Source organism: Syzygium oleosum, unplaced genomic scaffold (assembly GCF_021117445.2).
Source record: "Syzygium oleosum isolate NSW1041296 unplaced genomic scaffold, Sole_v2.1 Sole_v2.04, whole genome shotgun sequence".
Classification (NCBI taxonomy): domain Eukaryota; kingdom Viridiplantae; phylum Streptophyta; class Magnoliopsida; order Myrtales; family Myrtaceae; genus Syzygium; species Syzygium oleosum.
This window is the reverse complement of record NW_026607488.1, coordinates 13699556-13770814: the sequence shown is the minus strand read 5'-3', so window position 1 is coordinate 13770814 and position 71259 is coordinate 13699556. Positions and strand designations below refer to the sequence as shown.

Here is a 71259-nt window from a genome sequence, read left to right as displayed (position 1 = left end):
CATGCAAGTACTAGTTTTACTCCAAGACTTGAACAATTTGAAGAGATAGGAGTAACAGGTTTTGATGAGAATGTGTGTAATGAAACGTTTCCATCTAATCAGTTCTGGGAAGTGTTGAAAGCAGCAGATGAACCTTTATGGGCAGGTTGTGACAATCACACTTCGTTATCAGTGACAGCAAGATTGTTAAATATCAAGGCAGAGCATAATGTGTCTGAGAATTGCTTTAACTCTTTTATTGAAGTAATGCGAGAAGCAATGCCTCGTGATAACATAATGCCAAGTGATTTTTACGATATGAAGAAGTTAGTGGATAACTTAGGTCTTCCAGTTGAAAGGATTGATGTATGTAGTAGGGGTTGTATGTTATATTGGAGAGATGATGAAAATGCAGAATCTTGCAAATTCTGTAGCCAACCTAGGTACAAGATTAACAGGAACAGGAGGCAAGGTCGTAATCAGAAGCGTAGACCATGCAAGCAAATGTTTTATCTGCCCTTAATCCCCAGATTACAAAGACTTTATGCGTCTCAAGCCACTGCTGAATACATGACTTGGCATGCAAATCATGAAACAGAAGAGGGTCTAATGTGTCATCCTTAAGATGCAGAGGCATGGAAACATTTTGATAGAACATACCCTGAATTTGCGATAGAGCCTCGAAATATTAGGTTAGGTCTCTGTGCTGATGGATTTGCCCCATTTGGAAAATCAGGGAAAAGTTATTCATGTTGGCCAGTTATCTTAACTCCGTACAATCTTCCACCCGGTATGTGCATGAAGACACCTTATATGTTTTTGACATTGATCGTGACCGAGCCGCAAAATCCGAAAAAGTTGATAGATGTTTATATGCAACCATTGATTGAAGAGTTACAACGGCTATGGAATGAAGGTGTCATTACGTATGATGTTTCTACTAATCAAACATTTGTAATGAAGGCTGCTCTTCTTTGGACGATAAATGACTTTCCAGCTTATGGAATGTTATCTGGATGGAGTACAGCTGGGATCTTAGGATGTCCGATATGTTTGGAGATATCGAAGTCATTCAGATTAAGACATGGTAAGAAGCCTTGCTATTTTGACTGTCACAGACAATTTTTGCCGATGAATCATACATTCAGAAGGAATAAAAAAGAGTTCATCAAGAATAGGATTGAAAGAACTCCTCCACCATTGAGGTTGACTGGTGATGAAATATGGGAGCGAGTGCAGGACTTTCCAACTATCGTTGAAAACCCTCATGGCACAACTATTGCGTACGGAAGTGCACATAAGTGGACTAAACGCAGTATATTTTGGGATCTACCATATTGGAAATCTCATCTTATTCATCATAATCTTGACGTTATGCACATTGAAAAGAATGTTTTCGACAATGTCATAAATACTGTGATGGATGTCACGGGAAAAACAAAAGACAACTTGAATGCAAGAAAAGATATGAGAGATATTTGTGATCGGCCAACATTAGATGTGGATGCAAGCGAGCGGGGACCAAAACCAAAAGCGGTTTATACATTGGATAAGGAGCGAGACGAGTCGTTTGTCAATGGTTGAAATCATGCGGTTTTCGATGGATATGCTTCGAACATCGGGAGATGTGTTGATTTGAACGAATGCAAGTTGACAGGATTAAAGAGTCATGATTGTCACATATTTATGGAAAGACTAATTCCAATAGCTTTGAAGGAACTTCTACCAAACTTTGTATGGGGCGCCATTACAGAGTTAAGTAATTTCCTCCATGATATTTGCTCAACAGTGTTAAAAGCATCACACATGGAGAAACTGGAGAGAGATATTCCAATTATTCTTTGCAATTTAGAAAGGATATTTCCTCCATCGTTTTTTGATTCAATGGAGCATCTCCTAGTTCACTTGCCTTATGAGGCTAAAGTTGCAGGTCCCGTCCAATTTCGATAGATGTATCCATTTGAGAGGTAAAATTTTTTTCAAAATAAAATTCAAAATACTTTATTATATATTATGTTCTGATAAACTTCTTTCTATTGCAACAAGATTCTTATATCATTTGAAGAAAAAAGTGAAGAATAAGGCATGTGTTGAAGCTTCAATTTGTAATGCATATATTGTGGAAGAAGTGACAACATTTGCATCATACTATTTTGAGCCGCACGTGCAGTGTAAAAGGCGGAGAGCAGGAAGAAATGATGAGGGTCCCATCGATCCCAATTGCAAATCATTCTCTATTTTCAATTATCTCGGTCGACCAAGCGGTGCATGTCAGTTTCGTTGCTTAACAAGCGAAGAACGGCAGGCAGCCCATACCTATATTTTACTGAACTGTCCAGAAGTGGAGCCATACTTCCAGTAAGTGTATATTTTTGCAAATATATGTATTGCGTGTCAAATATTTACTAATATTTAAATGTAAATTGTTAATAGGATTTTTCAAAATTCAATGTATGGGCTACCACCAAATGAGTTCGACCGTTTGTGCAATGAACAATTTGTAGCATGGTTCAAAACATATGTAAGTTGCCTATAGACCAAAATCAAGTTATTAATATTTTATACATCATTTAAATATATATTATTGACTTTGCGTGTGTAATCTTAGGTTCACAGTAATCATGATCAAGTTGAAGAGCAAGGATTACTATATTATCTGTCATGGGGTCCACAGTCAAGCATACGAAGTTGGCCAGCATATTTCATAAACGGGTACAATTTTCACACTCGAGAATATGGAATGGAAAAAGCCACAATGAATAGTGGTGTGTGTGTTCGGTCATCCAATTGTGGTAGTTCAAAAGATGATTTTTATGGCTTGTTGGATGAAATCATCGATATAGAGTACCCCGGACCATTAATGCGGGTTGTGTTATTTAAGTGCATGTGGTTCGACCCCGTCAAAGGAACGGAGGTACATACGAAGTTTAATTTGGTTGAAATAAATCACAAGAAAAGGTATAAGAAATATGAACCATTTGTGTTGGCACAACAAGCAATTCAAGTATATTATGCATCATATCCTAGTTTGAAATGTGACAAAACTGATTGGTGGGCTATATGTAAAACCAAAGCACGAAGAAAAATCGAGGAACACTGGAAGGATACAGCATATCAACAAGAGGAAGTTTATAATGCGGTTCAAACTGAGGAATATAACATTCCTACTCTACGAGATCCATGTGGAGCAATGATAGATGTAGATCTAACTGAAATTCGCGAATCAAATTTAGAAGGTGTTGCAGAATCTGATTTTCAAACAGAGGATGATGATGATGATGATGATGATGACGATGACGATGACGATGACGATGACGATGATGACGACGATGATGACGATGATGCTGAACAAGAAGATTAAGATCAAGATGAAGACGAAGGTGAAGACGAAGATTTAGATTTTTGAAACTTTTTACTAATTATGTCGTAATTATTATTATTATTATTATTATGACAAAGTTTATTGTTGTTGTCATATTTATTATTGTTGACACCTATTTTTAATATCCCCAAAAATTAATTACACAAAATTTAGGAATTAATTTTCTTTAATTCCTAAAATAAAAATATTTCAATTTAAATGCATTGCATATAGAAATTAGGCACATTTTGCATTAATAGAGTCTATTATAGAGTTTAAATAAAAAAAAAAAAAAAAATTTCGAGTCCGGCCGGGTCGGAGCTGGGCCGACCCAGCCCATTCTTTTTTTCTTTTTTTCTTTTTCTTTTTCTTTCGCGCGGGCCCGGCCCGCCTTCTTCTCTTTTTCTCCTTCTCCCCCCGCGGTTGGGCCCAGCCCGGCCCAGCTTCCTTTCCTTCTCTTCCCCCTGCGCCGGTCGCTCTCTTCGCCCCTGTTCTCCCCTGCTCGCGACGGAAGAGTGACGCACGGCGGCGCCGCTTCTCGCCGTCGTTGTCTGGCCAGAGGAGGGCCGGATGAGCACGCCGACGGGACTGGCATTAATGGCCAGTCCCGTCCTCCCCATTTCCCCTCTCCCTTATCCTCTCCTCCCTCTCGGTTCTCTGCACCTTCTCTGCACCGACCCCTCCTCTGCTCTGCACCGGCCTGCAATGGCCACGAAAGTCGTGGAGTGGCGTAGGCCGGTGCAGGCCGTCGTCACGCCGACGCAGAGAGGCAGAGAGACGCGTCGTCGCCGTCTATAAATAGCCAGAGAGAGAGAGAGAGCCCCGGTCAGCCATTTTTGAGAAAAATACAGAGGGAGCGTGAGAGCGTGAGCCGGGAGAGACAGGAAGCCTCCAGCAGCCACCGCGCCTCAGCCATCCATCCCCGTCGCCAAGCCGACGGCGGCGACAGAGAGAGAGAGAGAGTGGGTCGGCGATTTTCAGAGAAAAACAGAGTGAGAGAGAGAAACTGAGAGAGACCGAGAGAGATTAGAGAGTGAAACAGAGAAGAGAGAAGGAGCCGAGAGTCCGCCGGAGCTAAAGAAGAACCAGCAGCGGTCGTCGACGCCGCCATACCTGCCGGAAGCCGCCCAGACGCGCCGTCGACCGGTGAGCCCCCCTCGGCCGCGAAGCTCCCCTGTTTTCCCCTGATTTTTGGCTCGGTTTGGCCGGGACTCGCGCCGGCCGTTTCGCGCGAATCCCGGCCCATACCGTCGTCGGTCCCGACTCCTAGTCGCCGTCGGAGGTGAACCCAAGCCGCTGGAGTCGATCGGATCGCCGGAGGAGGTCGGAATCCCCCGTTTTTCCACGCGCCCGCCAGGCGTTCGACGAAATGTCTCAACCACGCCGGTTTTTGTTTCATCGCCGGCCGGCGAACGGTGGTCCGACGGCGGCTCGGGTGAGTGGCACGGCCACAGGGCGGTCCTAGTCGGGCGACTTAGGGCGGCGCGCTGGAGTCGGCCGGCGGACGGCCAATTTTGCCTCGCCGGCGCCCCTCCCCGCGGGTCTGTTTGTTCGGGTCGGATTCGACCCGAATCAACAGATCCAACCCGGGTCAACGCCCGGGTTGGATCCGTTGACTCGGGTCGGTTCCGACCACCCGGGTTCACAAGCCCGACCCGGGTCAACGCCCGGTCGGATCCGTTGACCTGGTCGGGTTCCCGACCGACCCGGATTGACAGCTTCCGACCGGTCAACGCCCGGGTCGGATCCGTTGACCAGGTCGGTTCCGACCGACCCGGGACTGGATTGACCGATCCGACCCGGTCAACGCCCGGGTCTGATCCGTTGACCGGGTCGGATCCGACCCGACCCGACCCGGTTAATATTATAATATTATTTTATTTTATTTAAAAAATTAAAAATTAAAAATTTTAAAAAAATTAAAATTATAATATTATAATATTATTTTAATATTATAATATTATTTTATTTTATTTAAAAAATTAAAAATTATTATTATTTTTTTTCCTTCTTTTGTATTATTATTATTATTATTTTTTCTTTTTCTTCCGAAAAAAAAAAAATTATTTAATTTTTTTTTTATATATGTTATATCTAAGTGTTTTAATTTATTGTATTATTATGCATGTTTTTTGTCTTGTTTGAATTAGACAAGCCTGAGGTTGCGCGGTAGTATTTTGCATGTTAGTTTTTATTATCGCTGTATTATTATGCATGTTTTTTAATACAATTGCATGAGCTGTTGTGTTTTGAATGTCATCTGACTTAGTTAAGGTTAGAACCTTAGGCTGCATGCATTGTTGTGTTCTTGACTGCTGATCGTTTCTGATTATGCACTCGCTTGATCACCTCACATGTTAGGAGAAAGGTCCTAAAATTAATCCAAATTGCCTGACAAATGTTTTCAGAAATGAACAGGGTAAAAAGGTACCGAAAGGGCATTAGTTATCCAACTAGTGTAACCAAGTCCCCGAACTCATTTAATCTCTAGTTCGTAGGAATAGGGTGATTCTCCCATCACCCTATTTGGGTTTCTAATCGACCCACCCCAAATCGATTAGTGGCGACTCCTTGATATAAACCACTTGCATGTTAAGAAACTTAAACCCTAAGTCGCGATATGGTATGGGCTTGGGAGAGCCCGAGTTAAGTCCCGAACCTAGACTTAGCACGTACCAGGCGAGCCCCCCTTTTTTGCATGTTCGATAAAAAAGAGGGCCCGGGAGTTCGGTCGCGACAGACTGGCGACTCCACTGGGGATCTGCATTTTTTAAAGTGGACTTAGGCCAAAATTTTTTATCTTGTTCAAAATAATTTTTGTTTGGCAGCAAGGACTCCAGGTATGATCCTGACATTACGATGTTATTTGTCTTGCAGGCTCGAATTGATTATTTATAATTTGTTGTGCATGCTTTAATGATTTAGCACTACACCGTTGCACACACAACCACGCTGCCGGACCTGGGCCGCGATAGGGCATGTTAGGATGGTGTTAAGAAAGATACGACCTCGAACGCGAGCCCGCGATGTAGAGGTTGCCTTTCTTTTTCCCGAAATTTATTTCTAAAAATCGTAAAGAAGTATCTTTAGCCGCTATTCGCGTGACTATAAGATATTCCTTTCGATTTGGCCGAGGTTAAAAGGACTTGACACCAACGCGAGACTACGACGGTCAGGCACCCTTTTAATTTCATTTTGCTGAACCAGTCTAAATAGAAATCGAACCTCACTCCTCATGCGTATGTCTCTGTGATTGCCATGGTTCCTGGTAAAGTAAGTTTTCTATTCATGCACTTTGCAATTTATTTATTTTTATATATCCCGGTCGGTCCATGATTAGTCTAGGTTAGTTGTGAATTTAATACCGTAATCGTTTTGGAAGAAATAGTTACTAAAACTTTTTTAGAATACTTACTTCCAATTCGTACCTTTATTTTTATAAACACATTACAAATCATTGTTTTCCCATACGATTTATTGTCGTTTTCAAAAAAAGGAAAAATTTGTGTATAAATAAAAAAAAAGGCACCCCAGTAACACTACCAGCGCTTCGGCCTGGTGGTACCCGGGAGTGAAGGTGGTCCGAGGCGACCGGGGTTCGAACCCCGGGGACGCCGTTTGTAAGGAATATATAAATAAAAACTTTTTTTTGCTTCTGATATTTTTTACAAATAAAAAAATGCGTGATAGACAGATGCAATACTAGGCTAAGTCATGGACTGATCATTTATGAGATTTTATACTCATTCGTTGCCATTTTTTTTCACAGGTAATTACGAATTATACCAACCCGCCAAGTAAAAATGGCTGAAAAAGATATGACAACTCGTGTGGCGGACATGGAGACCGAAATGAAGCAAGTCTTCGCCTTTCTTCAACAACTCTCAAAACAAGTGGAACATCTGTCAGTCCGCTTAGACCAACTCACCATGACTCCATTTCGCCATCCAAGACCAGGGGTGATGATTCAAATGGAGCCCTCCGGTCTCAACCAAAAGGGTAAAGATGTCATGGCTGACAATGTCCACGAGTCCCCTGATCCTAAGGAATTGAGCACCCTATGCCCAAAGTTCATGCAACATGAACAATACAAACCCAATATCCCTCCATCACAAAAGCGAAACAACCGGAGACAGTTCACTCCTCTCCCAGGACCTCCGTCTCAGATGCTGGCAATACTCCGGAAGAAAGGGCTGCTCTCCACTGAACCAAAGCGACCTAATCCTGAGAGCTTTTCAAACTACAATCCGTCTAAAAAATGTGATTATCACATGGGCGAGGTGGGACATTCAACTGATGGGTGCTATACTCTTAAGCGCCGAATTCAAAACCTGCTGGATACCAAGACTTTCTCATTCGAGACCAGTGAAGGGAATGGGTGCAAGCCCGCTTGAGTAGAACTCCTCTCATCCTTTTGCATGAATTCCTGGAAAAGGGGCTATCCTTGCATTTTGTTTTTTGTAGTCATTTCTGCTTCTGCTGGAAGAAATGTCTTTTTGAATTCACCCTCTTTTGAGGTTGTAAATCCGTGTATTGTAAATAAATAATGTTTTGAGGGCCTGAGGAAGTATCCCAAACCGGCCCGTTGATGATATCCAGCCATGTAAAGGAAAGTGTTCTGAGGCCCGGGCTTCCTCATGCTTCCTCGTTTCTAAGCTTTTGAAAATAAAACAAACGTTTTATCATTTTTCAAAAGGGCCAAAAAAGAACGATGGTGGAAAAGCGTGCATGCTCTTAGCCCTGTTTGTTTTTCTAACTCGCTCACTTCGTGTGTCAGAGCATACTCCTTTTTGATTTGTTATTACGAAGGGACATTTGAAAATGACACAAGCTGAAGAGCACATCAGCCCCTGGTAATGATCACGGACCAACTCATCTGATAGGAGCAGTCCAAGCGAAGATCATCCAACCTTCAAATGAAACATGGGGCAAATCTCATTACTACCAGTGGGTGATATTAGCCCCAGAAAGTCAAAGAGAATGCTAAGCATTCCTTGACTCCATGATGAGCGGAACATCATTTTGTACAAAAGTCGGGGGCAGATCAAGAAAAGATTACCCTTTTTGAAAGAAAAGGTATGTCTTATTCCTTAACAAATTTTGGAAATGACATTCCATCCCTTTTCTTTTGCAGATAATGAACTGGGGAACATGCTAGACTCTGACGTGCTAGCGAATCGGATAGAGCACCAATGTTGGGACCTCTCGAATGAAACATGACGAAGAAGTGCTTAATTGGAAGAGTAGACTAGGGGACATGCGATCTCCCAGTCCATCAAAAAGGGTGTATTTCGTTCCTAAAGTTCATCCACTTTAGCATAGAAATGACATATCTTTTCCTTTTACATAGGACAAAATTGAGTAAAGAACACTCATGGTACAAGCAGCTGGAAAGGACTTTGCATATGACAAAATGGCGTCAAGGCAGATCCTGACAACCACAGAAGTCTCGATGGTAGTCATGCCCATGTTCGTCAAAGACCTTTAAAGCAGAGATTAGCTTTGCTGCGAAGTTCCCCATGCAAGCAATTGCACATGCCTTGTGCAGTCAGGAATCGGAGCATTAACGAGAAACTCTTCAGCATGCTAGAATCGCATTGACACAGTATGCTCTGACAATAGAACCCCTAACTATAGAGGATTTCATTCGAGCTTCGAGACCAAGAGTATGGAGAAGCAGACTGAGACAAAGAAGGCTGAACAAAGTAAAGAGGAGAAAAGACTCTGCTAGCTTTGAAGGCAAAACGGAAGAAGGAAGGGAATTATCAACATCTGAGAAAACTCAAGGAGTTGTCAGTTTGATCTCAAATGAAGGGAATCACGAAGGGTAATGTTGTATCGTTCCCAATTCCTGTTCCCCAAAGAGCCATTCATTAACATGGTCTTTTTTATTATCTTACAGGTTTACCTCGTTGCTGCTGCAGCACAGGTAAGTATTTCTTTCCCTTAAAACTTTAAGAGTCGAAAGAATCAAAAGAAAGAGGAAATATGTTAAAGCAAATAAATGCTTAACCTTCCCCCAAGTGCATTGCATATCTTTTGGAAAGAATTTCGCATGGTAATTTTACCTGTTTAATTCACCAATTCCCTATGAAAATTTTGACAATTCGACGAATGGTGTCGAACTGCTCCGATGTATTGAACGAGGTATGTCAGGATGATGAGAGGCAATCCTTAGCCTATACACATTCTCAAGTACCAAATCCATGTAAGATGAGCGAAAAGGTTCCACTTCTACAAGGTAAAGGGGTTTCTCGCATAAGGTACGGTAGCCAAAATGACGAGAGGCAGTTCATTTCTCTGCCCCATACACTACCATTAATCCTTTGCTTGACCATTTGAGCCCATACACTTGGAGGTTCCTTTTAAATCACCCCTATCAAGAACCACCCCACATTGGGGCAGCTTGAGATAAATCAGCATCACAGGGAGAATTCAAATTCAGAGGGAGCAAGAAGAGCGTCCCTCCCTTTCGATCACCGCCCCTGTGACTTCGGCCTCGTCGTTTTCACGGATCCGGTGGTCCTCGACAGGGTCCTCCAAGACAAGCACACCATCGACGGCTGAACAGTCGAGGCTAAGAGGGCTTTGTCAAGAGAGAAGCAGCAAACTAAAACCTGTCCAAAATGCCAATATCTTATTGATAACAGTGATGTTGTCATTGAGCAAGACAAGAAGGATGAGGAGTTTGTAATATCTAAAATTTTCTATGATCATCAGCTGCAACAGCTCGCACAAGGTGAAAAGATGAATAGAAATTTTCTTGCTCTCATTTGCATTAATCTTTGAGTGTTATTATTGCAGGTGAACTCTCACGATAATTTGAGTGCCCTAGGATGACGAAGAGCAGTTCTTCTTCTATCCCATACACTTATATCCCTTGCTAGCCCAATTGAGCCGGCGATTTCATTTCGTACCAACCCAGTTGGTGATCATCCCCTACACCGGGGCAAGGCAAAAGTCACCACAGCTTGAGTATCAGGGTCCAAAGTACCGAATCAAGATGAAGACTCCAAGAGCCTAATAACATTGTCTGCTCAAACTTGTTTAGGCTAGTCCTGACAACACCAAAAGAGCAGCAATAAAATGCTGAAAACTAGGGGCATGAAAAAGCAGTGTGCCTGGTAAAAGCAAGGCCAATGCCCATGAATAAAAAACAAAGAAAAAGAAAAAGGAGAAGAAGAAAAACGATGAAAAGACGACCCCAAAGGGTTAAACTTGAGTTCTTCTTCGATACAAATTCCTACTTTAGGAACTCTGTCTTGACAAAGATCTGTCACATGACAGATGAAGACAAGCCTATTCTTGAGAAAGCAATTGGAACAGGGATAGAATGGTATCCAGGAAAATGCTTGACGCAGATGCTAAAACACAGGATTACCCAGGGAGTTGTCCAAGAGAATCCTGATGATGAAGAAAAAGACAGGTGACAATGCCAAGATGATCACCAACTCTCACCCTTACACACATTTTTGAGCCTAATGATCTTTTCGTTTCTCAACCTGTGAACTCAGCCCACGTTACATCCCTCATGAAGTCTCTTCTGATCAGGGCACTTGATTTAACGTGAAATTTCAAATGTTTATAAACAACGCTCGAGGAAGTGCGAGCAAGATTATTTCTATCTCGTTTTGTAGGGTTCTTGACTTGTAAACCCGGAGATGATTGCAGAATATTTTCTTTCATGGCCTTGACTTGGACAGTCACCTTTGTTAAGCCATTGACCAAATCTGCATTACGACCCTGAAGAAGACCTCTCAGATTGGCAGCGTCGTACCGCTTGCGAGAAAACTCAGACCCTTGTTGATGTGATGACGGTCAGATTGAGTGTTTTTGATGTTCCCGCATTAATGGACGGGACAAATAGCCCTTTTCAATGAGAGCGAGTGAAAAGTCCTTTCTGACTGAGGATCCCTCGTTCAGCATCTCGAGAAGTCCACCTTGCGAGCGAATATTGTCTTGATTGATAATTACCCTCGGTGGATGTTTGGTGATGCAAACATGGTAAAATCATCACGCATGAATTTTCAAATATACATTTTGGGATAACCTAGCTTGTCTATCCTCGATGAATGCATGCATGTTTGCGCTAACCCTCTTTGACAGGTAAAATATCCTCAAAGACTCAAAGAACATATGACTTTTGGAACATCTCCAAAGATGTCACAGAAAATTTCTTCCGCTCCCCAAGTGGAATGGACACAGCATGCTTTTGCTGCTCAGAGTTCTAATCCCCAGTGATAGAACACGAAAATTCGGGCGCTGGAGAAGCCCTCATTATCATCACAAAAGAGATGCCCTGAAAAAGGTCGGGTATTCAGCAGATGATACATCAAACCTCCGGGTAAGAAATCCCAGGTATTTCATCAGATTTCTTTTCAAATTACCCAGAAGGTAAACGGGGTGTTTCTTTGAAAAAGAAAAGCATCTTGACTAGCTGGTCAAGATATTTCATACGATATTCAAGAATAGCCTCAGTTGTCTATCTCTCCAATGAATGCGTATGTGTTTGCACAAAAAAAACTTGTCTGACAGGAGACACGCCCTTAAGAGGCAGGAACGTGCCCAGGTATGTACATTTTACCCATGCCCGATTCCAAAAATCCGTGTACCTACTATTGTTATGGTACCCTTTGAACATCGGAGTGACCCCGTTGTTCACCAATTGAACATCGGAGTAACCCCGTTGTTTACCCTTTGAACATCAGAGTGACCCCATTGTTCACCAATTGAACATCGGAGTAACCCCGTTGTTCACCCTCTGAACATCGGAGTGACCCCGTTGTTCACCAATTGAACATCGGATTGACCCCGTTGTTCACCCTCTGAACATCGGATTGACCCCGTTGTTCACCCTCCTGAGCATGGGACTGACCCCCATGTTCACATCAAATCCTCGGGCGAGGACCCCTAGGTGCTCATCGTTTGAGCCTTTTCAAGCCCTGCTGGCGAGGACCCACCAGGCAAACCAACAAATCCTCGGGCGAGGACCCCCAGGTGCTCATCGTTTGAGCTTTTTCAAGACCTGCTGGCGAGGACCCACCAGGCAAACAATCAAATCCTCGGGCGAGGACCCCCAGGTGCTCATCGTTTGAGCCTTTTCAAGACCTGCTGGCGAGGACCCACCAGGCAAACCGTCAAACCCTCGGGCGACGACCCCCAGGTACTTTGACAAACAAAATCCAGTCAGTTAGGGCGACCGAAGAAAGGTTCGGGTCCTAGACAGACCAAACAAAATCCAGTCAGTCAAGGCGACCGAAGAAAGATTCGGGTCCTAGACAGACGATTTCCCCAGTCAAGGCGACCGAAGAAAGGTTCGGGTCCTAGACAAAAACAATCCCCGTCAAGGCGACCGAAGAAAGGTTCGGGTCCTAGACAAACCATTTTTCGTCAAGGCGACCGAAGACAGGTTCGGGTCCTCGACACACAATATCAACCATCTGGAATTACTCTACCCTTCGGCAAGGTAAGTAGCCCCAGGTATGTTTTTATTTGCTTTAGCATGCATCATCTTATATCGCATCATAAAAATGGGACTCCGGTCTCGCCAAAAATAACATTCATTGAGCATGCATGGGCCAAATTTAGGTGTCATTTTATCTTTGAACGTAACCTCTGCGAGCTCAATCTCTGCGAGCTCACCTTCAAAGAGGGGCAGCTGTTGACACCTATTTTTAATATCCCCAAAAATTAATTACACAAAATTTAGGAATTAATTTTCTTTAATTCCTAAAATAAAAATATTTCAATTTAAATGCATTGCATATAGAAATTAGGCACATTTTGCATTAATAGAGTCTATTATAGAGTTTAAATAAAAAAAAAAAAATTCGAGTCGGGCCGGGTCGGAGCTGGGCCGACCCAGCCCATTCGTTTTTTCTTTTTTTCTTTTTCTTTTTCTTTCGCGCGGGCCCGGCCCGCCTTCTTCTCTTTTTCTCCTTCTCCCCCCGCGGTTGGGCCCAGCCTGGCCCAGCTTCCTTTCCTTCTCTTCCCCCTGCGCCAGTCGCTCTCCTCGCCCCTATTCTCCCCTGCTCGCGACGGAAGCGTGACGCACGGCGACGCCGCTTCTCGCCGTCGTTGTCTGGCCAGAGGAGGGCCGGATGAGCACGCCGACGGGACTGGCATTAATGGCCAGTCCCGTCCTCCCCATTTCCCCTCTCCCTTATCCTCTCCTCCCTCTCGGTTCTCTGCACCCTCTCTGCACCGACCCCCCCTCTGCTCTGCACCGGCCTGCAATGGCCACGAAAGTCGTGGCGTGGCGTAGGCCGGTGCAGGCCGTCGTCACGCCGACGCAGAGAGGCAGAGAGACGCGTCGTCGCCGTCTATAAATAGCCAGAGAGAGAGAGAGAGCCCCGGTCGGCCATTTTTGAGAAAAATACAGAGGGAGCGTGAGAGCGTGAGCCGGGAGAGACAGGAAGCCTCCGGCAGCCACCGCGCCTCAGCCATCCATCCCCGTCGCCGAGCCGACGGCGGCGACAGAGAGAGAGAGAGAGTGGGTCGGCGATTTTCAGAGAAAAACAGAGTGAGAGAGAGAAACCGAGAGATACCGAGAGAGATTAGAGAGTGAAACAGAGAAGAGAGAGGGAGCCGAGAGTCCGCCGGAGCTAAAGAAGAACCAAGCAGCGGTCGTCGACGCCGCCAGACCTGCGCGGAAGCCGCCCAGACGCGCCGTCGACCGGTGAGCCCCCCTCGGCCGCGAAGCTCCCCTCTTTTCCCCTGATTTTTGGCTCGGTTTGGCCGGGACTCGCGCCGGCCGTTTCGCGCGAATCCCGGCCCATACCGTCGTCGGTCCCGACTCCTAGTCACCGTCGGAGGTGAACCCAAGCCGCTGGAGTCGACCGGATCGCCGGAGGAGGTCGGAATCCCCCGTTTTTCCACGCGCCCGCCAGGCGTTCGACGAAATGTCTCAACCACGCCGGTTTTGTTTCATCGCCGGCCGGCGAACGGTGGTCCGACGCGGCTCGTGGTGAGTGCACATGCCACGAGGCGGTCCTAGTCGGGCGACTTGGGGCGGCGCGGCTGGGTCGGCCGGCGGACGGCCAATTTTGGCCTCGCCGCGCCCCTCCCAGCGGGTTGTTTGTTCGGGTCGGATTCGACCGAATCAACAGATCCGACCCGGTCAACGCCCGGGTCGGATCCGTTGACTCGGGTCGGTTCCGACCGACCCGGATTAACAGTTCCGACCCGGGTCAACGCTCGGGTCGGATCCGTTGACCCGGGTCGGTTCCGACCGACCCGGATCAGCAGATCCGACCCGGGTCAACGCCCGGGTCGGATCCGTTGACCCGGGTCAACGCCCGGGTCGGATCCGTTGACCCGGGTCGGTTCCGACCGACCCGGATTGACCGATCCGACCCGGGTCAACGCCCGGGTCGGATCCGTTGACCCGGGTCGGATCCGACCCGACCCGACCCGGTTAATATTATAATATTATTTTATTTAAAAAATTAAAAATTAAAAATTTTAAAAAAAATTTTAAAAAAAATTTAAGAAAAAAAATTATTATTATTATTTTTTCCTTCTTTTGTATTATTATTATTTTTTTTTTCTTTTTCTTCCGAAAAAAAAAAAAAATTATTTAATTTTTTTTTTATATATGTTATATCTAAGTGTTTTAATTTATTGTATTATTATGCATGTTTTTTGTCTTGTTTGAATTAGACAAGCCTGAGGTTGCGCGGTAGTATTTTGCATGTTAGTTTTTATTATCGCTGTATTATTATGCATGTTTTTTAATACAATTGCATGAGTCATTGTGTTTTGAATGTCATCTCGACTTAGTTAAGGTTAGAACCTTAGGCTGCATGCATTGTTGTGTTCTTGACTGCTGATCGTTTCTGATTATGCACTCGCTTGATCACCTCACATGTTAGGAGAAAGGTCCTAAAATTAATCCAAATTGCCTGACAAATGTTTTCAGAAATGAACAGGGTAAAAAGGTACCGAAAGGGCATTAGTTATCCAACTAGTGTAACCAAGTCCCCGAACTCATTTAATCTCTGGTTCGTAGGAATAGGGTGATTCTCCCATCACCCTATTTGGGTTTCTAATCGACCCACCCCAAATCGATTAGTGGCGACTCCTTGATATAAACCACTTGCATGTTAAGAAACTTAAACCCTAAGTCGCGATATGGTATGGGCTTGGGAGAGCCCGAGTTAAGTCCCGAACCTAGACTTAGCACGTACCAGGCGAGCCCACCTTTTTTGCATGTTCGATAAAAAAGAGGGCCCAGGAGTTCGGTCGCGACAATTATTGTTGTTGTTGCCGTAATTATTAGTATTATTGTTGTTGTTGTGGTAGTTATTATTATTATTATTATTGTAATTGTTGTTGAATATTATTATTGCTATTATTGATAATGAAACGTTATTGTCCGGACAAAAAAATGAATTACGCGAGTGTGGGATAGTAGAAATGAAATTCGTGGCTAAAATCTGTGGAAATTTTGCCACAAAATTTATCCACGAATTTCATGAAAAAATCCCACTCACAAGCCTAAGTAATTTTTCATGAAAAGCCAAAAATTAATTTTACGAAATTCGTGGCAATTTACTACGGATTTCGTAAACAAAGGCCGTACGCATGATCGTGGATTTTTATGAAATCCGTGGCTAAAATCCATGGCAAATTTGCCACGGATTTTAGCCACGGATTTTTTTTAAAAGAAAAATCTTCTGTAGGGTTTTTTAGGAAACTCGTGGCAAAAATCCGTGGCAAATTTGCCACGGATTTTTTTATTTAAAAAAAAATTCTATTGTATCTTTCTTAGAAAATCCGTGGCTAAAATCCGTGGCAAATTTGCCACGGATTTTAGCCACGGATTTTTTTTAAAAACAAAAATCGTGTGTAGGGTTTTTTAGGAAATCCGTGGCAAAAATCCGTGGCAAATTTGCGACGGATTTTAGCCACGGATTTTGTTTAAAAAAAATTCTATTGTATTCTTTTTTAGGAAATCCGTGGCAAAAATCCGTGGCAAATTTGCCACGGATTTTAGCCACGGATTGTTTTTTAAAACAAAAATCGTGTGTAGGGTTTTTTAGGAAATTCATGGCTAAAATCCGTCGCAAATTTGCCACGGATTGTTTTTAAAAAAAAAATTCTATTGTATTCTTTTTTAGGAAATCCGTGGCAAAAATCCGTGGCAAATTTGCCACGGATTTTAGCCACGGATTTTTTTTAAAACAAAAATCGTGTGTAGGGTTTTTTAGGAAATCCGTGGCTAAAATCCGTCGCAAATTTGCCACAGATTTTAGCCACGGATTGTTTTTAAAAAAAAATTCTATTGTATTCTTTTTCAGGAAATTCGTGGCAAAAATCCGTGGCAAATTTGCCACGGATTGTTTTATTAAACAAAAAATCTATTGTATTCTTTTTTTAGGAAATCCATGGCAAATTTGCCACGGATTTTTTTTTTAAAAACAAAAATCGTGTGTAGGGTTTTTTAGGAAATTCGTCGCAAAAATGGGTGGCAAATTTGCGACGGATTTTAGCCACGGATTGTTTTTAAAAAAAAATTCTATTGAATTTTTTTTTAGGAAATTCGTGGCAAAAATCCGTGGCAAATTTGCGACGGATTTTAGCCACGGATTGTTTTTTAAAAATTTTTTTTATTGTATTCTTTTTTAGGAAATTCATGGCAAAAATCCGTGGCAAATTTGCGACGGATTTTAGCAACGGATTTTTTTTAAAAAAATTCTATTGTATCTTTCTTAGAAAATCCGTGGCTAAAATCCATGGCAAATTTGCCACGGATTTTAGCCACGGATTTTTTTTAAAACAAAAATCATGTGTAGGGCTTTTTAGGAAATTCGTGGCAAAAATCTGTGGCAAATTTGCGACGGATTTTGGCCACGGATTGTTTTCAAAAAAAAATTCTATTGTATTCTTTTTTACGAAATTCGTGGCAAATTTGCCACGGATTTTAGCCACAGATTTTTTTATTAAACAAAAAATCTATTGTATTCTTTGTTTAGGAAATTCGTGGCAAAAATCCGTGGCAAATTTGCCACGGATTTTAGCCACGGATATTTTTATTAAAAAAAATTCTATTGTATCTTTCTTAGAAAATCCGTGGCTAAAATCCGTGGCAAATTTGCCACGGATTTTAGCCACGGATTGTTTTATTAAACAAAAAATCTATTGTATTCTTTTTTTAGGAAATCCGTGGCAAATTTGCCACGTATTTTAGCCACGGATTGTTTTATTAAACAAAAAATCTATTGTATTCTTTTTTTAGGAAATCCGTGGCTAAAATCCGTGGCAAATTTGCCACAGATTTTTGCCACGGATTTTTTTTTAAAACAAAAATCGTGTGTAGGGTTTTTTAGGAAATTCGTGGCAAAAATCTGTGGCAAATTTGCCACGGATTTTTGCCACGGATTTTTTTTTAAAACAAAAATCGTGTGTAGGGTTTTTTAGGAAATTCGTGGCAAAAATCCGTGGCAAATTTGCCACGGATTTTAGTCACGGATTTTTTTTTAAAAAAATTCTATTGTATTCTTTTTAAAAAAATCCGTGGCAAATTTGCCATGGATTTTAGCCACGGATTGTTTTATTAAACAAAAAATCTATTGTATTCTTTTTTTAGGAAATCCGTGGCTAAAATCCGTGGCAAATTTGCCACAGATTTTTGCCACGGATTTTTTTTAAAAACAAAAATCATGTGTAGGGTTTTTTAGGAAATTCGTGGCAAAAATCTGTGGCAAATTTGCCACGGATTTTTGCCACGGATTTTTTTTTAAAACAAAAATCGTGTGTAGGGTTTTTTAGGAAATTCGTGGCAAAAATCCGTGGCAAATTTGCCACGGATTTTAGTCACGGATTTTTTTTAAAAAAAATTCTATTGTATTCTTTTTAAAAAAATCCGTGGCAAATTTGCCATGGATTTTAGCCACGGATTGTTTTATTAAACAAAAAATCTATTGTATTCTTTTTTTAGGAAATCCGTGGCTAAAATCCATGGCAAATTTGCCACGGAATTTTGCCACGGATTTTTTTTTAAAACAAAAATCGTGTGTAGGGTTTCTTAGGAAATTCGTGGCAAATTTGCCACGGATTTTTTTAGTAAACAAAAAATCTATTGTATTCTTTTTTTAGGAAATTCGTGGCTAAAATACGTGGCAAATTTGCCACGGATTTTTTTATTAAACAAAAAATCTATTGTATTCTTTTTTACGAAATTCGTGGCTAAAATCCGTGGCAAATTTGCCACGTATTTTAGCCACGAATTTCCTAAAAAACCCTACACACGATTTTTGTTTTTAAAAAAAATCCGTGGCAAAAATCCATGGCAAATTTGCCCCGGATTTTAGCCACGAATTTGAAAAAGACCACAAAATTACCGCGACAATTTTATATTTCGATTCGAATTTGCCGCGAGAAAATAATAATTCGTGGCTAAAATCGTGGCAAATTAGCCACGAATTGGAAATCGTGGCTAAATCCGTGGCAAATTAGCCACGAAATAAGATTCGTGGCTAATTTGCCACGATTTTTGCCATGAATCCTAGAACCGTGGCAAATTTGCCACGATTTTAGCCACGATTTTAAATCCGTGGTTAATTTCAGCGAAAATTCAACAAACGGCGTCGTCTTCATGAGCGGGTACAAATTAGGGTTCTTCTTTTCTGTTCTCACGATCGAACCAATCTTCTCACCTTACCTCTGTCTCTTGTCTGTCTCTGTCTTCTACCTCTTTCTCTGTCTCTGTTGCAGTTCTTCGGCGTTCTTCGGCATTCTTCGGCGCGATTCTTGGCGTTCTTCGGTGGCGGACGCTGGGAAGCGAGGACACCCAGCGCGCGGTCTGCTTCTGTTGGGTTCTTCGGCGGCGTCCGAGAGTGTTCGGTATGCTTCTGTTGGGTCTGCTTTTCGCCGTTTTTTCTAGGCGTTTGCCTCTGCTTATGCTTCTGTTCAATGTATGTGTTGGGTCTACGTTTGGGTCCGCTCGCTTTGTGCTTCGCTTCTATGCTTCGCGCTTCGTGCTTCGCTTCGTGCTTCGCTTCGCGCTTCGCTCGCGCTTTGCTTCGCTAAGCTTCGTGCTTCGCTTCGCTAAGCTTCGTGCTTCGCGCTTCGCTAAACTTCGTGCTTCGCTTCGTGTCGGCCGGGCTTCGTGCTGGGTCCGCGTCCGCCCGTGTTGGCCGGCTTCGTGTTGGGTCCGCGTCCGCTTCTCGCTTCGCGCTTCGCTTCGCTTCGTGTTGGGTCCGCTCTGCTCGCTCGTGGACGAAAGACAGGTCTGCTTTCGCCCACGAATTTGGTTCTATTCGTGTGCGAAACAAACCAGTTTCGTGGGCGCTTCTGTGCTTCGGCTTCTGCTTCTATGTTGGCTTCTGTGTTGGCTTTCGTGGGCGCTTCTGTGTTGGGTGTTGGCTTCTGTGCGAAACAGATTGGGTCTGTTTCGCCCACGAACAGAATCAAATTCGTGGGCGAAACAGAAACAGAACCATTCTATTTCGCCCACGAATTTGATTCTGTTCGTGGGCGAAACAGAAACAGAACCATTCTGTTTCGCCCACAAATTTGATTCTGTTCGTGGGCGAAACAGAATGGTTCGTGTCTGCTTTCGCCCACGAATTTGATTACTGTCGTGGCGAAACAGACTAATGTTCGTTCGCCCACGAAACAGTAACGAAACATAATCAATTTCTCATATTTAGGTTGAAATTTGGTCGGATTTAGGTTGAAATTGAGTTGAAATTCGTTTGAAATTTGGTCGAAATAAGGTGAAATGTGGTCGGAATGAGTTGAAATTTGGTCGGTCAAGTGGAAACGGCCCGCTGATCGAAATACACGGCCTATGGCCGTGACGCAAGCCATTTTTTGGCTTTTGGAGTCGTTTAGATGGGTTTTTTGGCAAAAAAATGATTCTGGTGAATAGTGTTTTCCGTGACATTTCCGCTTTTTTTTTTTCGTTTCGGAGTCATTTTATCATTATCTAGGTTTGAAAACTATTTCCAAACCTTTTTTGGCCTAGGTTGAAGCTTTGGCCATCGGGGTAAAACTATTTCCGTGACATTTGGGTTTTCTGGAGTGGCTCCCTTCGAGGTAAAAACTTATTGATTTTCTTGTTGAAGTTGATATATTCATTTTGAACAGAACTTAGTGATTTGCTTGCATCATAAAATTTGTTGTGAAAGTGTAACTTATTAAGTTCTAAGGCTTTCAAAACATGCAATTAAATTTTAAAACAAGTCGAATTACAGAAATTAACTGAAAATTTGATGACTCTGACCAGCTAGATGAGTTCTTCCTTTTTTACCGTTGTAGGACCAGAAATTTAGCTCGTACACATTTCCGGACAGCTTCCTTTTTTTCCGGGGCCATCTCTCTTGCTCTCAATAACAAAATGGTAAGCTTCACGACGTACGTCATTATGTGTCCTTAATATATGTTCATAATTTTCTTTATTTTTGTCTAACCTTGCACCTTTTAGTGTAAACGTGGAGGTCACATGCGTCGTGATGATGCTTCACAAAGAAGACCAGGCCTTTCCTCTTCCTCGTCCTCATCCCCATCCCTTTCCGCTTCCCCTGCCCCTGCCCTTTTATCTAACCCTCAACTAGTACATGGATACATTGGCCCTTCCTCCGACTCTCAAATGCGAACTGAATTTACTTCAATTCCATCGCCTTCGGTTCCACCTTCTTCTTCAACGCAACACTCGAATTATGAAGAAGATACCCGATTCATGATAGCCCCATTTGGAGATTCGTAAGTATTTCATTTTTTTAAATATATGTGAATTATTATGGATGTCAACTGAATTGTCTGTATGCTTTACGGATGCTACGTATGTTGAAATAAGTTATAACCCGTTTGCAGATTCACGGATTCTACGCATGTTGTGAGGAGATTTAATAAAATAATCGATAACTATTGGATGGGGCAGTTTAGTAGTTGGACCACTGCTCCAAAAGAAGTAAAGGAATTGTGGTGGAATGAGTTCAAGGTAAGTTTTGTCATTTTATTTCCTCACAAACTAAGTTCGATTTAGCATACTGAGCGTACAATTATTTTTCTATTGATTGCTTGCAGCGGAAGTTCAGGTGGGATGAAGCGGAAGAGAAAGAAGTTAAAAGAATTTTTAAGAAGTAAGCCGGTGATCACATGCGAAATGTGATGAATAGAGCAAAGAGAAGACAAGAAAAGCCGGATTTTATTACAGCCGACAATTGGGCGGAAATCAAAAGAACTTGGGACACCGAAAAGCATAAGCAAATAAGTGAAATTAATAAGAAGAATCGAGCTTCTAGTTCTAGTGAAGGGTCTGCCACATATGCTGGGGGTTCTATTAATATCGGGGAGCATAGAAAAAGAATGGTAAGTCTTTTAAACATGTTGTAAAGTTAAATCAATAATTACTCATTTCATTTATGTTTATATTTTGTAGGCCGATGAATTGGGGACGGAACCAACATTTATGGCTACATTTGAACGCACCTTTCAGAAAAAAAGATAAGACATGGATCGGCAATCGAGCAAAAGTTATTAAGGTATGTAAGGTTATATTTTGTATTTATATATATGAATTTTTTTGTTATTAATATTGTTAATGTAGGACAAATATGATGAACTTGTAATGAGCACGGCTGCTGCTAGTGGTGATGGTGATGGTGATAGTGATAGTGATGGTGATGGTGCTGCTGCTCCGAGCCATCGGTTGACAGTATGGCATTATGGATGGAGGCATCGGGTGGAATGAGAAGAGGTCAAATATTTGGGATGGGATCCTTGTCAAGGATGTACAGAACGCCGGCTGCTGCAACTTCATCCTCCAGTGCGGCTTTTTTAAGGGCACAACACGAGGAGCGAACGGACCAAGAATTGAACCGCTTGAAACAATTACTGGTACAGAAGGATGAAGAAATGAAACAGTTACTTGTACAGAAAGACGAAGAAATGAAACAATTACTTGTACAGTAGGACGAAGAAATGAAAGGAGTGAACCAACGTTTGCAATTGATCATGCAACACCTCAACCTCGAAGCTGATGACGGTCCTCCTGTACCTCCTACTAATCCAGTAGGTGATGGCCACAATGATGATGATAATGAGATTCCTGATGATGATGATGATGATGATGATGATGATGATGCTGATGCTGATGCTGCTGATGATGATGATGATCCTTGCTAGTTTAAATTTCCAAGAGGTACTTATATCTTTGTGCTTCTGCTGTTGAATAGATGTGAAAAAATTAACAGGGGTTAGGAGTTTGATATTGTGATGTTTGCGCTGCAGATGGATAGGACTTCGATTCTTGGAAATCAATAGTTTGCCGCAACAGTTTGCCACAACGTGAAAGAACTTCTTGGCAAGATCAATAGTTTGCCACAACAGTTTGCGAACTTGCTAATTTAGAACATTGTTTCATTTCTTTCTTTTTGGGGTTTGTTCTTGTCTTGACTGTGATTTTCTATCAATGTTAATTAGATTTCAAATCGAAATCGTTCCTAAACAACATTCGTCGCTAAAGTATTCATTAAAATTCGTCGCCAAATTTGTTTTCGAATAATGTCGGCCGCAATAGTCAAAATTTTTCGTGGCAAAATACTGATAAAAAAAAAAATTCGGGCAAATTAGCCACGAATTTTGCCACGAATAATTCCAGTGGCAAATTAGCCACGAATTTTGCCACGAATAAACTCGTCACAAAAAAAAAAAAAATTTTGGCAAATTAGCCACGTGATAATTAGCAACGACTTTTTGCCATGAAAATATTTCGTCGCAATTTCGCGACCAAAAAATAAATCAAAATAATAGCGACGACTTTTGCCACGAATAGATCTCGTGACAAATTACCGACGGATTCTTGTCACGAATAATATTCGTGGCAAATTAGCCACGGATATTTGCCACGAAAAATATTCGTGGCAAATTACCGACGGATTCTTGTCACGAATAATATTCGTGGCAAATTAGCCACGGATATTTGCCACGAACAATATTCGTGGCAAATTACCGACGGATTCTTGTCACGAATAATATTCGTGGCAAATTAGCCACGGCTATTTGCCACGAAAAATATTCGTGGCAAATTAGCGACGGATAGGCCACGAATAATATTCGTGACAAATTAGCGACGGATATTTGCCACGAATACTATTCGTGGCAAATTAGCCACGAATTTTGCCACGAATAATTAGCGACGAATTTTGCGACGAATTATTTTTCGTTGCAAAATTAGCCACGAATAATTAGCGACGAAAAAAATTCGTCGGAAATTAGCCACGAAAATTGGAATTTTCCGTGGCAAAATTTTGCGACGGCCTATTAGCGACGATTTTTTTTCCGTTGCTAATTTCGTCGCAAATTCATTTTGCCACGAATTTTGTCGAAATTTTTCGTGGCAAAATTCGTGGCAAAACCCGGCTTTTTTTGTAGTGTGTATTTGGTGCTTAGTCTGAATGGTATTTTTTAACTGATGAAGGAAAGCCCCGGGTAACTTCCAAACAAGTGGAACATGATAACAAAATAATGGTAATTGGAGAATATATTAAGTTGTATAATACGCCCAACATCCAACTAACATGCAATAATATAATATATTTTCGAGACGACCTCCTCCTCTTCTCTTCTTTTTTCCTTTTTCCCTCTCCTAGCCATCGCCAGGTCTCGTTGATGGCCAACGGATTAAATGCTCATAAACAAAGTCGATCTATGACTTTCTTTTCATTAGGATGCAGAGAAGTGGCAGCTTGGGACAAGAACAGTCTCTTATTACCTACAATCCACGAACCATGCACGGGAAAACAGAAAAAAAAAAAAAAAAAAAGGTGCCAATGACATTAAATGGTCAAACCGCGGTAATGAGCTTATCGTTTGTGCAAGAATGCTTATTTTATCCATTTTGGTGCAACAAAAGAGTGCAATGCAACCAAGTAAATGTTAAGAACTTTGGTATTGGGTAACAAAGATGGGGGACATCGATGGCAAAAGTATTTTCGGGATAAAGATGGATATGGATATTGTTTTGCTTTTGCAATCTAGATAACCAATTCGTTCTTTTCGAGATATCTCATTGTCGCAGAACAAATGGTCTTTACTTGATCAGGCTGTATTGATTATGCTAGAGAGTTTACCATTTTTCACAAGAAAAGTGAAGAAAAAACGGCACAAGGATGTAAAAGTTATCGAAGACCACTTCCGTATCAGACGACGTGCCTTCTTCAAGCTGGAGGGAGAGGAAATCAAACGAATCACCAAGTCGTCGCAGTTGTTGTCGAACGGTTCATCCATGGACTTGAGAAGCGGGAAATAGATTCTACTTTGAAGACTTGGTAATATGCAGGGTAGCTTCCCCAATAAACTATATCTACATATAATCGCACCTTGAATCATTAAGTAAGTCATGTCTTATAAAGAAAGTGGAGCTAAAACCTTCTTTTCATTCGGCAGCTGACAAGTGGCAGTTTGGGAGAAGAACAGGATTTTATTAATTTCCTACCACCCACGAACCTAGCTCGGGAAAAAGAAAATCTACCAAAAGTATTTTATGAAAAGTAAGAAAAATTGTATTAAATGATCAAATCATCATCGATGAGCTTATCATATCTGAAATACGAAGCTCATCAACTTTTGTGCGACAAGAGAGCGCATTTCTAGATATTTTCGGTCTTCTTTGAGTGGTAAAAGAGTTGTAAAAGAAACAAAGAAGAAACGGTACGAGGATTCAAAAATTCATCAAAGACCATTTCAAAATCAGGTGATAATTTACCTTACCAAAAAAAAAATCAGGTGATAAGAAACAAATGGCCAAGTCGTCGTAGTTGTTATAGGGTGAGAAGGGGAAAATAGATAAAACCTCTGAAGATTTGGTAGGAATCTGCATGAAAACCTTCTGATGAACCAAATACTGGGTCAAACATTTTCATCTATAAAGAGAGAGCATGTTGCCATGCAAGTCCTCACTCCTCCCTCAAGCAATACTAGTCTGTGCAAGGATTAGAACTCGCGATCAAGGCCCCAACTCCTGTTCACAACCACAATGAAGTTTCTTCCCATTAGCTTTCTCATCTTGGCTTTAGCAACTGTCGCTGCTTTAGCTTACGACCCGAGTCCTCTTCAGGACATATGCGTGGGAACCAATGATATGGAATCTGGAGGTTGGTTCCTCAATTCTTGCATTAGTCATGTATTTCATTTCTGGCTTATGATGTCGAAACTGAAACACCAATTTTTTTTCTTATGCAGTATTTGTGAATGGAAAGTTCTGCAAGGACCCAAAAGAAACCACGGCTGATGATTTCCTCTTTATGGGGTTCAGAACGCCTGGAAACACATCGAATCCGCTCGGATCAAAAGTCACACAGGCTTTTGTCGACCAATTTCCAGGACTCAACACTCTTGGAATATCCATGGCTCGCATTGACTTCGCTCCTGGCGGCCTAAATCCTCCCCACATTCACCCTCGTGGCACCGAGGTTCTGGTCGTAGTGGAGGGTACGCTACTTGTTGGCTTTGTCACGTCCAACCAATTAAACAACAAACTCTTCACCAAAGTACTGTACAAGGGGGACGTGTTTGTGTTCCCTATTGGTCTCATTCACTTCCAGTTGAATATCGGAAACACGTATGCACTGGCCTTTTCCGGTCTTAGCAGCCAGAACCCAGGACTCATTGTCATTGCTAATAATGTTTTTGGAGCGAAGCCACCCATTTCTGTTGAAGTTCTCACCAAGGCCTTCCAAGTGGACAAGAAGGTTGTTGACTACCTCCAGGCGCAGTTTTGGTACGACAACAACTAAATGAATCTATCATAAGTTACACAAAATAATTGAATTATGAGACTTGTAAAATTAATCTTATTTCCATAAGTGGTTGCTCTAGACACACATAACTAGACTACATACCACATGTATGCCTTATTTCGAATAAAAGATTGTTACCTCTCTCGACTGATTTCAAATAAAATATTATTACCTCTCTCTCTCTCTCTCTCTCTCTCTCTCTCTCTCTCTCTCTCTCTCTCTCTCTCTCTCTCTCTCTCTCTCTCTCTCTCTCCCGAGGCGTGTACTTCAACGCGGGTTGTGCCGTAGGTGGTAGATGTTGAGCCTGAGGCGTGTACTGTAACGCGGGCGAGAGACATGGCCTGAGGCGTGTACTGTAACGTGGGCCGAGGAGTGCTGGGAATGTAACAGCCCGAATTTCGATGTAATTTCCGGGATCAATGAAACTGATATTATTTCGCATTTCATTTTAGTAAGTCTCACCCAGAGCTGATCACTCTCGGGATACTAACCAATAGGGTATGGCTAGCTAGAAGATGGTACGTGGACCGGGGACCCTGTCGCGAAAGGGATACCGATCACGAGAGACGTTGAGGAAATATTTTGAGCCAATGTGGGCTGATCTTAGGAAAGAGTAATGGATTGGGTTTGGCCAAGGCCAACGATGTACGATTGGGACGCAGGTGATTCTGCAAGACCAAAAGTGCACGTGGTCAACCAGTCCGGAACTTGAACCTAATGATTGTGACCTCGGGAACTAATGATAATTTCTCATTCTCTCAATGATCGAGACCATCACGATACGAATAGCCCTAGGTCGATACGCGTAACCTCTAAACAGCCGCCCGTTAGTGAGAGACTCTGAAATTGAAAGTTTAGCGAGTTTTGTTCACGGAATTGGGCCCGGATTTCGGTATCGATTTTCAAAGGCTTAAGAGACTATTTTTAGGAATCTGACGTCATATTACGCTGGCCACTCACATGTGGAGTTAGTACGAGTAAAAATTGGAATTTCGGTCCGGGGGTGAAAAATTACGATTTTGCCCCCGGGATGCCAGAGTCGCTTTTCGAGGCCAAATGAGGTTATTTTTCGTGGCCGATGCCATTTTTGGGTGGCCACGCATACCAGGAGTCGTTTTGGACAACAATTGGAATTTCGACAAAAATTGGAAAAATAATATTATTTTATTCCCGAAACTTTGACGTGGATTTTCGAGGGCTTGCGCGATGAATTTCGCGATTCCGACGCCATATCATGTTGGCCACGCATATATGGAACGCGTATGTGCGAAAATTGGAATTTCGGTTCGGGATCGGAAAATTACGAAAATGCCCCTAGGCCATTTTTGATTAATTCCGAAAATTGGATTTAATTTTGGGATTAACCATGGTGAGTTAAAGTTAAACCAGGTCTGGTCAACCATGGTTAGGGGACAAAAGACCATTGTACCCCTAAATTATTGGATTTGATCAAATCTAGTCCATTAGATCAAGGGTAAAATTGTCAAATGGGCTTGGATAATGACACTTGGACTCCACTAAGACTATCTTTGACCCATTTGACCATACCCTCTCTCTCTCCTCTAGCCATTCTGCCGAGAGCTTCCCCATTTCCCCCAAATTCTTCTCCCTTTTCTTCCTTTTCCGGTTTTGCCGTGCACTTTCTCGCAAGTTCTGCACCTGTTCACGCCGGAACAGTCACCCGTGCATGTCGCCCCGCGAGCCGTAACCACCAAGAACTAGTTCCACCTCTCGTGCACCACCACGCTCCGGGTATAGTCCAAAAACAGCTCTCTCTCTCCCTTTTTCCCTCTTTTCTCATTTTTCTGTTTTACAAACAAGATCACGGAGCTTCGCGGAGCTCCGATCGCTGCCCGTCGACACCCTACTGCTCAAAGCATGTCCATACGTCGCCGTTCAGCCCGGTCCGTACATCGACCGTACAATTTATCGTTCACGTCCGTACGGTCACTGTTCATCCAGACCCCCGTGCGGCCGTCGCCGCCGTGACCGGCGCCTCGCCGGCCACCGTTCCCAGCCGTCCGTACAGTGTGTCCGTACGGGGGGGTGGTACTGTTCACGCGTCCGTACGGGATCGCTGTTCACCCCGTCCGTACACCGCGCCGCCGTCCGCGGGAATTCCGCCGCCGGTTTCACTGTTCATCGTTGATCGGCCGCCATTCCCGTCGTCGTGACCCTTGTTTTGGTGAGTAAAATTCCTAAACCCGGATTAGGACTGATGTTGCGTTTTTCTGGACTGGTTTAGGTGTTATCGGTGCATTTTGGACTGGCTTAGATAATAGCAGTGTGTAATTGAGACTGGGTTGAGGACCGATTAGTAGAATTTATTATCGGAAAAATTTAGTGGATTAATGAAAATCGTTGGGGAGGATAATAGGGTTTAATGACCAATTTAGGAGTTCATCGGTGAAATTGCCGGGTATGCCCGGGTTGTCTGAATTATATTGGTGCTCGTGGTTCATTGCATTGCATAACATGAACACGCATTACGTATGCCAAGAGTGAGGCATGTGATGAAAATTGTGCGAGAATGCGTGTCTGCCATGAGCATGTGATCACCTAAAATACCCTGAAGCGTTATACGCTGGGTTCGAGATAATAATGAGCGTGTGATCACCTAAGGACCTTCGGGTCGATACCGTCCTCATGCACTTTGAAGCGGACGATGCCCGGTACGTCCGGAAGGCGACCATCCTCATGCACTTTGAAGCGTGCTCGGTTCGCAAGGAGAACGTGTTGCGCCTCATGCACTTTGAAGCGTGCTAGAGACACTGGGCCGAGATCGGATGCTGCGCCTCATGCACTTTGAAGCAGTGCTAGACGCACCGGGCCGTGAAAATTGATGACTCGAGTCGTAATAATAATTAATTGGGCAAGTGTGCCAGTGTGGGCCAGTGGGCCAAAGAAATGTGCATGACATGTCAATGACATTTGCATGCATAAACATGCATTGAATGGCATGCGAGTGTGTGAGACTCGGTGTATGAGCATGTGATTGGCGTACGTGTGATAATGTGTGCCACGTATGTCCTGTGATTATTACATATTGAACTATCTAACCTGCAGGGGTCAGAGAATTGTATGATTATGGTTGTGTTAGGATTTTAAATGTTTGTTTCCGGTCAGGAGATTGCATGCTAGCCTAGCCTAGGTTTAGGGGTTGAACTCATTGAGATTCGTCTCACGGTTGTGTAAACCGAAACATTTTCAGACCCCCAGCAGTAGGATGCCGAGGTCACCACCTCTTTTTGGGAATATCGCCTTTTATCCAGCATCGTCAACATGCACCCGGTGGGGATGGAGCGGACCGGAGAAGTGGCTGTTTGGATTATTCTCACTGTTGGTGTTTCCTTTTTGGTTGTCGTGAACACTGTAAAAAGAGTTTTAAAATAGTAATATAAGTATGTACATATTTTCTGCGTTGATCGTTGTTTATTGGATGGCTATCCTTGGCTCATATTGTAATTGTCTGGGTTTGTTTATTTTATACTTCCGCTTGTGCTTGATCTCTGTATGGGCGTGGGTCGGCGACGCTTCCTGGGACGTCGCAATTTATCGACCGAAGGTGGGATGCTTACGCTTCGTGGGGTACGGGGCGTGACAGGGAATATGGCCAACTTGAGGCGGTACCATTACGCGGGCCCAGGAGTGTTGTGTATATGAGATGGTCGCAGTGAACCTGAGGCGGTACCATTACGCAGGTCACTGGCGAGTGAGGTGGAAAAGATGCGATGAAACGGGAACAAATGCATGAAATGTCATTAGAACATGCATATGAGTGGAATAGTGCTATTATAAGACTAATGTGCAGGTTGCGTATATTGAGAATCAGGTAAGTACGATTGTGTGGACGTTGTTTGTGTGTGGCTTGATTTGGTGTCTGGACTTGTTTGGAATACGTGGTAGCCTAGGTAAGGTTTAGGTTGTGTACTTACTGAGAAGTGTCTCATGGTTGTACCAACCAAACCATTTCAGAGCACCCGCCCAAGCTATGAACCTTCCGTCGCCGCCGCTACAGCATTTTGGGATTGTTATGCATACTAATCATGATGTGGTAGAGTTCCCGATCGAGATTGAGGCCGATTCGGAGTCGTCGGATGAGCCTGTGCCTGATGAGGATTCGGATGAGGATTCCGAAGAGAGTGAGTCAGAGTGGACGCCAGCAGAGGGCGTAGGGATTAGTTTTGGAGCTGAGAAAGAGTCTGGAAGTGTCCTATTTTGGTGTAGCGTTACCTAGGCTACTAATCTTTTGTGATATCGGTGGGTTGCAGTTTAGTAGTTCAATGTGCATATTTGCTTTGTGGTTTGTAAATGGCGATTGTGGCATAAGTTTTTAATGTAAATGGATATTGTACTTAAATTGAGGTATAGTATAAGATTTGGTGGTTTGGCAATTTATTCTCTTTAGTACCCCTGGTAAATCATTGTCTGGGTGTTCGTTGTTTCCGCCGCGATTAAACTCTGATGGGTTTCTTTTGGGTCGGCGATGTTTCCTAGGACGTCGCACTATTTCGACCGAAGAGGGATGTCGCGTGCTCGATGGGGTTGGGGGCGTGACAGTCCCAATCCACATCAGGATTGTCATCAAATCCAATGCTTGTTGCTGACTTGTTTCATAGTTCGACTTCTGCCTTTCTGTGAATACCGTTTCCGGAGCAATTCGGTGGGAGCTCTTATGATTCAAGTACTTCATTAGGAGTACGAAAGAGACGAAATGTATTTGCTACGGTTGCCTCTCATTGACAGTTGAGAATTGAAATGCCTGGCTGAAGGCCAATCTAAACCTGCTCTCAGAGTCAGCTGAATTTGTTCTCCTCAAGAATGACGATCACGTGGTATTTCTCAAACCATGGAGTCAGGTACTGCTCGATCTTAGTTTCAAAAAGAAATAATGGCCCCCTTAATCCTCAACTAAGTCATGACTTATAAGCTCTGGAAGCCACTGGAATATCATTAAATGCTTATGAACAAAGTCGACCTATGACTCTCTTTTCATTAGGATGCAGAGAAGTGGCAGCTTGGGACAAGAACAGTCTCTTATTACCTACAATCCGCGAACCATGCTCGGGAAAACAGAAAAAAAAGGTGCCAATGACATTAAATGGTCAAACCGCGGTAATGAGCTTATTGTTTATGCAGGAATGATTATTTTATCCATTTTGGGGCAATGAAAGAGTGCAATGCAACCAAGTAAATGTGAAGAACTTTGGTATTGGGTAACAAAGATGGGGACATCGATGACAAGAGTATTTTCGGGATGAAGATGGATATGGATATTGTAAGGACCCGGGGTCTACACTGTGTAATATTGTCCGCTTTGGGCCCACTGACCCTCACGGCTTTAAAACGCGTTACACAGAGTAGAGAACCCAAGCCTTATAAACTAGGCCAGGACTCCCCCCCTAAGCGATGTGGGGCAAGAGACATGCCCCCCCTTGCCATCCTAGAAGCCTGCCAGGAGACGCTCCTTGTCCAGGCCCTCTGGCCCCGGCGACCACTCCCCGCCCTCGTCGGACCGGGTCGTTACAGATATTGTTCTCCTTTTGCAATCTAGATAACCAGTTCAATCTTTTGGAGATATCCCATTGTCGCAGAAGAAATGGTCTTTACTTGATCAGGCTGCATTGATGATGCTAGACAGTTTACCTTTTTTGTCACGCCCCGAACCCTACGAGCGCGCGATCATCCCTTTGTGGTCGTAATGTACGCGACAGCCCAGGACTTGTCGCCGACCCAATCGAAACACTAACGAGTAACGCATGCGTAAGCAACCTCGAACTCTCCGTACAACATATAAACAACGGGATAGTAGAGAGACAAAGAATACACATCAACAAGACACTTTTATAAACATAACATCGATTACAACACATACATTTGCAAGCCTTCTACGAGGCCACTATCTACAAACCACGCACAATAACATGGATCGGGTGGTTGGTAAGCTTAACTCCTCTACAAAAAGGTGCACTCAAAAGACGGGGTAACTCGACCTATCCTCAATCCCCGTAGTATCCTGGCAGCGTCTCCGGATCAATCACGGTCGCGGGTCTGAAATGGTTTGGTTATACAACCATGAGAACACTTCTCAATAAGCAACTACCTAAGCCTCGCTTAGGCCAAAGCGTACTTCCGAACAATTCTAAACATGCGATTCAAACAATCGACGTGCCATAAACAATCACAGTCGTCCTTACCTCGCCTTGGCACATACACAAGCCCTGCACGTTAGAATATCGCCATAACATGGCCAATTGCCCATCAAGCACGCGCAAAGCAATTCATGGCATGATCAAGCATAACATGGTCAATAATCCAGACGTACTCATCAATTAACTCAGGCAAAGCATTCCTCAATGCAAATCACACTCATTAAGTCCAGATTATTAACGACCCCTCGGGCCACCGAACTCCCGTCGGTCTTCTGGCGTAACCAGGCATCGTCTCGCTACTTCGGCGACGGCAACGTCCGGAACCCCCGCCCAGACGGCATTCCACAAAGGAGCATCGATCCGGCCTCTACCGCGATCGGCAACGTCTAGAACCCCCGCCTAGACGGCATCCGAACTCCCGCCGGGCATCGTCTAGAACTCCCGCCTAGACGGAACGTGTCGTGACCATGCACACACCTCAACAATCATTACCAATTCTTATCTTTGTAAATTAGCCCAATGTCAACTAAATCCACCAAAATGTCATGGTAACACCGATCAGTTCCCGAGAGAGAGAAAAACCGAGTATGCACAGAATCGGGGCCAAACTGGGCAGTAACATAGTCACCGAATTTCCTTTAAAATAAATAGTAAATCAACTCCAAAAATTATTAAATTTGGATATGTCGTATAAAACATCTTGATGAATATTTTCCGTGCAGAACTCGAAACCCAGTTCCTACCGTAAACACCTCTTTTTGTCACTTGAAGTCAGACAAAATTTAACCCGTCCGGTCAGGCCGTCTGACCATCAAAATGCATCTCATCCAGTACCCAAATCATTTTGGAAAGCCTTCAAATTTTTATATGTCATAGAAACAAATGTTCTTAACAATTTTTGTGAAGGAAGTTTGTTGAAAAGAGGTCTGGAAAAAATTTGTAGAAAATCGGAAAGACCAGAAGGTCGGATGAACAGTAAATCCTGCAGACTGAATTCGGTCCAAAAATGGACTTACGAATGGAACTAAATGGTCTCCAAAAATTCCAGATTTAATATATGTCAAACTTCAAGATGTTATTAACAACTTTCATGAAGAACACTTCCTCAAATTCGGCCCACACAAGTCACAGTAAAAATAGAAAAATCCAGCGACGCAGCAGCAATCTTACCGGAAATTAACCAACAAGCACCACCAAGCAAACCAAGCACAACCAGCCACTAAACCAACTATCCACAGCCCTTAAACCATCCCTAACATGTCCATTAGTCACCCCTTAGCCTAGTCAAGGGTTAGGAAGCCACTTACACTTAGCCTAAGCAAGAAAACCGAGCGAAAGGAGCAGCAGCGACGCCGGAGCAGCAGCAGCCTCAGCGGACAGGCGGCAGCTCACGGCAGAGTCGGGTGGAGATGGGGGCTGAACGGTGGTGCTGGTCGGGCTGGAATGGAGGGCAAGAAGCAGCAGAAACAAGAGGAAGCAGAATGAAGAAGCAAGTAGCAGCGAAGCAGCAGCAGAAAATGAAGTAGAAGCAGCAGGCGTGGGGGTGGTCAGCAAAGAAACAATGTAGGGGGAAGTTAGCAGCAGCATAGTAGTGACAGAAACAACGTGGGGCAGCATGGGCAGCTTGAGGAGTCAGTGGATGCAGCGGTAAGAAGCAGAAGCAAGCCAGAAATGGCATGGGCGGAGCAGAAGCAACACGGCAGCAGAAGCAGCAGGGAAGTCCATCATGGCAGCTGCATGGGGAGGTCAGCAACGCAACACGTGAAGGTGCAGCAAGAAGTCATCAGCAAGAGCAGAAACAACGTGAGGGAGTCAGCGGGCGTGAAGGAAGAGAGGAAGTCAGCGGGCAGCAAGCAAAAACAGAAGTCAGCAGTCGGCGAACACGTGAAGAAGTCAGCAGAAGCAGCAAACAAAGTAGAACAGAAACGTGGGGTCATCAGTCAACAAAACAGGAGCAACGTGAAGATCATCATGGGAGTGGGTGGAAGAAGACAGCAGCAGAGGGAGTCAGCAGAAAGGTCAGCAACGTGGGGGAGTCAGCTGAAGTATGGGGGAGTGATGATGGCTGGTGGAGTTGGTGGAAGAAGTCAGCGAGCAGCAGCAAGGCGTAGCAAACAGCAAGCGAAAGCATGGGTGGAGCGCGCGTGAGATGAGGAGTCAACAACGTGGAGGAGGGCAGCGGGGAAAGAGGAGGAAGTCAGCGGCGCGGGGCAGCGGCGACGTGGGGGAGGAGAGAGAGAAGAGAAGAGAGAGAAAGTCAAACGCACTTGAGTGCGATCCGACGACCATCGTTCAAATCCGAAAACGATCCAACGGCCCACGAAAAACCCTAATTATAAATTAGGAAAAAGGCCAAAAGATAATAACTAAAACACACTATGAGGGAGGTCTATTAGTCCAAATCCGCACCCGGTCCAAATTTCACTTTTCACTTATCCCGGGCAATATTGACGCTGGCCACAATAATATCGACACCGTCCAATTAAATTCGTCACGAAACTCCGAGAAATTCGACACTAAAATTTGGGCTCTAAATAACGGCCAAATTCGATCGAGTGCGATTCTAGCGAAATCTCAATTTTAAAAACAATAACCGAGAGTGATCAGTTCCTGGGCGAGATTTTACTATAAGCACACTGACGAATTACACGTTTTATAAATCCCAAAAATGGGCCGAAATTCGGAATGTCACATTTTTTCACAAGAAAAGTGAAGAAAAAACGGTACAAGGATGTAAAAGTTATCGAAGACCACTTCCATATCGGACGACGTGCCTTCTTCAAGCGGGAGGGAGAGGAAATCAAACGAATCACCAAGTTCTCGCAGTTGTTATGGAACGGTTCATCCTTTAAAACATGGTAGATTCTACTTTTAAAACATGGTAATATGCAGGGTAACTTCCCCAATAAACTATATCTCCATATAATCGCACCTTTAATCATTAAGTAAGTCATGTCTTATAAAGAAAATGGAAGTAAAATCTTCTTTTCATTTGGCTGCTGACAAGTGGCAGCTTGGGAGAAGAACAGGATCTTATTTCCTACCACCCGCAAACCTAGCTCGGGAAAAAGAAAATCTACTAAAATTATTATGATGCAAAATAAGAAAATTTGTATGAAATGATCAAATCATCCGCGTTGAGCTTATCATATCTAAAATACTGAGCTCATCAACTTTTGTGCGACAATAGAGTGCATTTCTAGATATTTTCAGTCTTTGTCAGATATTAAACCCTGCGCAAGATATGCTCTTTACTTGGTAATCTTCTTTGAGTGGTAAAAGAGTTGTAAAAGAAACAAAGAAGAAATGGTACGAGGATTCAAAAATTCATCAAAGACCATTTCAATATCAGGTGATATGCATTCTTTAAGCTGGAGGAGAGGAAATGAAACAAATCGCCAAGTCGTCGGAGTTGTTATAGGGTGAGAAGGGGAAAATAGATAAAACCTCAGAAGACTTGGTAGTAATCTGCATGAAAACCTGCTGGCAAACTAAACACTGGGTCAAACATTTTCATCTATAAAGAGAGAGCATGTTGCCATGCAAGTCCTCACTCCTCCCTCAAGCAATACTAGTCTGTGCAAGGATTAGAACCTGCGATCAAGGCCCCAACTCCTGTTCACAACCACAATGAAGTTTCTTCCCATTAGCTTTCTCATATTGGCTTTAGCAACTGCCGCCGCTTTAGCTTACGACCCGAGTCCTCTTCAGGACATATGCGTGGCAACCAGTGATATGGAATCTGGAGGTTGGTTCCTCAATTCTTGCATTAGTCATGTATTTCATATCTGCCTTATGATGCCGAAACTGAGACGCCAATTTTTTTTTCTTATGCAGTATTTGTGAATGGAAAGTTCTGCAAGGACCCCAAAGAAACCACAGCTGATGATTTCGTCTTTATGGGGTTCAGAACTCCTGGAAACACATCGAATCCGCTCGGATCAAAAGTCACACAGGCTTTTGTCGACCAATTTCCAGGACTCAACACTCTTGGAATATCCATGGCTCGCATTGACTTCGCTCCTGGCGGCCTAAATCCTCCCCACACTCACCCTCGTGGCACCGAGGTTTTGGTAGTGGTGGAGGGTACGCTACTTGTTGGCTTTGTCACGTCCAATCAATTAAACAACACACTCTTCACCAAAGTCCTGTACAAGGGGGACGTGTTTGTGTTCCCTATTGGTCTCATTCACTTCCAGTTGAATATCGGAAACACGTATGCGCTAGCCTTTTCCGGTCTTAGCAGCCAGAACCCAGGAGTCATTACCATTGCTAATGCTGTCTTCGGAGCGAAGCCACCCATTTCTGCTGATGTTCTTACCAAGGCCTTCCAAGTGGACAAGAAGGTTGTTGACTATCTCCGGGCGCAATTTTGGTACGACAACAACTAAATGAATCTATCATAAGTTACACAAAATAATTGAATTATAAGAGTTACGAGATTAATCTTATTTCCATAAGTGGTTGTGTTAGACACGTAACTAAACTACATACCACATGTATGATTGATTTCGAGTAAAACATTGTTACCTCTCTCTCGACTGGTATCCAATAAAAGATTGTTACCTCTCTCTCTCTCTCTCTCTCTCATGACACGATCAGGATAATTGGACTCATTCCTCAATTAAAATGTCTATAAATGGAAAATCGGAGTGCAATAACATTAAACTATGTACAATTCGGAACTGGGAAGGATGTTATCTAATAGTAAATATTGCTTCCCACATCAACGGAATTTGTGCTCCAAAAAGGGTATCAAGCAAAGAATGTCCAACCCTATTAAATAGTCTGATTTAAAACAGTCTTGTGATTGAGTACAGAGACTATTTAAAGAAATCATCAGGGCGATTGTTAATACATCCGGCCCTTAGGTGGCCAAAAATAAAAAAAGAACCGCTTTGTTTCCATCATTATCTTGAAAGGAGAAGTTCACCACAATATGTCAATTTCCTTAGAGTATCAAATTCAAGTTTGATAAATTACTGCTGACGACATTTCTCATTTTTTTACCGACATACTAAATTCTGCAGATAACTTTACTTTTTCTTTAGTATGGCCAGAAGAAAAATCGTTCCTGCACTCATTTTCCATCTACAATCAAAATGTCGGGTTGAAACCTCATAATTTCGGCTGGATAATTATTTCCAGGATTGTCGTGGCCTACAATATCATTTATAAATGTGTATGCACGGACAAAGTCAAAACCTTGAATAAGATATGGACGGCATTGATCTCTTTATTGAAGCAATCAATATTACAATCTCAAATAGACCATCGATGGACATAAAGGGGAAATATAGAGACACAAATGCGTTACTTCCTATGCACTTATTTTGACAATTTCCAAAAGAACGAGAAAGCTAAGTTGCTTCTCAACCTTAGCTTGGAATGATCTAAGACTCTATATGACAATTGAACCGAAAACAAACTTAGACATATCATGAAGATGGACATGAGTCTGAACAAAATCGTCGTGCAATTCAATTTGGTCTAACCGTTTAATTTCAAATATGGGTCCGAAGTGGCCATTTGGTCTCAAACAAGAGATTAAGCTCCCCGGTTGGCAAGTACATATGCTTATTCCGGTAGCACGAGTAGGGGCATTTTTGTCCATAGTCATTTTTTTTTCTTTTTTTTTCCCATCTTTTCATTGTTCATCTTCTTGATTCTTGGAGGGAAGTTGCAGGTCTCAAGCTCACCTCCAAATCTGGCCATCTTACATGACCATGGGCATTCAAGCGTCGCCTTGGCCCACTTTTCAGATAGCCGTCCATGGCCACCGGCACTAAACGAGCCGTTGTCTCTCTCTTTACACTCAAAAGCATATATTTAACTTAATCCCAAAACTCTTCGATCTCTTTCTCAATAACTTGATTTAGCCCCCCAAAGAGCCATGGGATAGCTTTGACAAGAAAACCATGAATTGCTAGTCCGGCAACCGCAGGTAGCACGGTTCCGACAAGAAGAAGAAGTTTGAGCTGGCGGCACTGCCCTCAAACGTCAGGCCGAAAGCAGCAGAAGCTGAAAGGGCCGGAGGCTGCTGTGAGGCCCAACCGTTACGCTGTTGACCAAGTGCAACCTTTGGCTATTGAAGTGATAGCGGAATAATGACTACCGGCTCATGGAGGAGTTCGTGATGAACGAAGATCAGCTCAAGCCATGGCCACGTGCAACGATGGCTCGTTTCGTAGCCGATGGCCATGGATAGCCCGGTCTGAAGAGCTTGCCAAGAAGACGCCTGAATGCGAGCCAACAGCCATGGAAGACTTGAAGGAGGAAGAAGAGAAAAAAAATGAAATGAAAAAAAATAAAAAAGAAATGTTATGAAGGAAGGCCGTGGGTGACTTCCAGGCAAGTGGAACACAATAACAGAGTAACGGCAGTGGAACATATATTAAGTTGTCCAACACGTCCAACATCTATAGAGCACGCAATCATATAATATATTTCCGAGACGACCTCCTCGCCTTCGAAGACTTTCACCAAATATTTCCTCAAACTTAGCCCTGTATTTGGTGCTTAGTCTGAATGGTATTTTTTAACTGATGAAGGAAAGCCCCAGGTAACTTCCAAACAAGTGGAACATGATAACAAAATAATGGTAAGTGGAGAATATATTAAGTTGTATAATACGCCCAACATCCAACTAACATGCAATAATATAATATATTTTCGAGACGACCTCCTCCTCTTCTCTTCTTTTTCTTTTTCTTTTTTCTTTTTTCGTTTTTCCCTCTCCTAGCCATCGCCAGGTCTCGTTGATGGCCAACGGATTAAATGCTCATAAACAAAGTCGATCTATGACTTTCTTTTCATTAGGATGCAGAGAAGTGGCAGCTTGGGACAAGAACAGTCTCTTATTACCTACAATCCACGAACCATGCACGGGAAAACAGAAAAAAAAAAAAAAAAGGTGCCAATGACCTTAAATGGTCAAACCGCGGTAATGAGCTTATCGTTTGTGCAAGAATGCTTATTTTATCCATTTTGGTGCAACAAAAGAGTGCAATGCAACCAAGTAAATCTTAAGAACTTTGGTATTGGGTAACAAAGATGGGGGACATCGATGGCAAAAGTATTTTCGGGATAAAGATGGATATGGATATTGTTTTCCTTTTGCAATCTAGATAACCAATTCGTTCTTTTCGAGATATCTCATTGTCGCAGAACAAATGGTCTTTACTTGATCAGGCTGTATTGATTATGCTAGAGAGTTTACCATTTTTCACAAGAAAAGTGAAGAAAAAACGGCACAAGGATGTAAAAGTTATCGAAGACCACTTCCGTATCAGCCGACGTGCCTTCTTCAAGCTGGAGGGAGAGGAAATCAAACGAATCACCAAGTCGTCGCAGTTGTTGTCGAACGGTTCATCCATGGACTTGAGAAGCGGGAAATAGATTCTACTTTGAAGACTTGGTAATATGCAGGGTAGCTTCCCCAATAAACTATATCTCCATATAATCGCACCTTGAATCATTAAGTAAGTCATGTCTTATAAAGAAAGTGGAGCTAAAACCTTCTTTTCATTCGGCAGCTGACAAGTGGCAGTTTGGGAGAAGAACATGATTTTATTAATTTCCTACCACCCACGAACCTAGCTCGGGAAAAAGAAAATCTACCAAAAGTATTTTATGAAAAGTAACAAAAATTGTATTAAATAATCAAATCATCATCGATGAGCTTATCATATCTGAAATACGAAGCTCATCAACTTTTGTGCGACAAGAGAGCGCATTTCTAGATATTTTCGGTCTTCTTTGAGTCGTAAAAGAGTTGTAAAAGAAACAAAGAAGAAACGGTACGAGGATTCAAAAATTCATCAAAGACCATTTCAAAATCAGGTGATAATTTACCTTACCAAAAAAAAAAATCAGGTGATAAGAAACAAATGGCCAAGTCGTCGTAGTTGTTATAGGGTGAGAAGGGGAAAATAGATAAAACCTCTGAAGATTTGGTAGGAATCTGCATGAAAACCTTCTGATGAACCAAATACTGGGTCAAACATTTTCATCTATAAAGAGAGAGCATGTTGCCATGCAAGTCCTCACTCCTCCCTCAAGCAATACTAGTCTGTGCAAGGATTAGAACTCGCGATCAAGGCCCCAACTCCTGTTCACAACCACAATGAAGTTTCTTCCCATTAGCTTTCTCATCTTGGCTTTAGCAACTGTCGCTGCTTTAGCTTACGACCCGAGTCCTCTTCAGGACATATGCGTGGGAACCAATGATATGGAATCTGGAGGTTGGTTCCTCAATTCTTGCATTAGTCATGTATTTCATTTCTGGCTTATGATGTCGAAACTGAAACACCAATTTTTTTTCTTATGCAGTATTTGTGAATGGAAAGTTCTGCAAGGACCCAAAAGAAACCACGGCTGATGATTTCGTCTTTATGGGGTTCAGAACGCCTGGAAACACATCGAATCCGCTCGGATCAAAAGTCACACAGGCTTTTGTCGACCAATTTCCAGGACTCAACACTCTTGGAATATCCATGGCTCGCATTGACTTCGCTCCCGGCGGCCTAAATCCTCCCCACACTCACCCTCGTGGCACCGAGGTTCTGGTCGTGGTGGAGGGTACGCTACTTGTTGGCTTTGTCACGTCCAACCAATTAAACAACAAACTCTTCACCAAAGTCCTGTACAAGGGGGACGTGTTTGTGTTCCCTATTGGTCTCATTCACTTCCAGTTGAATATCGGAAACACGTATGCACTGGCCTTTTCCGGTCTTAGCAGCCAGAACCCAGGACTCATTGTCATTGCTAATAATGTTTTTGGAGCGAAGCCACCCATTTCTGCTGATGTTCTTACCAAGGCCTTCCAAGTGGACAAGAAGGTTGTCGACTACCTCCAGGCGCAGTTTTGGTACGACAACAACTAAATGAATCTGTCATAAGTTACACAAAATGATTGAATTATGAGACTTGTAAAATTAATCTTATTTCCATAAGTGGTTGCTCTAGACACACATAACTAGACTACATACCACATGTATGCCTTATTTCGAATAAAAGATTGTTACCTCTCTCGACTGATTTCAAATAAAATATTATTACCTCTCTCTCTCTCTCTCTCTCTCTCTCTCTCTCTCCCGAGGCGTGTACTTCAACGCGGGTTGTGCCGTAGGTGGTAGATGTTGAGCCTGAGGCGTATACTGTAACGCGGGCGAGAGACATGGCTTGAGGCATGTACTGTAACGTGGGCCGAGGAGTGCTGGGAATATGGCCAACCTGAGGCGGTACCATTACGTGGGTTGTGCACTAGGAGAACGGATGTTGAGCCTGAGGCGGTACCATTACGCGGGCCCAGGAGTGTTGTGTATATGAGATGGTCGCAGTGAACCTGAGGCGGTACCATTACGCGGGTCACTGGCGAGTGAGGTGGAAAAGAGGCGATGAAACGGGAACAAATGCAAGGAATGTCATTAGAACATGCATATGAGTGGAATAGTGCTATTATAAGACTAATGTGCAGGTTGCGTATATTGAGAATCAGGTAAGTACGATTGTGTGGACGTTGTTTGTGTGTGGCTTGATTTGGTGTCTGGACTTGTCTGGAATACGTGGTAGCCTAGGTAAGGTCTAGGTTGTGTACTTATTGAGAAGTGTCTCATGGTTGTACCAACCAAACCATTTCAGAGCACCCGCCCAAGCTATGAACCTTCCGTCGCCGCCGCTACAGCATTTTGGGATTGTTATGCATACTAATCATGATGTGGTAGAGTTCCCGATCGAGATTGAGGCCGATTCGGAGTCGTCGGATGAGCCTGTGCCTGATGAGGATTCGGATGAGGATTCCGAAGAGAGTGAGTCAGAGTGGACGCCAGCAGAGGGCGTAGGGATTAGTTTTGGAGCTGAGGAAGAGTCTGGAAGTGTCCTATTTTGGTGTAGCGTTACCCAGGCTACTAATCTTTTGTGATATCGGTGGGTTGCAGTTTAGTAGTTCAATGTGCATATTTGCTTTGTGGTTTGTAAATGGCGATTGTGGCATAAGTTTTTACTGTAAATGGATATTGTACTTAAATTGAGGTATAGTATAAGATTTGGTGGTTTGGCAATTTATTCTCTTTAGTACCCCTGGTAAATCATTGTCTGGGTGTTCGTTATTTCCGCCGCGATTAAACTCTGATGGGTTTCTTTTGGGTCGGCGACGTTTCCTGGGACGTCGCACTATTTCGACCGAAGAGGGATGTCGCGTGCTCGATGGGGTTGGGGGCGTGACAGTCCCAATCCACATCAGGATTGTCATCAAAATCAATGCTTGTTGCTGACTTGTTTCATAGTTCGACTTCTGCCTTTCTGTGAATACCGTTTCCGGAGCAATTCGGTGGGAGCTCTTATGATTCAAGTACTTCATTAGGAGTACGAAAGAGACGAAATGTATTTGCTACGGTTGCCTCTCATTGACAGTTGAGAATTGAAATGCCTGGCTGAAGGCCAATCTAAACTTGCTCTCAGAGTCAGCTGAATTTGTTCTCCTCAAGAATGACGATCACGTGGTATTTCTCAAACCATGGAGTCAGGTACTGCTCGATCTTAGTTTCAAAAAGAAATAATGGCCCCCTTAATCCTCAACTAAATCATGACTTATAAGCTCTGGAAGCCACTGGAATATCATTAAATGCTCATAAACAAAGTCGACCTATGACTCTCTTTTCATTAGGATGCAGAGAAGTGGCAGCTTGGGACAAGAACAGTCTCTTATTACCTACAATCCGCGAACCATGCTCGGGAAAACAGAAAAAAAAAGGCGCCAATGACATTAAATGGTCAAACCGCGGTAATGAGCTTATTGTTTATGCAGGAATGATTATTTTATCCATTTTGGGGCAATGAAAGAGTGCAATGCAACCAAGTAAATGTGAAGAACTTTGGTATTGGGTAACAAAGATGGGGACATCGATGACAAGAGTATTTTCGGGATGAAGATGGATATGGATATTGTTCTCCTTTTGCAATCTAGATAACCAGTTCAATCTTTTGGAGATATCCCATTGTCGCAGAAGAAATGGTCTTTACTTGATCAGGCTGCATTGATGATGCTAGACAGTTTACCTTTTTTCACAAGAAAAGTGAAGAAAAGACGGTACAAGGATGTAAAAGTTATCGAAGACCACTTCCATATCGGACGACGTGCCTTCTTCAAGCTGGAGGGAGAGGAAATCAAACGAATCACCAAGTTCTCGCAGTTGTTATGGAACGGTTCATCCTTGGACTTCAGAAGCGGGAAATACATTCTACTTTGAAAACATGGTAATATGCAGGGTAACTTCCCCAATAAACTATATCTCCATATAATCGCACCTTTAATCATTAAGTAAGTCATGTCTTATAAAGAAAATGGAAGTAAAATCTTCTTTTCATTTGGCTGCTGACAAGTGGCAGCTTGGGAGAAGAACAGGATCTTATTTCCTACCACCCACAAACCTAGCTCGGGAAAAAGAAAATCTACTAAAATTATTATGATGCAAAATAAGAAAATTTGTATGAAATGATCAAATCATCCGCGTTGAGCTTATCATATCTCAAATACTGAGCTCATCAACTTTTGTGCGACAATAGAGTGCATTTCTAGATATTTTCAGTCTTTGTCAGATATTAAACCCTGCACAAGATATGCTCTTTACTTGGTAATCTTCTTTGAGTGGTAAAAGAGTTGTAAAAGAAACAAAGAAGAAATGGTACGAGGATTCAAAAATTCATCAAAGACCATTTCAATATCAGGTGATATGCATTCTTTAAGCTGGAGGAGAGGAAATGAAACAAATCGCCAAGTCGTCGGAGTTGTTATAGGGTGAGAAGGGGAAAATAGAAAAAACCTCAGAAGACTTGGTAGTAATCTGCATGAAAACCTGCTGGCAAACTAAACACTGGGTCAAACATTTTCATCTATAAAGAGAGAGCATGTTGCCATGCAAGTCCTCACTCCTCCCTCAAGCAATACTAGTCTGTGCAAGGATTAGAACCTGCGATCAAGGCCCCAACTCCTGTTCACAACCACAATGAAGTTTCTTCCCATTAGCTTTCTCATATTGGCTTTAGCAACTGCCGCCGCTTTAGCTTACGACCCGAGTCCTCTTCAGGACATATGCGTGGCAACCAGTGATATGGAATCTGGAGGTTGGTTCCTCAATTCTTGCATTAGTCATGTATTTCATATCTGCCTTATGATGCCGAAACTGAGACGCCAATTTTTTTTCTTATGCAGTATTTGTGAATGGAAAGTTCTGCAAGGACCCCAAAGAAACCACAGCTGATGATTTCGTCTTTATGGGGTTCAGAACTCCTGGAAACACATCGAATCCGCTCGGATCAAAAGTCACACAGGCTTTTGTCGACCAATTTCCAGGACTCAACACTCTTGGAATATCCATGGCTCGCATTGACTTCGCTCCTGGCGGCCTAAATCCTCCCCACACTCACCCTCGTGGCACCGAGGTTTTGGTAGTGGTGGAGGGTACGCTACTTGTTGGCTTTGTCACGTCCAATCAATTAAACAACACACTCTTCACCAAAGTCCTGTACAAGGGGGACGTGTTTGTGTTCCCTATTGGTCTCATTCACTTCCAGTTGAATATCGGAAACACGTATGCGCTAGCCTTTTCCGGTCTTAGCAGCCAGAACCCAGGAGTCATTACCATTGCTAATGCTGTCTTCGGAGCGAAGCCACCCATTTCTGCTGATGTTCTTACCAAGGCCTTCCAAGTGGACAAGAAGGTTGTTGACTATCTCCAGGCGCAATTTTGGTACGACAACAACTAAATGAATCTATCATAAGTTACACAAAATAATTGAATTATAAGAGTTACGAGATTAATCTTATTTCCATAAGTGGTTGTGTTAGACACATAACTAAACTACATACCACATGTATTATTGATTTCGAGTAAATCATTGTTACCTCTCTCTCGACTGGTATCCAATAAAAGATTGTTACCTCTCTCTCTCTCTCTCATGACACGATCAGAATAATTGGACTCATTCCTCAATTAAAATGTCTATAAATGGAAAATCAGAGTGCAATAACATTAAACTATGTACAATTCGGAACTGGGAAGGATGTTATCTAATAGTGAATATTGCTTCCCACATCAACGGAATTTGTACTCCAAAAAGGGTATCATGCAAAGAATGTCCAACCCTATTAAATAGTCTGATTTAAAACAGTCTTGTGATTGAGTACAGAGACTATTTAAAGAAATCATCAGGGCGATTGTTAATACATCCGGCCCTTAGGTGGCCAAAAATAAAAAAAGAACCGCTTTGTTTCCATCATTATCTTGAAAGGAGAAGTTCACCACAATATGTCAATTTCCTTAGAGTATCAAATTCAAGTTTGATAAATTACTGCTGACGACATTTCTCATTTTTTTACCGACATACTAAATTCTGCAGATAACTTTACTTTTTCTTTAGTATCGCCAGAAGAAAAATCTTTCCTGCACTCATTTTCCATCTACAATCAAAATGTCGGGTTGAAACCTCATAATTTCGGCTGGATAATTATTTCCAGGATTGTCGTGGCCTACAATATCATTTATAAATGTGTATGCACGGACAAAGTCAAAACCTTGAATAAGATATGGACGGCATTGATCTCTTTATTGAAGCAATCACTATTACCATCTCAAATAGACCATCGATGGACATAAAGGGGAAATATAGAGACACAAATGCGTTACTTCCTATGCACTTATTTTGACAATTTCCAAAAGAACGAGAAAGCTAAGTTGCTTCTCAACCTTAGCTTGGAATGATCTAAGACTCTATATGACAATTGAACCGAAAACAAACTTAGACATATCATGAAGATGGACATGAGTCTGAACAAAATCGTCGTGCAATTCAATTTGGTCTAACCGTTTAATTTCAAATATGGGTCCGAAGTGGCCATTTGGTCTCAAACAAGAGATTAAGCTCCCCGGTTGGCAAGTACATATGCTTATTCCGGTAGCACGAGTAGGGGCATTTTTGTCCATAGTCATTTTTTTTTCTTGTTTTTCCCCATCTTTTCATTGTTCATCTTCTTGATTCTTGGAGGGAGGTTGCAGGTCTCAAGCTCACCTCCAAATCTGGCCATCTTACATGACCATGGGCATTCAAGCGTCGCCTTGGCCCACTTTTCAGATAGCCGTCCATGGCCACCGGCACTAAACGAGCCGTTGTCTCTCTCTTTACACTCAAAAGCATATATTTAACTTAATCCCAAAACTCTTCGATCTCTTTCTCAATAACTTGATTTAGCCCCCCAAAGAGCCATGGGATAGCTCTGACAAGAAAACCATGAATTGCTAGTCCGGCAACCGCAGGTAGCACGGTTCCGACAAGAAGAAGAAGTTTGAGCTGGCGGCACTGCCCTCAAACGTCAGGCCGAAAGCAGCAGAATCTGAAAGGGCCGGAGGCTGCTGTGAGGCCCAACCGTTACGCTGTTGACCAAGTGCAACCTTTGGCTATTGAAGTGATAGCGGAATAATGACTACCGGCTCATGGAGGAGTTCGTGATGAACGAAGATCAGCTCAAGCCATGGCCACGTGCAACGATGGCTCGTTTCGCAGCCGATGGCCATGGATAGCCCGGTCTGAAGAGCTTGCCAAGAAGACGCCTGAATGCGAGCCAACAGCCATGGAAGACTTGAAGGAGGAAGAAGAGAAAAAAAATGAAAAGAAAAAAAATAAAAAAGAAATGTTATGAAGGAAGGCCGTGGGTGACTTCCAGGCAAGTGGAACACAATAACAGAGTAATGGCAGTGGAACATATATTAAGTTGTCCAACACGTCCAACATCTATAGAGCACGCAATCATATAATATATTTCCGAGACGACCTCCTCGCCTTCGAAGACTCTCACCAAATATTTCGTCAAACTTAGCCCTGTATTTGGTGCTTAGTCTGAATGGTATTTTTTAACTGATGAAGGAAAACCCCAGGTAACTTCCAAACAAGTGGAACATGATAACAAAATAATGGTAAGTGGAGAATATATTAAGTTGTATAATACGCCCAACATCCAACTAACATGCAATAATATAATATTTTTTCGAGACGACCTCCTCCTCTTCTCTTCTTTTTCTTTTTCGTTTTTCTTTTTTCCTTTTTCCCTCTCCTAGCCATCGCCAGGTCTCGTTGATGGCCAACGGATTAAATGCTCATAAACAAAGTCGATCTATGACTTTCTTTTCATTAGGATGCAGAGAAGTGGCAGCTTGGGACAAGAACAGTCTCTTATTACCTACAATCCACGAACCATGCACGGGAAAACAGAAAAAAAAAAAAAAAAAAAAAAGGTGCCAATGACATTAAATGGCCAAACCGCGGTAATGAGCTTATCGTTTGTGCAAGAATGCTTATTTTATCCATTTTGGTGCAACAAAAGAGTGCAATGCAACCAAGTAAATGTTAAGAACTTTGGTATTGGGTAACAAAGATGGGGGACATCGATGGCAAAAGTATTTTCGGGATAAAGATGGATATGGATATTGTTTTCCTTTTGCAATCTAGATAACCAATTCGTTCTTTTCGAGATATCTCATTGTCGCAGAACAAATGGTCTTTACTTGATCAGGCTGTATTGATTATGCTAGAGAGTTTACCATTTTTCACAAGAAAAGTGAAGAAAAAACGGCACAAGGATGTAAAAGTTATCGAAGACCACTTCCGTATCAGACGACGTGCCTTCTTCAAGCTGGAGGGAGAGGAAATCAAACGAATCACCAAGTCGTCGCAGTTGTTGTCGAACGGTTCATCCATGGACTTGAGAAGCGGGAAATAGATTCTACTTTGAAGACTTGGTAATATGCAGGGTAGCTTCCCCAATAAACTATATCTCCATATAATCGCACCTTGAATCATTAAGTAAGTCATGTCTTATAAAGAAAGTGGAGCTAAAACCTTCTTTTCATTCGGCAGCTGACAAGTGGCAGTTTGGGAGAAGAACAGGATTTTATTAATTTCCTACCACCCACGAACCTAGCTCGGGAAAAAGAAAATCTACCAAAAGTATTTTATGAAAAGTAACAAAAATTGTATTAAATGATCAAATCATCATCGATGAGCTTATCATATCTGAAATACGAAGCTCATCAACTTTTGTGCGACAAGAGAGCGCATTTCTAGATATTTTCGGTCTTCTTTGAGTCGTAAAAGAGTTGTAAAAGAAACAAAGAAGAAACGGTACGAGGATTCAAAAATTCATCAAAGACCATTTCAAAATCAGGTGATAATTTACCTTACCAAAAAAAAAAATCAGGTGATAAGAAACAAATGGCCAAGTCGTCGTAGTTGTTATAGGGTGAGAAGGGGAAAATAGATAAAACCTCTGAAGATTTGGTAGGAATCTGCATGAAAACCTTCTGATGAACCAAATACTGGGTCAAACATTTTCATCTATAAAGAGAGAGCATGTTGCCATGCAAGTCCTCACTCCTCCCTCAAGCAATACTAGTCTGTGCAAGGATTAGAACTCGCGATCAAGGCCCCAACTCCTGTTCACAACCACAATGAAGTTTCTTCCCATTAGCTTTCTCATCTTGGCTTTAGCAACTGTCGCTGCTTTAGCTTACGACCCGAGTCCTCTTCAGGACATATGCGTGGGAACCAATGATATGGAATCTGGAGGTTGGTTCCTCAATTCTTGCATTAGTCATGTATTTCATTTCTGGCTTATGATGTCGAAACTGAAACACCAATTTTTTTTCTTATGCAGTATTTGTGAATGGAAAGTTCTGCAAGGACCCCAAAGAAACCACAGCTGATGATTTCGTCTTTATGGGGTTCAGAACGCCTGGAAACACATCGAATCCGCTCGGATCAAAAGTCACACAGGCTTTTGTCGACCAATTTCCAGGACTCAACACTCTTGGAATATCCATGGCTCGCATTGACTTCGCTCCCGGCGGCCTAAATCCTCCCCACATTCACCCTCGTGGCACCGAGGTTCTGGTCGTGGTGGAGGGTACGCTACTTGTTGGCTTTGTCACGTCCAACCAATTAAACAACAAACTCTTCACCAAAGTCCTGTACAAGGGGGACGTGTTTGTGTTCCCTATTGGTCTCATTCACTTCCAGTTGAATATCGGAAACACGTATGCACTGGCCTTTTCCGGTCTTAGCAGCCAGAACCCAGGACTCATTGTCATTGCTAATAATGTTTTTGGAGCGAAGCCACCCATTTCTGTTGAAGTTCTCACCAAGGCCTTCCAAGTCGACAAGAAGGTTGTTGACTACCTCCAGGCGCAGTTTTGGTACGACAACAACTAAATGAATCTGTCATAAGTTACACAAAATAATTGAATTATGAGACTTGTAAAATTAATCTTATTTCCATAAGTGGTTGCTCTAGACACACATAACTAGACTACATACCACATGTATGCCTTATTTCGAATAAAAGATTGTTACCTCTCTCGACTGATTTCAAATAAAATATTATTACACCTCTCTCTCTCTCTCTCTCTCTCTCTCTCTCTCTCTCTCTCTCTCTCTCTCTCTCTCTCTCTCTCTCCCGAGGCGTGTACTTCAATGCGGGTTGTGCCGTAGGTGGTAGATGTTGAGCCTGAGGCGTGTACCTCTCTCTCTCACTAACATTTACACGGTTTTTAGTAGACCAAAAATTATTTTGAAAAGTAGTTTTGAAATTAATCAAAACTGTTTGAAATGTGGTTTTTTCTTAGCTTACCACAAACTGTTTGAAAACTTGATTTTAAGTTGACCAAAAACTTTTGAAACCTGGTCTGGAAACATGCATTCTTTGCATTAATGCATTTCAGACAATCAAATATTCTTTTCGAGGAATTATTTGAACAAAATGCTTGCAATCTTTCAAGAAATGCTTGAAATGATCGTTTGGAAGACCTTCATTAGAAAGGATTTGTTTCAATCTATAAACTTGGTCTTTTCTTCATCTGATTAAAAGGGGAACTTGTCTTATATCCCTCAATTTTATCTCTCTTAACCAATCCTTAGGTGTTCGAAAATGTTCGCAATACATACAATCCAATTGATCCGATAAGTCTTTCGGGGGACTGTAATGTTGGCTTGATCAAAGGCTATTCAAAGGATAGGCATTTTGAGGCCAAGAAAAAGGACTTCATCATATCTGACTTCGGGTCTACAAGTTAAGAACCTCGAGGACAAGACTAGATACTATTGCATACACTTCTTTGAGTGATGACTTCTTGTCATAAAGTGATGTTTCTACTTTCAACATCACAATCTAAAGAGTCTTTGGGGAGAAGTTGTATTGTTGGTATTGGGTAGGCTCAAAAGGCTCATTTGTTTGAATTTAGGGTTTTTATAAAATTGGTGATCTTCTTGGCATCACCACCTTTTTCTTTTTTGTTCACTAGGGGATCTTTCTTTTTATGAACATCAGAGTCCCCTAAACGTTCATCACAATCTCTTTTCTTTTGCTCATTCTCACTTGTTGTGATCTATGATCTCTCGTGATTTCGGCTTTGCTTTGTCATGACTTTTTCCGACATTTTGAGCTTCCTTTTGAACTCTCTTTTTCTTTCTCATTTTTCTTGGGCATTTGGCCTTGCTTTTACCAGGCACACTGCTTTTTCATGCCCCAGATTCTTTTGCCTTTGATCTTTTTGAATTTTAAGGACTCTATGTCATGCCCTTTTGTTTCTTATCTATTAAAGTGGATCATATGCTCATGCTCCAGTGTAAGGAGATGATCACCAATTTAGGATTCTGAAATGAATATTCAAGCTCAATTGGGCTTTGCCAAAGGTAATGTATTTGGGTATAAGAAATGAAGTGCTCTTCTTCCTCTTGAGATGTCTTGAGCTTCCATATGACTTCATCTAAGTTATCACAAAAAGATTGATGCAAGAATATGCAATAAAATCTTTCTTGATCCTATTCTCCATAGCTATCAATCACAAACCTCCTGATTTGCCCCAATGTGGGGTGGTTCTTAACAGGTTTGTTTTGGAAAAGCTTCTCCACTATTTCGGCTCAAATTTGGTTTGCAAAGGATAAGCATGTGTTTGGGATAGTGAAATGACTGCCTTTCATCATTTTAATCTATGTAATCATTGCGAATATCCCCTATTTCTTTCGAATGAGTTTTTTCTCACTCACTCCTTCACTTGACTTTGAGTGTATAAGGGACGTGTTTGGATACGGCTTACCTTTCATCATTTGAAGGTTTTTCCATTCGATTTGATCCAAACTTTTTCTTTAAAATTTTTCAAAGCCTTTTGTCAAATTATCCATTTTTATGGAATTTTGATACTTAATGCATTTTCAAAGAAAGCGTGTTTCAAAAATTTTGATTGAAACATTTCTGAGGTATTTTCTTTTCAAAACAATGTGTTTTGTTTTGCTCAGTCTTAGTGTCATTCCGCTTGGGGAAAAAGAAGTTTGTTTTTCTCTTAAAAAGGCAACTTCTTCAACACATGCACTCACGATTTAGGGATTCCTGTCTGATCAACTTACCAAGATCCCTCTTGTTTGCATGTTTTTGCTTTGGTTCCACTGGGAATTCTTCTTTCGTTGCTCCTTTTTCTTTGTCTCCCTGGGGACGATAAAAAGAAAAGCACATTTAGCAAATATCAACGAAAATTGAATTAGAAGTAATACTTCCTTCTACTGTCTGACAACTCCATTGGGGATTCTGAAATCATCAACTGGTTCGGACTCCTTTTGCTTTCTTCTGCAAAACAGATAAACATATTCATGAAATGCATGATATTGCACATGTTCTAAAGTGACCCAAATCTCTTCTTGAATGTTTGTCTTCATTTCATGGATAGAAAATCTTGACAGCATCTGCATTTACAAGATAGGCCAATTCTGTTCCTGACATATCTATAAGAATCAATGCTCCTCCAGGAAGAACTTTCTTAACAATGTATGGACCCTCATAATTCGGAGTGAATTTGCCACGATGATCTGAATTGTTGAAGATGACTTTCTTCACTACTAAATCCTCTGTTTTGAAATTCCTTGGTTTCACTTTTCGATTAAAGGATTTAGCTACTCTTCTCTGATAGGCTTGACCATGGCATATAGCTCTTAATCTCTTTTCATCAATCATGTTGAGTTGTTCATATCTTTGTTGAATCCACTCAGCTTCTGAAAGCTTCAATTGAGATAATATCCTTAATGAAGGAATTTCTGTTTCAACAGGTAGCACTGCTTCCATTCCATAAACCAAGAAAAACGGGGTTGCTCCAGTTGATGTTCGAATTGAAGTTCGGTATGCCATCAGAGCATACGGCAACCTTTCGTGCCAATCACAGTAATTTTCAGCTGTTTTGGCCAATATCTTCTTGATATTCTTATTTGCCGCTTCAACTGCTCCATTCATATGTGGACGATATGGGGATGAGTTCAGATGTCGAATGTGGAAGTGCTCAAATAAATCATCCACGATCCTGTTGTTTAGATTTGAGCCATTATCCGTAATTATTGCTTCTGGAACTCCATATCTAGCAATGATGTCCCGCCTAATGAACCTTGCAACATTCATGGCGGTAACATTCGTATAGGAGTTTGCTTCAATCCATTTAGTGAAATAGTCAATAGCGACCAAGATAAACCGGTGCCCATTTGAGGCTTTGGGGTTGATTGGACCGATCATATCGATTCCCCACATTGAAAATAGCCATGGTTCGGACATTTGATGTAGCTCATTTGGCAGTGCATTAATTCTGTCTCCATAAACTTGACATTGATGGCAACATCTCACATGTTGGATGCAATCTATTTCCATTGTCATCCAATAATATCCCAACCTCATAATCTTTCGAGCTAGAAGATGTCCATTCATGTGCGGTCCACATTCACCTTCATGAATTTCTTTCATGATATGTTCAGCTTCTGCAGCATCCACACATCTTAGTAGGGTTGAATCAAATGATTTCTTGTAGAGGGTTTGACCACTGAGGAAGAATTTGTTGGCTATCTTCCTTATAAATTTCCTATCACCTGGTTGGCTTCCTTCAGGAAATTTTCCTGTTTGAAGATACCTTTTGATGTCATGATACCATGGTTCATTGTCAAACTCTATCTGGACCATCATGCAATAAGCTGGTTGTTCAAGAATATTAATTCTCAATGGTTCTATATCCATGCCATCTGCAGCTTGTAGTAAGGATGACAAAGTTGCAAGAGCATCTGCAAAATGATTCTGAGCTCTTGGGAGATAATCGAATGTTACTTCTTCGAAGCTTTCTATCATCTCTTCTAAGTGTCTATGATAAGAAATTAGTTTGGCATCTCGAGTTTGCCATTCACTAGTTGTTTGCAATATGATGAGCATAGAATCTTCATATACTTGCAACCTTTTTACTTTCAATGAAAGGGCTAATTGCAAGCCGAGAATGCATGCTTTGTATTTAGCGACGTTATTGGTGCATGGAAATATCAATTTCGCAGATACCGGATAATGTTGACCTTCTGGGGAGATCAGTACTGCCCCAGTTTCTAATCCAGATAAGTTAATTGCACCATCGAAATACATGGTCCCTTTATCATCGACCAATGTCAATATACGATCATCTAGTTGCTCTTCAGGATTGGCGATATTTTGCGAATTTTCCGCTAACATGTCTGCTATTGCTCGTCCTTTTACTGACTTTTGGGATGAACTTCTGATGTCAAATTTAGATAACAAGACTTGCCGCTTTGCCAATTTCCCGACCAAGGAGGATTTCTCAAGAAGGTACTTGATCGGATCATTCTCAGTCACTAGCAAAATCTGATGATGAAGGGTGTATTGTCCTAATCTGTGTAATACCCAAATCAATGCAATGCACGTCTTCTCGACTGCCGGATAATTCATTTATGATGTTGTGAACTTCTTGCTCAAGTAATAAATGGCTTGTTCTTTACCATCATTTGGTCTTCTTTGTACAAGCACTGCTCCTAACAATTCATAGTGAATCGTCAAATATAAGATCAGCGGAACCCCAGGGATTGGTGGTACCAACACTGGTGGGCATACCAGGTATTCTTTAATCCTGTCAAAGGCTTGTTGACATTCTACATCCCACTTCACTTTGGCGTTTTTCTTCAACAATTTAAAAAATGGTTTAAAAGTCTTAGAAAGCTGATAGATGAAACGGACAATGTAATTTAATCGCCCCAACAAGCTTCTCACTTCTTTTACCGTAAAAGGAGTCTTTAAGTCGTATATTGCCTTGATTTTGGAGGGATCTATTTCGATGCCCTTACTACTGACCACAAATCTTAGCAGTTTGCCAGATTTTGCCCCAAATACACACTTGTTGAGGTTCAGCCGCAACTTATACTTTCTAAGTCTTTCGAACAATTTGCGAAGCACCTCAACATGATCTTCTCCTTGTTTGGATTTTGCGATCATGTCGTCCACATATACTGCGATTTCTTTATGCATCATGTCATGGAACAAGGTTACCATTGCCCTTTGATATATGACACCAGCATTTTTCAAACCGAAAGGCATCACCTTGTAACAAAATGTGCCCCATGGTGTTATGAAGGACGTCTTCGCCTTATCCTCTTTCTTCGTGAGGATTTGATTATATCTTGAGAAACCATCCATGAATGAAAATGTTTCGAATCTAGCAGTGCTATCCACTAATACATCGATATATGGAAGCGGGAAATCATCCTTAGGGCTTGCTTTATTTAGGTCGCGATAATCAACGCATATCCGTACTCGACCATTTTTCTTCATTACGGGTACTATATTGGCAACCCATTCTGGATATGGTACTACTTCAATGAAACCGACTTTGAGCAATTTCATCACTTCTTCTTCTATTTTCTTTGCCAAGTCCGGCTTCGTTCGCCTAAGTTTTTGCTTCTTTGGTGGAATACTTGGATCAATTGGCAAAGCATGCTCGACTATGCTCGGATCAAGGCCTGGCATGTCAGCATAAGACCATGCGAATATATCTTGATATTCTCTGAGCAAATCTGTGATTCTTTCTGCTTCTGCTGAGGGAAGACTTTCCCCAATCTTAACTTCCTTGGGATTCTCTTTATCGCCCAGGTTAATAGTGATCGTTTTCTCTAATGTGAGTGGCTTTGATTCTTCATGACGAATCCATTCCATTCTGACCCATTCCTCATTCTCGTTATCCTCTTTAATATCGCAAGTGATCTCCTTAGAAAGATTTGGGCCACATATGAACCTATTATGGGTATGCGAATGCTCATGCCTGACATGTAGTAAATACGATTAGTAATTACATACGATTTAAGTAACGCATGTGGTCCTATGAAAAACCTCTTGGAAATTCTTTTTGAAATTTATTTTGAAAAAACATAAAGACAGAGCTAGTCCTCATATCATCATACTTCCTTGCTCTTAAAATCATTTTCGCAATAAGGAGCAATATAGAAACCCAAAGCCTCTATGACATTCCAAATTTCGACCCACTTGATATTTATGAAATGCATGATTTCAATAACGCACTTGTAGCAAATCTCGCCCAAACTTGATCACTCTTGGGATACTAACCAGTAAGGAAAGGCTAATTAGGGAATTTAATTCGCGCGGCCATAGAACTTGATCATGGACTGACTTTCAACCATAAGGATTGTCGAGGTGATATTTTGGGCTAATACAGACCGATCTAAGGTTGCTTATGGATCGATTTGCGAATGCCATATAACTGGATCGCGGGTGATTCCGCCTCACCAGGATATGAAATTGCAAACGATCCCAAACCTGTTCCAAACGATCGTGATCTTTAGAACTAGTGATTGATCCTCGCAATTATATGATAATCAAGGTCGCCATGACTCAAGTGAGCTTAAACGTAGTTCGATTTAGTATCGACCACAGGTCGAATACACAAATTTTCCCGAGAGCCGCCCGTTAGTTTGAGATAAGCTCAAGTTATGTTTATTTGAGTTTGGCTATTAAATAGAGACCGAGTTTGGGCATCGAAAATTTCGATAGTCGTGATACAGTATTTGGACGACGTCAGAAGTACCGTGGTCAGTTTTGAATTTGCTTGAATTCGTCAGAAAATTGGAATTTTGGAAGAAAATGGAAAATGATCGTTTTGCCCTTGAGATTTTATGAAGGCCAAGTATAAATGAGAGGGGCATTTTGGTCATTTCACACCAACTTTAGAAATATAAATTTTTGGACGATTTTGCCTCTGCACTTTTTGTGAAATTCTTGTTTTACCATTGGATATTTTTGGGTAAGGATTGATCTTGGCCGTTGATCCTTGGATAAGAACAAATCTTGGCCGTCGGATGGAAAGTAGAGAGAGGGGCAAGATGGTAATTTTCCTTGGGGGAAGGACATCAATTATTGGTGCCTTAGTATATATATTTTCTTCTCTCTCTCTCCCCCTCATTCCCACGTTTTCCCTTTCCCTCACCCCTCTCTCGGCCGGCTTCCCTTTTTCCCCTCCTCCTGTGACCGTGGCCAACCAGCCAAGCCCGCCGTCGCCGCCGTTCAGCCGCCATGCGTTGCCGCCGCCGCTCACCAGATTTGTTGCCTTGCTGAGGCCTTTGCTGCTGCTTGTTAGGCTTTTCTTGCTTAGGTTTAAGGCAAGTTTCTCTCTAAATCTTGGGTAGGATGATGGGTTGTTAATGGATTGATTTAGGGGTTGATGGAAGTGATTATAGATGGATTAGAGGAGAGCTTGAACCCTTGTTGTGTTCATGGATGTTCATGTGGCTGTTGGATGATAGTTTGGATATGGTGGAATAAGTTTTGGCGGTTGAAATTCGGTAGAAATCAATTAGGGTTTGAATCCTTGAGGTTTGGTGTGATTCTCGGATTCACGGTTACTATACCCGTCCGGTTCGCTATTTTTGTGGAGGATTGTGTGAGCCGAATTTGAGGAAGTTTATTCATGAAATTTGCTCCCAACATCTTGAAGTATAACATATTTTAAATTTGGAATTTTTAGAGGCCATTTGGGTCGTACAAAAACCCATTTTCAGACCGTCTTAAAACTGCCCGGAACACTGTTCATCCCGACCTTCTTGTCTTACCGAATTTTTATAAAATTTTCCAGATCTATTTTTAATAAACTTCCTTCACAAAATTTGTTGGTGACTTTCCTTTTTATGACATATAAAAATTTCAAAACTTTTGAAGGTGATTTGGGTGTTGAAAGAAAGGTATTTTGAGAACAAAACAGTCTGTTAGAGCGAACTGATACTGGTCTGATTTCAAGGGACAAAAAGGCATGGTTGCAGATTGAACCAGATTTCGTGTTCTTCATAAGAAATCTTTATCAAGATGTTTTTTATGATATATCCAAAATTTAGAATTTTTAGAGTTCGTTTACTATTTATTTTGATGGGATTTCGGTCATTGTATTAACTGCCCAGATTTACCCTGATTCTATGGATGTTCATTTTTATGAGCGGAATGGTAGGGGTGTCGAGGTTGAATAGTTGCTGCCCTCGTGACTGGAATTGATGCTTGAATGTGTGTTGTATGAGTTGATTTGAGGGTGGTTGGTGATTACCTAATTGTGACCGTGTGCGTGGAAGGGCTTGTGGATTTAATTGAGGGAAAGTGGCTTATTTGGCATGTGCGTGTGGATTGATCAGTTTCGTGGCTGAATGGTGCTTGATTGACGGCCTAAATGGTGCTTATGCACGTGTGACTTGATATTGAATACTCGGTGTCCATGTTGATTGATTGGTTGAGTTGTAATGATTGATGTTGTCGAAACCGAGGATGATTTGGTGGTGATCATGGGTTGCGATTGAGTTAACATGCATTATGTGAGCATGTGGTGTGATTAACACGCGAAGTGAATGCATAGCATGACATGAGTGATCACTAAAAGCCCTAAGGGGCAAAGATAAAAAGTGGTGTGATGGGGTGCTCGTGTGATCACCTAATCACTTATGCGTTTACGCAGGGAATTGAGTCGTCCTGAGGCGTGTACTTTAACGCAGGACGATGTCCGGTATTACCGGAAGACCGCCAACCTGAGACGTGTACTGTAACGCGGGTTGTGCCGTAGGTGGAGGATGTTGAGCCTGAGGCGTGTACTGTAATGCGGGGAAGAGACATAGCCTGAGGCGTGTACTGTAACGTGAACTAAGAGTGTTGTGAAAATGAGACGGTTGTTTATGCCGTAGGTGGAGGATGTTGAGCCGTAGGCGTGTACTGTAACGCGAGCAAGAGACATAGCCTGAGGCGTGTACTGTAACGCGGGCTAAGGAGTGTTGTGAATATGAGATGGTTGTATGTGGACCGTGGATTGAAAGTGGGCCTGAGGCGTGTACTGTTACGCGGGTCATGAATAATCTGGGTACGTGTGGTGCATAGTGCTTGATTATGGGGTAAAAACTGCTAGGCATGGTATGGGACGTACCTAAGTGGGTTTTGCCTTATAATCGAGGCACGCGCGACTATGATGCATTGATGCATGTGAATTCTTATTACATGCTTTAGTTATGTGATATGGTTGATGCATCATTGTGGCATATATGTGTGTCTAAGCCAGGTAGGAATGCCTATGATTGTATTATGGCACGTTTATTTCAGTAGCCTTGTATGTTTAGGATGATCTGGAGGCAACATATTCTCCTAAACGAAGTTTAGGGAGCTTACTTGCTGAGTTATCTCACCCCCCTCCTCGTGGTTAAATATTTTCAGGTTTGGGGTGACAAATAGACATCACATAAGGATTGGAGACGAGGGTCGATGGAGGGGATGGGATGAACTTTCCGCTTTTGGATGCCTTGCTATAGAGGAGTTTAGGTTAACCCAATCTTTCTGTATGTGCGGTTAATGGCAAGTCGCCCTCTGGTTGGGCTTGTAGATTGTACCGAACTTGGGTTAATAGTGTGTTTATGAAAGTTGTTTTGTTGATGTGTATTCCTGCTGTCTCCTTGGCTGCCCCGAGTTATATGTGATGTTGATATTGTGTTATAGTTCGCTTCCGCATGCGTATGATCGTTAGTGAATCGATAGGGTCGGCGATGCGTCCTGGGACATCACACTTGTAACGACCAAAGTGGGATGTTCGCGTGCTCGCCGGGTTCGGGGCGTGATAGCCTCAGCCTCACAAATGAGGATAATGTTCATCATAGGTTTGGTTTTGTTTCTACATGTCCTTAACAAAACATTTGATCACTTTTATTGAATTTAAAAACGTGATTACATCTATACCAATAGGAATGTAAATTGCAACTGAACTAAAATTGCAAATGAAATCACAAGAAATTTGAAATTGTATTCAACAAAATGCAATGAAAAAAGCTAGTAGCAAAAGTTCAAGAGAATCTTCCTACTCCAGTGCGTAGGTATCTTCTGCCTCAGTTATGATAATGTTGATGGTATTCTCTTCGAATAAACCTGGTAGAACAGATTCTTCCTCTGCATGTAAGTCTTTCTCTTGAAGTAGCTTGGAAGGTCCAGGAAAAATTTCCTTGATATGGATATGATGATAGGAAAGCTCTTTAGCTTTATGCTTCCATATGGATGGATTAATGATGCGATCACCTCGGCCTCTACAGCCTTCACGGTTCTTTCGACGTCGGCCTTGGCCTCCATGGTGATCTTTGGAGTTATCTGGAATATAACCTACTCCATGCTTCATTCTTGTAGCAATCGGAGTAATAAGTTCTTTGATTCCTTGGGATTTTGATCCAAGACCATTGCCGGGAGTAAATCCATATTGGCATAACACCCTTCCAGACATAATGGATGATGTTGAGAACTCTGGGGATATTATGATGCAACTGACAGGAATTTGCACCATTGAGATTATTTCGAAGGAATGATAACTTGGTTCTTCTTTCACTTCGGGCTCGATATACAGTATTGCACTCTCTTTATAAGTGGCGAAATCCGTCTCCACGTGTACGGTGATCATCTTACCATTAATGATGAACCTGACCTTCTGATGGAGACTTGAAGGAATAGCACAGCCATATGAATCCAAGGTCTTCCGAGTAATAGGTTGAAAGTTCTCGGAATATCCACTACTTGGAAGTCAATTAGGAAAGGCACAGGATCTATGTTTAGCTCGAGCTCGATATCGCCAATAACATTTTTCTTCATTCCATCAAACGAGCGCACAGTTACCTTAGAAGGTTTGATGAGCTCTCCACTAATCTCCAAGCGATGCAATGTGCTTAGTGGACACAAATTAAGTGCGGAACCATTATCGATAAGTACACGTGACACCTCCTTGCCCCGGCATTTGACGGCAATATAGAGCGCCTTATTATGGGAACGTCCGTCAATTGGGAAATCTTCATCGGAGAAGATAATTTGATCTTTCAGAAGAATAGTGCCAACAAAGTCTTCCAATTGTACTTCATTAATTGTCTTTGGGACGTCCACTTCATTGAGAAGCTTCATAAGCACCATTTTATGGCTTTTTGAAGTCTTGAAGAGATCCAACAGAGAAATTTGTGCTGGCATCTTTCTTAGCTGTTCAATTAGCTCAAATTTGCTCGTCTTCATGACTGAAAGCAACTATTTGACATCTTTTTCGATTACTCCTTTCTTTTCGTGCTCACCTTCTTTCGAGACATTGCATCTCCCTGATCGGGTTATGGCATCGACTTCTTTAGGAGAGTAATCCCAAGGTACACACTTAGTATCAAACTTTTCTTTTGGAGGGAGAGTGATAATCATAGGCTATGTTTCTTCTTCTTCGATCCTTAGCTGATTAATGGGAAGTTGGATAGTGATTGGTTCGACAGGACCTTCTTCCTCCTTATATTTATCTACCTCATCAAGCTTGATCAGAAATGATGTAATCATGGATACCATGCTTCTATTGGCTTCATCAGCATCCATTCCATTCTAGCCATTAGGTGTGATTATTTCATTCTTAAATGCCCATGGAGGGGGTGTATATTTGACACGGTAATTATACCGGCCACTATCTTGACCCAGAAAATTAACAACTTCACCTTGTCTTCGTGCTTTATGAGCAAATCGCCTATCACCTCGGCGAATCTTTTTCTTCTTTTTCTCTTCCCGATCTTCATTCTCTTCGAGATTTAGTTGGCCGATCGGGACCTCGTCCATGGCACCCCATCCGTCCGGTATAATGTCTTCATTTTTTAACGCCCATGGTGGTGGAGTATATTTGATACGGTAATTATATTTACCGCTGTCTTGACCGAGTAAGTCTATGGTTTCGCCTTCACTGGATGATTTCTGGGTGAAACACCTTTCACCTTGTCGGACTTTTTCTTTCTCCTTTTCATCCATATCTGTTTCATCTTAGAGCATTTCCTTCTTAAGCAGGGCTTTCTTCTCAAGACTGATTTCGTCATCTATACCACCCCAGCCATCAGGCACAATTACTTCATTCTTGAATGCCTATGGCGGTGGGGTATATTTCACTTGGAAGTTATATTTTCCGGAGTCTTCTCCCAAGTTGTCTACAATCTCGCCTTTTAGGAGTGCTTCTTGATGAAAGCGGGCATCTCTTAAACGATAAGCTTTAATCTTGACCTCATGTTCATCTTCATCGTCAGACTTGATCATTGTTTCTTCTTCTTTGATCATGTTTACTGTATTGTGCTCAGGAAGAGGATTCTGATGTACATTTGGCTCGGGCTCTTGAAAGTTCAATATCTTTTTGTCAATGAGTTGTTGAACTTTGTACTTTAGAGTGGGACAATTATCTACATCATGTCCCCTTTCTCCCATGTGATAAGTGCAGGTTTTTAATTCATCATACCAAGAAAATCTTGCAGGATTGTCTCTTGGTACTTCTTTAGCCACCAAATGTCTTTCTAAAAGCATTGGTAATAGCTTTGACAGGGGTTAGGGCAATAGTGTAAATTGCCTCACGGGTCTTTTATTTGGCTCGAACTGCCTTAGGTTTTTCTAAGCAACATTTGATTGCTTTGGAAACGATGCTTGATGAGTATTTGGGCTAGACACCATTGCCATTTCTCAGATGGGTTCTTGTCTTTTCTTCCGGGATAAGGCCTTCGTGTCGTTGTTTCTTGAGCCTTCTTCTCTTTCAACCCCTATTCAATTCTTTCACCCACTTTTACCAACATGGTGAATGTTTGACAGCCTGATACATGAAGCTTGTCATAATACTCAATTGGCAATGATTTTATAAAGAGCTCAATGAGCTTGTCTTCACTTATGGCGGGCTTTACCTGTGAGGCAACAGCTTTCCATCTCTGATCATAGGTTCTGAACCCTTCATTCTTTCGTTTCTCGATTTTGACGAGAGCTTCTCTAGTTGGGAGTACTTCAACATTAAACTTGTACTGGCGAAGGAATTCTCCCGCCAAATGATCCCATTCAGTGAAATATTCTATGTCGAGGGCTGTGTACCATGCGAAGACCGCTCCTCTCAAACTATCTTGAAACGTGCTAATAAGAAGTGGCGTGTTATCTGAATATCTCGCCATCTTACGGAGATAATACTTCAAATGGCTTTTGGGACAATTAGTGCCATCATACTTGCTCACAAACTCTGGTTCTTTATAATTTTCTGGAACAACCACCTTCGCATACGGCGGGAACTTGTCGAACCTTTGAAGTTCATAACCTTGACTTGCTAAGCACTCTTCAATTTTGGCCAATCTCTTGGCCTCTTCGTCATCCTTTGTTTTGGATGTCTTCTTGATTTGATCATCCTCTTCCAAATTTACCACCTCAGGCGTAGTCTTTAGAAGATTTTCTTGAACCGGTTCTTTGTTTCTGACTGGTTCTCCAATCGGTATTTCAGTAGCATTTGAAGTTCCCACATTTGGAGTAGTAGGATACTGTCAACGGGATGTAAGAATAATAGCCTTCATTTCATCCATCATTGCAGCCATTTGGGTCATTTGATTCTCGACTTCAGCTAGTCGAGCATGGGTTTCTTCTTCCGCCATTCTAACTTGTAAGAGTGTTCGAGGTCTTTTACCTTCCGTTGCTAGAAAACCTGTTTCGCAAAAAGACCCGATATCATCATAGTAAAATGATCATGAAACCCTACATTCTTTTAATTGTATGGTTTCATGAGATTGTAAAGGATAAGAAATTTCATACAAGCCTTAGCCTTGTATAAAATTCTTCATCAATGTCTTTCTCAAGGAATCATACAATTCAAAGAATTATAATCCATGGTGATTCCTTTATGTTTTGAAATCATGTACTGAAATTATCTATGCATGTTTAGAAAGTGATCAATCCATCATTGCATATAAAATTTGAAATTGTTTGACATCATGATTCTAAACTCAAATGGGAATCTAAATCATCCAATCCTAGGCTTCCTGCTAGTTAAGACAGCTTCCGCCTTTTGGGGGGAAAAAACAGCATTGGTGCCAAAACTTGTGTACGGAGGCTACTTTGGTGCCAAAACTTTCAATCGGATCACTTAAGTGCTAAAAGTTGTGAAAAACGATCACTTCGCCGGAAATCCAACGTGGCATTTTTTTATTAATTTTTCAAGCTGATGTGGCTCGCCGGAGGCTGATGTGGCATTTCTTTTCTTTTTTTTCCTTTTCTTTCTTTTTTCCTTTCTTTTTTTTTTTTTCCTTTTCTTTCTTTTTTCCTTTCTTTTCTTTTTTTTTTCTTTTCTTTCTTCTTATTTCCGATGGCCGGCGTCCGGCCACCGGCCACCGGCCATGGCCGGCCTCGCCGGGCGTCGCCTTCCTCCGGGTGAGGCCCGGCGAGGCCACCGTGGCCTCGGCGAGGGCCGGCCTCGCCGGATCTAGCGAGGCGAGCCCTCGCCGGGGCTCGCCCCGCCCAAGCGAGGGTCGAGGTCGCTGGCAGGGCGAGCCCGACGAGGGTCGCACGGGCGGGCGAGCCCCGACGAGGGCTCGCCTCGCCGATCCGGCGGCCGGCCTCGCCGAGGCAGCCGTGGCCTCGGCGAGGGCCGGCCTCGCCGGATCTGCGCGAGGCGAGCCCTCGTCGGGGCTCACCCCGCCCGGGCGACCTCGACCCTCGCTTGGGCGGGGCGAGCCCGGCGAGGCTCACCTCGCCAGATCCGGCGAGGCCGACCCTCGGCGAGGCCACGGCGGCCTCGCCCGGAGGAAGGCGACGCCCGGCGAGGCGGCCGTGGCCTCGCCGGATCCGGCGAGGCGAGCCCTCGCCGGGGCTCGCCACCGCCCGGCGACCTCGACCCTCGCCAGGGCGGGCGAGCCCCGGCGAGGGCTCGCCTTGCCGGTTCCGGCGAGGCCGGCCCTCGCCGAGGCCACGACCGCCTCGCCGGGCCTCGCTCGGAGGAAGGCGACGCCCGGCGAGGCCGGCCATAGCCGGTGGCCGGTGGCCGGACGCCGGCCATTGGAAATAAGAAGAAAGAAAAGAAAAAAAAAAAGAAAAGAAAAAAGAAAAAAGAAAAGAAAGAAAAAAATCAGAAAAAAAAATTTAAAAAATTAAATTATACACGTGGAAATGCCATGTGTCATTAAAATTTAAATATAAAAGCCACGTATTAAATTTGGTCGGAATTTCTCGTCGTTGGCACTTAAGTGATCGTTTTTTCTCCGATTTGGCACTTAAGTGATCGCCGGTGTAAACTTTTGGCACTAAAGTGATCCAAATGGAAGTTTTGGCACCAAAGTGGCCTCCGTACACAAGTTTTGGTACCAATGATGTTCTTCCCCCGCCTTTTGGTATTCTTCCCATTCCTTGGCTCGAGATTCCCATTCTTCGACATCGATCACGACCTCTTCAGGGACATAGGGTTCCACTCCAGGCATGCTTGGAACAATGTATTCTGAGACATATTCATCCACAAGATCCGGTACCATGCTCAACGGGACATATGGCTCGACATCAATTGGACGCTTACTTTTCATCCATTTGATGTATTCTTTAGAGGCCATGCAAATCTTCATATCCTCCTCCAAACTTTTTGATCACTCAATTATTTGTTCAAGTGGGTTATCCAAAGATAAGATGATCTTGTGAATTTTGGCTTGAAGGCTATTCTTCTCCTCTTTGGGTATAGTTTCACTTAGGATATCAAAGGTGTATTCTTCGGGATTCCATACCGGTGGAACTTGCTGAAGTATCCCAAATTATCTAATAACCCTTAGAGGGCAATAAGCTACTCCTCCACTCAAACCAAGTAATGGCACTGCATTCCCCTCTCGGCTTGTAATCTTCGCCTTGTCAATCTTTGGCCAATTGATCCGTCATTGGATTTGATCAGGAGTTAGGGCTCTAATGAAATTGGCCCAATCTAAGAAAAACTGTTTGGGTAATTTGCTTTGGAGACGAATATATCGCTCAATTGGATTTATCGTTGAACAAATTTCGCGAATGTTCATGAAACGACACCATGGTCGAATGTGTGAGATAAACCATAATGACAAAAGACCAGCAGAAGCTTGAAAGATACCCCTCCCACGATTTTGGTATGTATTTAAGGAAATGACGGTTTGGGCAAGAAGCATATTAGAGAAGTCTCACTTAAGACATGCTTGTCTTGCGATCACAGAGACTAAAGGGCAAAAGTACACTAGAAGTGCCATAACTTGTGTACGGCGATCACTTTGGTGCCATAACTTTTTTTCGGATCACTTTGGTGCCAACTTTTTTGAAAAACGATCATTTTAGTGCCAATGCTGACGTGGCTCGCCGGAAATCCGATGTGGCGCTGACACGGCTCGCCGGAGAGGTCCAGTCAGCATTAAAAACCAAAAACGACGTCGTTTAGCCTGCTGACGTGTACTTTTTAAAAAAAAAATTAATTTATATTAAATAAATAAAATAACATAAAAAAAAAGACTGCAGCAGCGGCGAGGGAGCCCTCGCCGCTGCTGCCATCAACCCACCATCGCCGGGAAGGGCCAGGGTGGTGGGCGCAGTGGTCGGCGAGGGCCGGATCTGGTGAGGCCAACCTCACCGTCGCCTGGGTCGTGACGGCAAGGCGCGACCTCGCCTCGCCCAGCAAATGCGAAGCCAGACCTCGCCGTCGCCTGGGTCGTGAAGGCGAGGTCTCGCCTCGCCCGGCGAAGGCGAGGCCGCGCCTCGCTGTTGCAACCCAGGCGACGGCGAGGTTGGCCTCGCCTCGCCCAGCAAATGCGAAGCCAGACCTCGCCGTCGCCTGGGTCGTGAAGGCGAGGTCTCGCCTCGCCAAATACGACCCTCGCCGACCACTGCACCCACCACCGCCAGCCCTTCCCGGCGGTGGTGGGAGCCCTCGCCGCTATGGCAACTTTTTTTTTTTAATTATTTTAATTTTTATTATTTTTCTAAAAATTAAAAAATTCGAAAAAAGCCACATAATTTCCACGTGTACAAGTCAAATCATTTTTTTTAATATAAATGCCATGTCAGCTTTTTGGTCGGAGTCACTAAAGTGATCTATTTTCCTCCGACTTGACACCAAAGTGATCCGAAAAAAAGTTATGGCATCAAAGTAATCGCCATACACAAGTTGTGGCACTTCTGGTGTACTTTTTCCGCGACTAAAGGGTCTAATCCCGTTTTGGACATGGGGAATAGAATAAAGCCGAAAAAAGCTAGAATGAATACCCGGGCTGAAGTGTTTTCCATTTCCTTAGGAAGTTTTGAAAGTTGTCTACTAGGAAGGATAATGGAAATCTGCCCGTGTTTGATTTGATTAACTTTTCGATTTTGGAAATTTTGATGTCAAGGAATTCAGCTAAAAGGCTCACAGGATTAAGTCCAACGGGTGGCTCTATGACCCTAGGTTTAGAATTAATTCCAATGGCGGCTTGATATTCTTTTAATATTGGTACCAATTCATGCTCTCCAAGTTGGAATGTGGCGGTGGAAACCTCCCAAAAATGCGCCAAAGCTTGAACCAAGCTGACTTGATGTTCCACATGCATAAGCTCGAGAAGGTATCCAAGCCTTTCTTGGACATAAGTTTGGTTGTCCTTGGACATGCCTTTCCACCAAGCAACGAGTTCCTTCCGAGGAATGGGAATTACTTGGATGTCTAGTTTTCCCATTGAGCCTAATCATGCAAAAAGATTTGTTATTAATCACCATAGATTACGAATCAATTTTAATGCCTCCATTTCAATCATATGTCCTTTTGAGGTAAAACGGAGGTAAAATACACTTGCATGCCTCGAAGGTAATGCAAATGTCATTTTAAGTCCGTTTAAACCTTAAAAGAGTATATAGTTGAGATCATGGACAAATTCAATGTGTTATGTAAATGCCCATTCTGTCATACTCCATTTAGACCATAAAGTCCTAAACTATGATTTACAACTTCGAATACATTGAAATGAACAAATAAGCACTTGAATTACATGGAACATCCGCCATGGACCTATACATTTTATCTAAAAATGAAAGAATGGTCAAGTAGAGTATGACGCCCTAATCATGCATTCTAATATGAAATGGCATTTAGACCAAACATTGAATGTCATTTAGGCATTTTTTTGAAAATGTGCCAACTAACTTGTATGATTGTAAAGAATGGAATGGAACGATACTTGCTTACCATGACATTTTTGTTTGGTTTTAGGTATACCAACCACAAAGACAAGCAAATGCAACCAGTGAAGTTTTGACGCCTAAAAGAGTAGGATATGATAAAGCTCAAGGTCACCACCTTAATGGACAAGGGATTCCATTCCAGTAGGCAATCGGCCTAAAGTAATGGAATATTATTCCACCTCAGTGATCGGTATTGCATTTAAACGATCCCATGAGCAATCGACTCATAGTTCGCCTAAACACATACCTCTTAAGGGTAATCCTAAATGTAGCCGGGGTTGGGCCACGGGTGGTGTGTATTAATGGTGTAGTGCTAAAGCAACTTAAAGGCATGCATAGCAATTAATAACCAAACAGCACTTCTAAAATTCATTCAAACCACATTCAATCCCAACACCATCCTACAAAATAAGGGTTAGCAAAGATTACACACCTTATACCACCCACCTACAAAATCATTTAACACTATCGTTAGCGAGACGTACCTGGGATCCTTGCAAGCACAAAACACAAGCGTATCGTTCTATTTAGGCCTAAGTCCACTTAGAAAAGGTCTTCCCCAGTGGAGTCGCCAAGCCTGTCGCACCGCGCTTTTTGGTATTTTTGGGATTTACGCGCCAAAGAGGTATTTCCGTGTAAAGGTCTCTACCAGACCATACCTCACGTGACAGCAGATGGTAATTTCCTATCTAGTCTAAGTTTATGATTTTGGAGTTGCCACTAGTCATTATTGGTAGGTAGATTAGAAACCTAATTGGGGTATGGGAGAAATACCACAATTCTACGAACCAGAGATTCTGAGTATGGGGACTTGATTACGTTATTGATCCCAGATTGAGATCCCTAACGCCTTTTCGGTACCTAAGAATGATACGATGTCTAACGTGTCATGCAAATTTCCGAGACTTACCCACTAATTCTATCTATTCTAATCACGGGAAAAACCAATCAAGTATTAAATGTGCAATCAATGTCAATCAGATCAATCAGTCCTAAATGGTCTCTAAAAATGAAAATCAACCAAAACATCCAAACCCTAATGAAGCTCTAGAAGTTTATTCATTTCATGATTTACATTTTTTTGGGTTTTTTAGGGGTTATAACCCCTGAATTTGAGATTATCTAAAAATGCCACTTGGGCACTTCCAAAAATTCAAATTTCACTTTCTAAGGTTAGCCACAGTGTTTTTAGACCATTATATAAATTTTTAAAATTTTTGATTTTTTTTTTTTGAAAAATTGAATTTTTGAGAATTTCATTAACCGGAAATTGATTTTTGTGATTTTCTGAAAATTTTTATTAATTTTCCAATTTTTTAATTTTTTTTAGATTTTTCCTGAATTTTTCACATTTTTATTTGTATTTTCTGAATTTTTATAAATTTTCTGAAAATTTTTGGATTTTTATGAAATTTTTTTATTTTTCTGAATTTTTTTTAAAATTTCTGAATTTTATTTCGATTTTCCGAATTTTTTATGTTTTTTTATTTTTTTATGAATTTTTTATTTTTTTATATTTATTTATTTATTTTTTAAAATTCCCGCCGAGAAATGAACCGGATCGACCTGATTCGGCCTAGCTGAACCGGACATCGCCGGCGCCAGCACCAATCATCTTCTCCGGCTGGCACAGCACCAAAAACGGCGCCGTTCTGCCCTTTTTCTCCTAGGCATTTTATCAAACACTTCATGGGCATAATTCTGTATTGAACATTTTCAAGGTCGCGACTTTAAATCAAGCTCCAACGAGCTTCCGATGACTTTTTGATTGGTTTTTGATTCTGCGTCAAGTTCATATTATCCTCTATTAACATCAATTCATTGATTCGTCGCCGAACCTGTGCCGGCCGGCGAAAATCAAACCTAAAAAAGCTAATCCACAATTATCTTAACAAGCTCACCTAACATTCAGATCAACATACAAGACGTCTTAGCCGGTTTCTAGCGTTCATTCATCATTCAAAACATTCACAGAGAATCAGAGACACTAACTTGATCGACCATAGGCCGTCGGTAATGCTCCGGCAAGTGGAAAGTGCTCCGACGAGATTCAATCAATGGTGACTGACTCGGTTATGTTGATTCAATGACACAAAATACAATCAAACAACATAACTATGCTCAGAAACGTGTTGTAGAGCTCCAGAAAATCAAAATCTCAAAGAAAATTGCATGAACATCCATTTTAAGATCAAAATGGTTTTCTGGAATTTTGGAAAAAAAACGTGTTCAGGAACGATGTTTACCTTCTTTGTTCGATGATCAAAAGAAATTTCCGAACTGATCCGTGCCTATAGAATTGTTCCTTGACACTTGAACTTCAACCTGGTGGTCTTGGATTGATCGGAAGAGCTCTGGATTCATTGATCAAGCCGGATTTTCAGGGCTTCCCGATCATTTTTTTCACTGATGAACAGAGGAGGAGGTCCTCCTTGAATGATCGATTTGCCGGCGCTGTTCCATTCATCGGCGCTGGACACTCGATCAAGGGACCTCAACTCCCTATTCTCTCTCTCTAGATTTTATTTGTTTTCGCGTTGTTTATCTCTCGTCCCTCTCGGTAATTTCGTCGAACACCTCCTCTTCTGCAATGTTCAGTTTTTCTTCTTTTTCTAGCTTGATTTCCCTTGTTACAACCGACTCCCGAATCGGTTAAGATGAATAAACGATGACAGCTGGATATTTTCCAGCTGTTAAATCGGTATTTCACACGTGTTTGTGGTGAGATTAAGGCCGGTGAAGTCGTGGGCACGAGCTGATTTTTCTAGGTTTATTGTGGCTTTTGGGTGAGTCAGGCGAAGAAGATGAACAACCCGAGTCGGTTCGGGTTGACCCGGTCGACCCGGCAGACCCGGGTTGGTCTAAATTCGAAAATTAAGCTCAATTTTGACCCAATTTTCAAAATTAAACCCCAAAATTGAATTCCTCATCACATTTTGAGCCCAAATATGTGATTTTTCCCAATTTTTATTATAATTATGTCCAAGATTTTCACATTTTTGTATTCGGGTAAATAGGGTTTTGTTCAATTTGATGTCCTAATGACCTGATTAGGCAAAATTGATGCCAAAATTGAATTACCCACATCTGATTAACCCTTGAAATGATGGTCTCATGGTTCGACAATCTCATATTGAGCATGATTCCCAATTTGAGCTCAAAACTTTTAATTTTTAATTGAATTTTGGGGTTTTCTGATTTCTTTGACAAATTGTGCAATTGACCTGACCATTATGTAATTCAAGGTTCCAGAATCATTTGTTATGAAGACACTATGACTTAAAAATGACTAGAAAAGATTTAATTGCATTTTTTGTTCAATTCGGGTTTGATTTTGAAAATTGATGATGTATTAATGAAATTGAATTTAAAAGAAGACTAATGACTATTTTTATGGAATTTTCTGATTCCACTTGCTATTTTTCTTGATTTTCTCACTTATTTTGACTAAAAGAAATTAAAGAAAAATGTAGAAAAATGCCAAAAAATTATTTTTTGGTTTATAAATAGGTTTCTAGGCTTGACCAAGATTCCTAGTCCTAATTTTGATATTTTTTGAAAATATCAAAAAAAAATGAGCTAAAAATCAAGTGTCAACAAGAAGCAGAAATGGGAGCAACAAAAGACACGAAGTAGGAGCAGAAGCCAAGAAGGAAAAGAAGCAAAGAAGAAAAA

General features: G+C 42.2%; 5 protein-coding genes and 1 long non-coding RNA gene across 6 annotated transcripts; all 6 read left to right on the top strand.

Annotated features, from left to right (window-relative positions):
* Nucleotides 1-21191: 21191 nt before the first annotated feature.
* LOC130137912 (uncharacterized) lies at nucleotides 21192-21960 on the top strand. The gene is made up of 4 exons (XR_008816337.1): nucleotides 21192-21287; nucleotides 21374-21658; nucleotides 21729-21831; nucleotides 21897-21960. It is a non-coding gene; the product is annotated as an uncharacterized LOC130137912 (long non-coding RNA).
* A 3305-nt stretch (nucleotides 21961-25265) lies between these two features.
* Nucleotides 25266-26085, top strand: LOC130138093 (germin-like protein subfamily 1 member 7). The gene is made up of 2 exons (XM_056311095.1): nucleotides 25266-25443; nucleotides 25532-26085. The coding sequence occupies exons 1-2, from the start codon at nucleotides 25326-25328 to the stop codon at nucleotides 26083-26085; spliced, it is 672 nt and encodes a 223-aa protein (XP_056167070.1). The 5' UTR covers nucleotides 25266-25325.
* A 9785-nt stretch (nucleotides 26086-35870) lies between these two features.
* On the top strand, nucleotides 35871-36631 carry LOC130138049 (germin-like protein subfamily 1 member 7). The gene is made up of 2 exons (XM_056310977.1): nucleotides 35871-35988; nucleotides 36078-36631. Exons 1-2 carry the CDS (start codon nucleotides 35871-35873, stop codon nucleotides 36629-36631), a joined length of 672 nt encoding a protein of 223 aa, XP_056166952.1.
* A 3674-nt stretch (nucleotides 36632-40305) lies between these two features.
* On the top strand, nucleotides 40306-41125 carry LOC130138077 (germin-like protein subfamily 1 member 7). Its single transcript, XM_056311044.1, has 2 exons — nucleotides 40306-40483; nucleotides 40572-41125. Exons 1-2 carry the CDS (start codon nucleotides 40366-40368, stop codon nucleotides 41123-41125), a joined length of 672 nt encoding a protein of 223 aa, XP_056167019.1. The 5' UTR covers nucleotides 40306-40365.
* Nucleotides 41126-44245: 3120 nt separating this feature from the next.
* LOC130138048 (germin-like protein subfamily 1 member 7) lies at nucleotides 44246-45095 on the top strand. Its single transcript, XM_056310972.1, has 2 exons — nucleotides 44246-44363; nucleotides 44452-45095. The coding sequence occupies exons 1-2, from the start codon at nucleotides 44246-44248 to the stop codon at nucleotides 45003-45005; spliced, it is 672 nt and encodes a 223-aa protein (XP_056166947.1). The 3' UTR covers nucleotides 45006-45095.
* A 3584-nt stretch (nucleotides 45096-48679) lies between these two features.
* On the top strand, nucleotides 48680-49499 carry LOC130138088 (germin-like protein subfamily 1 member 7). The gene is made up of 2 exons (XM_056311086.1): nucleotides 48680-48857; nucleotides 48946-49499. The coding sequence occupies exons 1-2, from the start codon at nucleotides 48740-48742 to the stop codon at nucleotides 49497-49499; spliced, it is 672 nt and encodes a 223-aa protein (XP_056167061.1). The 5' UTR covers nucleotides 48680-48739.
* Nucleotides 49500-71259: the final 21760 nt, after the last annotated feature.

What these genes read in the sequence shown, in the direction of transcription:
- LOC130138093 (XM_056311095.1), top strand. Translation starts at nt 25,326, where the DNA reads ATGAAGTTTCTTCCCATTAGCTTTCTCATCTTGGCTTTAGCAACTGTC. An exon ending in CAATGATATGGAATCTGGAG is followed by an intron (nt 25,444 to 25,531) that starts GTTGGTTCCTCA and finishes TTTCTTATGCAG; the next exon opens with TATTTGTGAATGGAAAGTTC.
- LOC130138049 (XM_056310977.1), top strand. Translation starts at nt 35,871, where the DNA reads ATGAAGTTTCTTCCCATTAGCTTTCTCATATTGGCTTTAGCAACTGCC. An exon ending in CAGTGATATGGAATCTGGAG is followed by an intron (nt 35,989 to 36,077) that starts GTTGGTTCCTCA and finishes TTTCTTATGCAG; the next exon opens with TATTTGTGAATGGAAAGTTC.
- LOC130138077 (XM_056311044.1), top strand. Translation starts at nt 40,366, where the DNA reads ATGAAGTTTCTTCCCATTAGCTTTCTCATCTTGGCTTTAGCAACTGTC. An exon ending in CAATGATATGGAATCTGGAG is followed by an intron (nt 40,484 to 40,571) that starts GTTGGTTCCTCA and finishes TTTCTTATGCAG; the next exon opens with TATTTGTGAATGGAAAGTTC.
- LOC130138048 (XM_056310972.1), top strand. Translation starts at nt 44,246, where the DNA reads ATGAAGTTTCTTCCCATTAGCTTTCTCATATTGGCTTTAGCAACTGCC. An exon ending in CAGTGATATGGAATCTGGAG is followed by an intron (nt 44,364 to 44,451) that starts GTTGGTTCCTCA and finishes TTTCTTATGCAG; the next exon opens with TATTTGTGAATGGAAAGTTC.
- LOC130138088 (XM_056311086.1), top strand. Translation starts at nt 48,740, where the DNA reads ATGAAGTTTCTTCCCATTAGCTTTCTCATCTTGGCTTTAGCAACTGTC. An exon ending in CAATGATATGGAATCTGGAG is followed by an intron (nt 48,858 to 48,945) that starts GTTGGTTCCTCA and finishes TTTCTTATGCAG; the next exon opens with TATTTGTGAATGGAAAGTTC.